We start from the raw sequence: 69,953 nt of genomic DNA, 5'->3' as shown, positions 1-69,953 counted from the left end.
GTTAATGATTTCTAATTTCATTCCATTGTGATCAGAGAATAAGCTTTTGTATGATTTCAATTAGTTTAATTTTTAAAGATTTATGTGATTGCTTAACATATGGTCTATACTTAAGAATGTTTTTTAGGGAGACTTCCTTGGTCCAATGGTTAAGAATCCACTTTGCAATGCAGGGGATGTGAGTTTGATTCCTGGTTGGGGAACTAAGATCCCACATGCCACACAGAAACTAAGCCTGCATGCCATGTGCCGCAACTAAGACATGATGCAGCCAAATACGTGCCCAGAGTGTGTCCTAGGCACTTGAGAAGAATGTATTCTGTAGTTGTTGTGTGGAATGTGCTTACAGATGTCTATTGTGCCCTCACTCACTCAGCTGTGTCTGACTCTTTGTGACCCCATGAACTGTAGCCTGCCAAGCACCTCTGTCCATGGGATTTTCCAGGTAAGAATAGTGGATTAGGTTGCTATTTCCTTCTCCAGCGATAGATATCTCTTAGCTTAGCTATCTATTAACTTAGAAAGCTTAGATTACTTTCTTGCTCTTTCAGATAGCTTGTTGTTAGTGTATAGAAATGCAATTGATTTTTATATATTGGTTTTGTATCTGCGGCTTTACTAAACTCATTTATGAGTTCTAGCAGTTTTGGGGTAGTCTTCAGAGTTCTCTATATCATATGATCTGTAAACAGATTTCATTCTGATGAAATTCTGACTGGATGCCTTTTATTTATTTTTTCTTCCTAATTGATATGACTAAGGCCTCCAGTCCTATGTTGAATAGAAATGGTGGCAGTGGGCATCCTTGTCTTATTCCTGATCCTGGCAGGAAAGGCTTTTAACTTTACACCATTGAGTGTGATGTTAGCTGTGGGTTTATCACATACGGCCTTTATTATGTTGAGGAATAATGCTTCCATACTTAATCTGTTGGTATGGAACAGATCCTTCCATACTTAATCATACTTCATCCTACGATGAAAGGATGTTGAATTTTGTCAAAGGCTAAACGTACTTCTTTCCCTTAAGGTATGACCTAGTAAGAAGCACGTATCACTTTTGCTCACATCCCACTGGTTGCACATGCATTCCTCAGAGATATCATGGGTTCAGTTTCAGATTACTGCAATACAGTAAATATACCAAAATAAAAAAAAAGAGCCAGTCATATGAATTTTTTTGGTTTCCCAGTGCATAAAAAGTAATGTTTACACTATACTGTAATTTGTTAAGTATGCAGCAGTATTATATCTAAGAAGATAATGTACATACCTTAATTTAAAAAGTTTGTTGCTAAAAATGCTATCATCTGAGCCTTCTGCAAGTCATAATCTTTATGCAATAGTAGTAGCATCAGGGAGAAGGCAATGGCACCCAACTCCAGCACTCTTGCCTGGTAAATCCCATGGATAGAGGAGCCTGGTAGGCTGCAGTCCACGGGGTCGCTAAGAGTCGGACACGACTGAGCAACTTCACTTTCACTTTTCACTTTCATGCATTGGAGAAGGAAACCACAACCCACTCCAGTGTTCTTGCCTGGAGAATCCCAGGGACGGGTGAGCCTAGTGGGCTGCCGTCTATGGGGTCGCACAGAGTCAGACACGACTGAAGTGACTTAGCAGCAGCAGTAGCATCAGAGATAAGTGATCACAGATCACCATAGCAAAAATAAGAATGATGAAAGTTTAAAATATTATGAGAATTACCAAAAATGTGACACAGAGACACAAAGTGAACAAATACTGTTGAAAAAAAAATGGCGCCTATAAACTTGCTTGATGCAGAATTGGTACAAACCTTTAATTTGTAAACACACACACACAGATAAACAAAGCAAAGCTCAATAAAATGAGGTATGCTTGTACTTAACTGTAAGAGTGGCTGGGAGAATGTAGTCTTTCTCATGGATAGGTTTATACCTTGCCAAACTTTGGTGACTCTATCCCTAGAAAAAGAAAACAGAAAGGATTTGAGGATTCAACCAACAGCATCTTCCATAACATCCTGATAGGAAAATACATGAATGACAAGTAACAGTATTTGCCTCGAGGAAAAGGGTGCTGGGGACACAGGTGAGAAGAAAATGTCCGTTCCAAAGCCCTTTTGAACTTTAATACATGTGAATGTATTAATGAATTAAATATTTTTAATGAAGTAATAAAAATAGCATTATCCTATCTGCTTAGTAAACCTCTGTATCTGATTTACTGACCAAAAGTTTTTTGTGCCCTCACCCTCAGCCCCTCAGAGAGGGTTATAGATGTGCCATGAAGCTCAGGGAACATTAAATTGTATAGAATCAGTATGGCTGGGGAAGCCCAGTGGGCCTGCAAGGGTAGAGGAGGCCTGGCTGCTGCTAAGTCACTTCAGTCGTATTCGACTCTGGGCGACCCCACAGACGGCAGCCCGCCAGGCTCCCCCATCCCTGGGATTCTCCAGGCAAGAACACTGGAGCGGGGTGCCTGGAGAGGAATGCAAATTCCGACAAGCACTTGGGAGAGCTGCTCTGCCTGTCAGTGGACCCAGCTGGCACTGGGCCTTCCCTGTGCCCTTTCTGATTGTGCCTGTTTAGGGGGAGAGAAGACTAGCCTGCTGCCAGACCCTTATCCCGGCGCTGCCCATACTCAAGAGGAGGAGGAAGCCAGGGCCCTGAGGGCCAGAGGGGCTGGGGAGCTGGGCCTAGAGACACAGCCAGCTCCTGGGGTGGGCTGTGTGGCTTGCCCTTTCAAGCAGGAAGCCTTTGACATGTCTGCCAGGCAGGGGCCTCAGCTGCCCTTATCTGGCATTCATCTCTTCCCCAACATTCATGACTCAAAAGAACCTTGAATCAACTTCAGGCCTGTGTGGGGTGAGGGCTGGGGGGCCACCAGCTGTGAATCCCTTACCCTAGAGCACAGGGTCAGCCCCCTTCACTGGCCCCAGCTGGGCCATGAGGCAGAGCATGGGGCAGACACCTTCTCACTCCCGGCTGCACAGACAGTGAGTGCCCTGCTCCCTGGACTGACTCTCAGCACCCCCTGGGGTCCCCACAGCTTACTCTTTAATGCCCAAGGAACTCTGTGTACACAGAGAAACACAGCCAGCTCCACTCTTTGTCTCACATGCAACACGGGAAAACGGAAACAGTTAACATTTCTTTAAATATTCACATACTATGTCTGACTTTTTGCAACCACAAGGACTGTCCCATGCCAGGCTTCTCTGTCCTTCACTACCTCCGGGATTTTGTTCAAAACTTAGCAAAATCTGGGAGGTAGTGAAGGACTTTTTTGAGCAAAATACGGGAGGCAATGAAGGACAGGGAAGCCTAGCATGCTGCAGCTCATGGGGTCGGAAAGAATCGGACACGACTTAGCGACTAAACAACAACAAATTCCCACAGTTAACAAATTGACCTTTTATAATTTTAACAAAGTAGATTGCCCTGAACATTTGAAGTTAAGTGTAATCAATGACACTCTTCCCAATTCTGATGATTCAGTCTCATAAATGTTTTAAACACCTTTAAAAATCAACCAATAAGACTATAATCATCACAAAACCGGATCTGCATACTCATACTCAAACTGGTTGCAGATGCTAATGTGTAGATCAAACTTTGTTTATTATCTCGAGTCAGCAGCCCTAGCAGCAGACCAGAGAGACACTATGCACTCATTTGCCACGCATCACTGCCCTCTCCTGGGGCTCTCATGCAGCAGCTCCACTGGAGTCCCCTCACCAGAGCTCTGTACCCCAAACTGTCCTGGACAGAGTGGCTGGACCAGAGGTGGGTCCTGGACTCTGAGTTAGGAGCCCATGGACTGCTCAGGTATGCAAGGCAGACCAACCTGCAAAGCTAGCACAAAAGTTTTGTCCAAGAAGTTATGTAGAGGGTGACAGTCAACCAAGGTAATCAGCTTCTCACTCTTGGGGTACACAAATGTGCCTCTCTGAAAGAGGAAGAGCGCAAGGGCTGAAGACTCGCAGTGGGCAGCAGGCAGAGCCCCACCCCCCCACCAAGGAAGCTGGGGACCAGGTGGCCAGAAATAGCTGGGGCAGGAGAAAGAAAGGGAGACACTGGGGCCGGAGTGTGAGTGGCGCTCTGGAAGCTGGTGACGTGGGAGCCTCCAGGCCCCTTCTTCTGAAGGACCTGGCTGAGCGGGGGCCGGCTGGCTCCTTCCTTCTGTATTCTCACACAGACGGAATGGGCAGATGTTCTGAGTTGAGGTGATAACACGTGCTGTGGCCAAGTGCACTGGAAACAGAAGCTGATCCAGAGACCTGTGTGCAGGAAGTAAGGGAAGCAGGACAGGGCGGAGGGAGAAATTGAACTGAAACTGAACTCTGGCTTCATCTGACCCCATGGGGAGGCCAGAGCCAGGATCACTCATCACTTGTCCAGAAGTGAGGTAAGAGGGTTTGGCGAGCTCTGGGTCTAAGCACTCCGGGTGAGGCAGCTTCCTTCAGCCAGAAGCCATTCAACAGATTCCAACACTGGGTCCTGAAGGGCAGATTCCAACACTGGGTCCTGAAGGGCAGGCTGTGCAGCCACCCCTAACCCAGAGGTGACTGACTGGATCACCGAGTGTGAAGAAGGCCAGTGGTCAAAGCCGTGGTTCCGGGGACCTGCTCAGATGTGGTTATGGGGACCAGGCTTGTGGAGCCTCTGCCCAGTGTTCAGGGACATGAACTTCTCAAGGCCTGGGGGAAGGGGAGCATGGGATCAAGTTCTCCTTCTAGACTGGGGCTGGGGCTCAGGAGAGAGGGCAAGTCTGGTGATAACATGAAGTGTGGCCAGTGCATGGAAGATATCTAAAGTCACACGAGCACCAGAGAGCCTGTGGAGACGGTGGAAGCAGGGAAGAGAAGAAACATTTACAGGAAGGGAGATCGGGATACTCGGAGGAGGAGGTGCATAGTCCTGTCTGAGTGGGTAACTAGGAGAGGGGAGCCAGGAGAACTAGTGCTCTAGGAAGGAAGCAGCCTCAGACCAGACCGAAAGCCCTTTCCTCCCGCCCCAACACGGAGAGCAGTGGTTCCATAAAGCCAGTTCAGCTGGCTGCCCCTAGATGGCAGTGTCTGCACGTGCAGCAGCTAGCACGCACTGCTCCCCAGGGACAGCCAGCTTCTCCCATGGAACCGGGAAGAAGTCCCCAGAGCTGAGGCTGCCAGGCAGAAGCGCTTGTGATGGGTACAGCGTCCACCTCTGCTCTGCTCTGCTTCAGGCAGGTGAGGCAGGTGCCTCTTTGTCCCCTTCCCTGGGGTTCCTACCAAGGGTCCCTCCTGGCAGAGCCTGAGCATAGGGATCCCAGGGGCTCAGTGACTCCCCAAATCCAAGTGATCATGACTCTTCGGTTTGGGGTGGAAAATTGAGACACAAAGGTCTGGACATAAAGCTAACAGTTCTGGTTCCACGTCTCATGAGGTGAGTGACTCACTCTGAGCCTACCTTTCCACGTTGTTTTACAAACGCATAGCTTTGTGAAAGTCATTTCACATGAGATTATTTCAGAAGGAATAATTCTTCACTGTTAAGTGATTTTCACATTTGCACAGTCCACAGTTCCCCTAGTGGACAGCTTTCAGGGGCAAAGCTAGGGTTGACCTTGCTCTTAATCTCGCTGATGGGCACCCTCCCTCTGATGTCTTACTGGCAACATCTGGACCTTCCTGCTTTGGCAAAAGTGTCAAGGCTGGAGGACCCTGGGAGGTCACCTACTAAACAACTGTCCCCTCTCCCCCACCCTCAGTTTATAGGTTGGACAACTAAGGTGAGACAGGTAGGACTCCTCGTCGCCATCATCTATGACAGTCCTGGCCTCCGCCATTAAAGTATGCTCCACTGGGTCCTGTGCTCACACTATCACAAATCTATAGTCTGGTAGGGATACTTCTGAGGACAGAAGACCCACAGCCGCGGTGGCTCCTGCATATCGGAGCAAGGAGCCCTTGGAAATTTACAAATTCTTTAAAACAGATATTTGGGTAGACACTGGGTGACAGGCTAAGAAATTACTTTCTTTTCTGTCTACCTTTCTCCACGGCTCCCTGATCTTTTCAAGAAAGGCAACCTTAATTCAAGACAGCTGAGTGAAAGATGGTAGCGCCTGGCTCACCTGAGTCCTGCCATACTTGACCCTGACTTCCTTACTCTAAGTGTCACTGATGCCTTCATTCCAGCTCAATCATTCCCTCCCATGGATAAATCCCTCTGTCTGACCTAGCCTGGTGCAACCACTCCTGTCTTCTGTAGTCAATGAGGGCCCTCCAGCTCCACTCCCATCTTCTCCTTTCTCTCCATCTACTGGCCCTTCCAGCTATCACTTCTCTCTCCCAACACCCACAACTCATGACACAACATTTCAGTGATTTCTCCTCAATTGTCTTCAACCCTCTGTACCATTGTTTTCTATTATGCCTTTCCAGCAACCCCCTCCACACTGGGATCAATTCTCCTGTCTGTGCTCTCTACACCGGGACATACCCCAGTTGCTGAGGACTGATGAAGGCTGTCTCATTTGAGCTGTGACTCTGACTCTGGTTCACCATCCTCAAACCTTCCTGCCTGCCTTCCTCAGAAGCTTCTCTCATTTTCTACTAAGTTTCTCTAAAAATCCCTGGATCCCACCAAACAGCCACTTTCTTTCAACAGGTGACCTATTTCTCCTGTTTTTAGAAGAAAAAAAAAGGCTGCTTTCACTCAGGGACCCCCACTAAACCCACAAACATCTGCATCCAACTCAGCTCTTCCCCCATCCTCTTGTCTCCATGGAGCCCCATCTGTCCTCCAGTTTTTGGTTGCCCACTTGTCCCGAATCCCAGTCCCTCCCACCTTCTCCAGCAAGCATCATCTCTTTTCCTTCAGACTCTTCAATCTCTCCTCTTCTACTGTCTTTCCTGCATCATTTAAACATCTTCAAGTCTCTCTCTTCTTAAAAAATCCAAACAAACCTCTCCCTCAGTCTCTTGCCCCGTCCTCTTCCAGCTAACGGTCTCGCTCTGAGCCTCGCTTAGTCCCCAGCCCACGTCTGGCTCAGCCACCTCGCTAACCCAGCTCTGAAGCTGCCAACCCCCAGGGTTACTCCTCAGCTTTGTCTTGCAGGCCTGCTTGCCTCACTGGAAACTGGGGGCCGCTCCTTCCTTGCTGAAACCCTCATTTCGCTTGAGTTGTAGACATACTACCTTTCTGGCTTTGCACCTGCCTTGCTGACTGCTCTTTCTCAGGTTAATGAATCCCTCTTCTTTTTCTCTTTCTGGTTGACCCCATGTTCATTGGGATTCAGCCTTGGTTACTCTCCCTTCTCAACTCCCAGTCCTAAGATAATTTCCTCTGCTTTCATAGTTATTAATCACCATCTCTGTGCAGCTCTCTCAAGAATCATTCTCCTTTTCTTTCTGTCCAATAGGCTCGGGACTTATTTTTTTAATTACGTTTCCCAGCCTCTCATGGAGCGAAGCACTGCCAGGTGACCAGACTTGGCCGATGAGGCATCAGCAGCGGGCAGTGGGGATTTCCGGGAAAGGGTTGCTTTCCTCAACACAGGCGCTGCCCCTGCATCCTCTCTGCTCTTTCTCCTGCGTGTGTGGGATGCGGCTCGGGAAGCTGGAGTTGCAGCAGCACAGCTGACTGAGGGCGCAAGCTCCCCAGTAAGGAGAGCCAGAGCAGACCGACAGGGCAGACCGGGCCCTGAAGGACCAGTCTTGCTCTACTGACCTTCAAACTTGGCGTTACGTCAGAGTTTTCAATAAATACAGCAGCAAAGAGCCACAAATATCATTTAGCTAAAGCAGTGTGGTTGGGTAGATGTTACAGGAACCGAACACAAGTTCTGATTAATACAGCTCTCAAATATATAATGTTGCTTAGATGCTTCTCCTGAACTTCAAATAGCAATTTGGACCTCTTCTCTCTATCCAGAGATCTCGCAAATGGAAGAGGTCCAAGTTGTGACCTCCTCACCAAATACACACAGAGTCACTTGGATTCCTGGTCTCAGTAAACAGCATCACTGTCCATGCAGCCAGATTTCCTATTAGTCACCCCTCAGTTCTACCTCCTAAATATATTTTGAATCTGTTCACCTCTTGCCGTTTCCTCATTATCAGTCTTCTGAACCACTGTACAGGTTCCTTAACTATTTTAAAATTTTGCTCCCTCCAATTCTACTGCAGCCTTAGGGATCTTCTAAAAGCACAAGTGTAATAATGTTACTATTTTGCCTAAAACCTTTCAGTGACTGCTTAGGGCCCAAGAAATACTAGGCATATATATACTGTAAAACTCTGCCAGGAATTAGGTTGGTCCTGCACCCACCACCTCTTCTTTGGCAAAGGTGTCGCTCTACTGACCACAGGGATGGACATGTTGACCTATAACTGGTGGAACTAGGGAACCTCTCCCTTGCCACAGTGATTGGTTCAAGAGTGGGCACATGACCAGAGTTTGGCCAATTAGAGGCCTTCCTTGGGATTCCTAGAGTGTAGAGTTATTTGGAGTCCCATCTCCAACATGGGGCAAGCTCTGAGCACTAGGAGAGAGAAAAGGGCTCCTGGTCTGTGTAGCCCGCAGGATCAGCTCCTAGTATCCACAATCGATCTAGTTTCAAGTTCTTCTTTTGATTTTGTGAATGACTTGAGTATCCTTCTAATAATTTTTCCTCCTTTGGCCTAAGCTAGTTTGGGTAGGGTTTTGTCACTTCCAACCAAAACATCCTGACTAAAGTGAGGACCCTTGGTCATCTGGCCCAATAAGGCATCTTTCCAAGAAAACAGAGTTTCTTCTAGCTTATAGGATGTTTTACAAACGTTATTTCATTTGATTCTTACTATAAGCTTGTGAGGTGGGTTCTACTATCTTGACTTCACAAATAAAAAAGTAAGGCTCAGAGATGTAAAATATTTTGCTCAAGATCAAGAGGCTGAGAATTAGGAACACTTGGACACCAAGTCCCCCTTATATTCAAGGTGTTTCCCTTTATTCCCCACCTCTTGTCCTGTACACACACACACACACACACACACACACACACAGAAGTGCTAGAGTGGAGCCCAGGGTGAGCAAAAGCAGCACTGGGACAAGGACCAGACCGGGACGGGGCAGGGGGTGATGGGAGGGTTAAAGGAGGAAGTCAGAGGATGGTAAAGCCAAGTTCCTCCATTTAAATTTTATAGCCACTCCAGGTCTAGGAGAAGAAAGTCCTCTTGGCTTCTTTCTTTTACCCTTCCTTGTACTATTTTCTGTTTCCATAATCTATACCTCAGGCTTGCAGTAGGTGCAATAATTCAGTTATATTCTTGGCAATTACAGTTCTAGGGGCTAGCCTGGAAACTAAATCACCGTTAAAATACAGCCCTTTTATGAGCTGGGATTGTTAATATCTCCATTCTTCCGCTTTAGGTTGCGTGGTACTTTTTTTCCCTTCTTTCAGTTCTATTGAGATGTAACTGACATATGGCACTGTATAAGTTCAAAGTATATGGTAAAATGATTTGATCTACAAATATTATAAAATGATTACCACAATAAGTTTAGTGAACAACCATTAACTCATACATTAAGAGATACAAAATAAATTTTTTTTCCTTGTGATGAGAACTCAGGATTTACTCTCTGAATGACTTTCATATGTAACATACAGAGGTGTTAATTACATTCCTAGTACTTTATTTCACAACTAGAAGTTTGTCCCTTTTGACAGTCTTCATCCAATTCCCCCTCCTCCCCAGGCCCCACCTCTGGTAACCACAAATTTGATCTCTTTCTCCTGTGAGTTTGCTTTTGAAGTATATAATTGACCTACAACACTGTCAGTTCTTCGTGCACAACATAGTGATTTGATATTTCTGTACATTTCAAAATGATAACCACTGTGATTCCTTTTAGTTTTTAAAAAAGGAAAAGAAAATGGGCCTGCTCTGTTTTGAGTGTCCCTGATGCTCTCTGAAAGCCACAACAAATTATTGTAAAAATGGGTCAGGTAAAGCTTGGTGGGTCTCAAAGGGCAGCTGGGAATGGCAGGTGAGTGTCACAGTAACTGTCAGTGAGGCCTGGTGGGGGTGGGGTGGCGGCCTTGCTGGCTTTGTGGGCACTTCCCTCACCCCCTTCATGCCCTGCAGCAATGTGGCCAACTGTGCCAGGAAGCAGCTGTCTCTCTGAGGCTGCTCAGGCTGGCAGGACCACTAACATCATCGGGTCCATGATTCACAAAGTTGGCTTTACTCTCTCCTCCTTGTTTTAGGCTCACGACCTTCTTCACCATCCAAGGTTAAGCAGAAATCATCAGGTGTGGATGACCATCTTTCCAATCCCAACCTTCACTGGAAATATCTTCTCTGCCTCCACATCCCCCTTGATAATGGTGGAGGCATCCCTCTACCAGAGGGGACAACACCATTCCTGCCCACATCTCATCTCCTTCCACTTCTTCCGAATCATCACGCCTGCCATCTCTCCTGAGTCATTCCTATCACTCTGCAAGCTTGTTCTACTCCCTTCCACATTTGAATAAACCCCAAATATCCTAACAAAAATTAAAATTACATATGGCTATAAGCACTAGAAAACAAAGGATGAAGTAGGTAGCCAGAGTAGCTACAGCAAATCCCTAAACATCAGGAACCCAAAAACCTGTTGCCCTAACATCCTCAACACGGCTTCCACTTCAGCGTTGAATAAGCCTGCTTGAGCTGCAGCTACATATTTACATATTCCATCGGGCAGGAGAACACAGAGGCTGAGGCCAGCACACCACCTCTCTTTACAGCTACTTGCCCCGTGTTGCACAAGCTCACCTCCGTTTACTTCCTGTTGGCTAGAACTGAATCATGGGATCATGCACGTGATCATGCGGAGCCCTGAGCGAGTCCTAGAAACTTGCTTTTATTCAAGGAAGCTATGTGGCCAGCTAGAATTGGGAAGTCTATAATAAAGGAAATAGGGGAGAATGGCTGCTAGGGTCATCCAGCATTCTCTGCCAAAGCCTCCTATGCTTCCACATCCCTTCTAGACCTCTCCCAGTTCTGTGTTCCCTGTTGGATAAGCTGTCCAAACACAACTGCTCTACCATGGTCTGGCAGCCACCCCACTACTCCAGGAACACTGCCCTTATCATGCACACCAACGACTTCCATGTTGCCAGAATCAAAGGTTCCTTCCCTTTCTTCATCTTATCTGGTCTCTGAGCAGCATCTAACAGAGCTGACCACTCTTTTCTGGAAACACTGCTTTGTCAGTCTCTGGGATATAGCACTCTCTGGTTCTCCTTTCGCTTCCTCAGCCTTTTGAAAAAGAAGCCTTTTTCAGTCTTCTTTCTTGCTCTGGCTCTTCCGACTCCTCTGGGTCTCTCTTGAACCCCCACCTCTTCTACATCTACCTCTTTGGCCTGGGTGACTCTCTCAGATCCCAAGGCAGTTACCATCTTTAGAATGATGTCTCTCAAAGCCCCACCTCCAGCCCATGCCTCTCTTCTGGGTGTGTAGTGACTGGACAATTGAACTGAATCTCTGATGGGCATCTCGAACTCAACATCAACAGAGAATTCTTGATGTGCCTGTCTGAGCTGTAGTCTCTTTCCTCCAGGCTACCCTATCCAATAAATGAGGCAATGTTCACCCACTTACTCCAGCCAGAAACTTGAAAGTTATCTTTGGTTTCTCCATTGCCTCCCTCACATCCATCCTATTGATGTCCATGTTCAAAACAGCATCTTTCAACTACTGATCTTAGTGTGGCCATCAATTTGGTTCAAACCACCATTAGTTTGGGCCAGGTCTGCCGTAAGAGTCTAATTGTCTCCTTGCTTTCATTTTTGCCTGTCACCCACCCAATTTATTCTTCACACAGTAGAAAATCAGAATACATTAGACTTCTGCATAAAACCCTTCAATGGTTTAATAAAAGGTCTCCTACCTAAATCAAATCCCTTATGCTTATACAGTGGAAGTGAGAAACAGATTTAAGGGATAGAATGTCTGATGAACTATGGACAGAGGTCCACGACATTGTAGAGGAGACAGGGTTCAAGACCATTCCCATGGAAAAGAAATGCAAAAAAGCAAAATCGCTGTCTGAGGAGGCCTTACAAATAGCTGTGAAAAGAAGAGAAGCGAAAAGCAAAGGAGTAAAGGAAAGATATAAGCATCTGAATGCAGAGTTCCAAAGAATAGCAAGGAGAGATAAGAAAGCATTCCTCAGCAATCAATGCAAAGAAATAGAGGAAAACAATAGAATGGGAAAGACTAGAGGTCTCTTCAAGAAAATGAGAGATACCAAGGGAACATTTCATGCAAAGATGGGCTCAATAAAGGACAGAAATGGTATGGACCTAACAGAAGCAGAAGATATTAAGAAGAGGTGGCAAGAATACACAGAAGAACTGTACAAAAAAGATCTTCACGACCCAGATAATCATGATGGTGTGATCACTCACCTACAGCCAGACATCCTGGAATGTGAAGTCAAGTGGGCCTTAGAAAGCATCACTATGAACAAAGCTAGTGGAGGTGATGGAATTCCAGTTGAGCTATTTCAAATCCTGAAAGATGATGCTGTGAAAGTGCCGCACTCAATATGCCAGCAAATTTGGAAAACTCAGCAGTGGCCACAGGACTAGAAAAGGTCAGTTTTCATTCCAATCTCAAAGAAAGGCAATGCCAAACAATGCTCAAACTACCACACAATTGCACTCATCTCACACGCTAGTAAAGTAATGCTCAAAATTCTCCAAGCCAGGCTTCAGCAGTACTTGAACCATGAACTTCCAGATGTTCAAGCTGGTTTTAGAAAAGGCAGAGGAACCAGAGATCAAATTGCCAACATCCACTGGATCATGGAAAAAGCAAGAGAGTTCCAGAAAAACATCTATTTCTGCTTTATTGACTATGCCAAAGCCTTTGACAGTGTGATCACAATAAACTGTGGAAAATTCTGAAAGAGATGGGAATACCAGACCACCTGACCTGTCTCTTAAGAAACCTATATGCAGGTCAGGAAGCAACAGTTAGAACTGGACATGGAACAACAGACTGGTTCCAAATAGGAAAAGGAGTACATCAAGGCTGTATATTGTCACCTGCTTATTTTACTTATACTCAGGGCACATCATGAGAAATGCTGGGCTGGAGGAAGCACAAGCTGGAATCAAGATTGCCGGGAGAAATATCAACAACCTCAGATATGCAGATGACATCACCCTTATGGCAGAAAGTGAAGAGGAACTAAAAAGCCTCTTGATGAAAGTGAAAGAGGAGAGTGAAAAAGTTGGCTTAAAGCTCAGCATTTAGAAAACTAAGATCATGGCATCCAGTCCCATCACTTCATGGGAAATAGATGGGGAAACAGTGGAAACAGTGTCAGACTTTTATTTCGGGGGGCTCCAAAATCACGGCAAATGGTGACTGCAGCCATAAAATTAAAAGATGCTTACTCCTTGGAAGGAAAGTTACAACCAACCTAGATAGCATATTCAAAAGCAGAGATATTACTTTGCCAACAAAGTTCTGTCTAGTCAAGGCTATGGTTTTTCCAGTAGTCATGTATGGATGTGAGAGTTGGACTGTGAAGAAAGCTGAGTGCCAAAGAATTGATGCTTTTGAACTGTGGTGCTAGAGAAGACTCTTGAGAGTCCCTTGGACTGCAAGGAGATCCAACCAGTCCATCCTAAAGGAGATGAGTCCTGGGTGTTCATTGGAAGGACTGATGCTGAAGGTGAAACTGCAATACTTTGGGCACCTCATAAGAGTTGACTCATTGGAAAAGACCCTGATGCTGAGAGGGATTGGGGGCAGGAGGAGAAGGGGATGACAGAGGATAAGATGGCTGGATGGCATCACTGACTCAATGGACATGAGTTTAGGTGGACTCCGGGAGTTGGTGATGGACAGGGAGGCCTGGCGTGCTGTGATTCATGGGGTCGCAAAGAGTCGGAGATGACTGAGTGACTGAACTGAACTGAACTGAACCTAGACAGTCTTACATGTCTTGGTACCCGCCCACCTCCTCATATCATCCTGGTTCTCTTTCCCAGGCTCCATACTCTGGCCATATTATTTTTGTTTTTTGTTTTTCCTCCCTAGCTCCTTGACACATTCACAGCTTACCTTTCTCAGGACCTTGGCACAAGCTGTTCTTGATTTGGAATGTCTCTCCCTGGCTTTTCCCAGCACTATCTCCTCATTCTCTTGACTTCAATTCCAATATCAACTCCTCAAAGACATTTTTCCTGCTGGCTCCACCTAAAGAATTAATGGCTCTTATTTTCTAACCCAGTCCCTTGTTCTTCTTCTAGCATTTACTTCAACTTGCAATTACGTCTCCATCACCAAAAATCAGCTTTATGGAGTAAGAGGCTTTGGCTGTCCTGTTTATGGCTGTATCCTGAGTATCAAATCAGGGCCCGGTACTCAATCAAACACCCACTATCTACTCTAGATGACCGGATGGGCAGTTCTCCAAGGAGGTCTCTGAGCTGTCTGGGTGTCAGAGGCTGGCTGCATCCCCCTTAATAAGAAAAAACTGGGAATGGACCCAACAGTTCCTTTACAAGATCTCCTCCTTACATTGCACTTAACCTGTTGGTTGCTTTTACCATAATGTGGTGCAGCCAGTCTCTCGGCCCGATTCTAACAGATTCGAATTTCCTGTTGCCCAGGAGAACAAATAGCCTAGTACTTCCCCACTGAATGAGTTCTAGGCTCAGTGGCGGTGCCTGGGTCTCATTTTTCAGATAGGTGGGTTGAGACCCCAGAGGTCAGCCTTTTTAACACCAGATCCAGGTCGGCACTGTGAATACCTGTGTCGGCACTGTGAATACCTGTCTACCTCCAGCCTCCCTTTCCCCTCAAGAACACTCTCAGCCATCTTCTCGGGATGAAGGTGAGGGACAAATCTCGGCAGGTGGTCCAAAGAAAGCCTGGTATTTTTAGCACCAAGGCTACCAAGAACCAGTCTTTACCTGCCGGTGGGTGTGTAAAGGAAACCTTTGCTGGATTTAAAGTAAATAAAATTTACTATTCTAGGTTGGAATCCTACCCCCACTCCCAGCCTCTGAGGCCCGGCAGGAACGCCTTTCAGTATCTTCAATTCAGCCATTTTTCTAACCCTGCGCTCACCTCTCTACCCGGTCACCCTCGTCGCACCCCGCCGCGAGACGTGGCCCCCACAGCTCGCGCTGCTCAAGGCTGGGTTCCGGTCGGGTCAGTGACAACGCCGACGTGGCATCCGCATATTGCGGAGGCCCCAGAGGTGGGGTGCGGGTCCCGCCTAGGCCTGCGCCACCAACTCACCCGGCGAGCGCCGACCAGGGCCGCCTTCGCCTCCCGCCCCGCCCAGAATGGTTCGCAGGGGCCCGGGGCCCCGCGGGCTCAGCCCAGGCGCGGACTGGAAGGCCGGGAGGGGCGGGGCGGGGGCGGGGCTATCGGCGGGGGCGGGGCGCGGAGGGCGGTGCCGCGCCGGGCGGCCCAGGGAAGCGGCGCCCCTTTCTCAGCAGCCACCCGGCGCCGCGCCCCCGGCCCCGCCCTCCGCGCCCCGCCCCCGCGCTCGGACGGCCTGAGTCGCGCCCTACCGCCCCGCGCCGCCGAACTTGCTCTAACTTCCTTGGCCGAGCCCGGCCGCGTCGCTGCTGTCGCCGCCGCCGCCGCCGCCACCGCGCCCGGGTGAGTAGAGCGCGGAGCCCCCGCTGGAGCGTCGGGCCCTGCCCCGCTCATTGTCTGAAGCCGATCCCCCTACTCCCCCCAGCGCCCTCTGGGGACAAGGACGGATCCCCTGGTCCAGGGTCGGTCCCTCCAGCGCCCTCGCTCCTGCCCCGGGGCGGCCCGGCGGCCAGCGCTGGCTTTGTCTGCTCAGATCGCCCGCGAGGGGCTGAGGCCTTGGCCGGGACCCCGCTGAGCCGAACTCGGGCGCCGAGAGGACAGAGAGCCGCAGCGGTCGACCCGGCTGGCGCTCGGGGTTCTGTCGCCCTCGCCCTGTCCGCGTTCCGGGACGGGTGCCTGCTGGGGCCGGGCGTGGGTGGGAGCACTTGGGGAGGGAGGGATCAGATCGCCGTGGTCCTGGGCTCTGCTCCTCTCCCCAGCCGCGAGCCTTGGGATGGGCACTCCTTTCGGTTCGCCACAGACCCTCAGCCGCCCGGAGCTCGGGCTAGAGGGTGGAGGGTGGCGCCGACCGGGGAGGGCGGTCCCCTCCCCTGCCCCACCGCAAGTGTGCTCCCAGTCTCCCACCCTGGCCCTAAGTCGCATTCTGCCCTTCACGGATTTGGGGCGGCCGGAGTTTGAGTAGGTGGTGATCCTGCTTCTCCGTGTTGGTCGTTTGGGGTTGTGCTTGGGAGCAAACCCAACTCCTGATGTAACTGGAACTTCGGTCGAGTTGGGTCTGTGGCTGTGGAGTTCGCTCGTCCCGGGCCACTGCTCCTGCCCGGTAGGGGTGATGGTATTGGTAGGTAGGGTGTGTGTATGTGTTTATGTAGAGACTTGTGCATCGGGACCGCTGGGACACGAATCCGGGGTAACACGAAGTTGGTCTCTCTCTGGAAGCAGTCCGTGCTGTTGGGAGTCGTGGGGAAGCGGCTGGCCCCGGTGCTGGCCTGGCAGCAGGATCCGGCAGCAGTGTACCCGTTCGCAGGCTGTCCCTGGTGGTGGGGTCTAGGGGCATCAAGTCAACCTGGGCCCTGAGTGCAGGGCATTGCACTGGAGCCTGTGCAGGTGTGCTGTCTGAACCACAGTCAGCTCCATAGGATTCCTCCCCTCTTCTGAGATGGGGGTTGCCCTCTGGTTGATAAAAGTGGGTGGAGCTGCTTGCCAAATCCTTCAGGGTAACCTTTCCCCTTCCCCTTGACCTCAAGGTACAGGAAGTTAGTGCCTGCAGAGTGCTTGGGTCACCCTTCCCTGTTGGTGAAGCAAAAGCTGGCACCTCAGTCATCAGAGCACCCCAGTACCCCTACATCACCTCTAGCCTTCAGTAAGCCCTGTGGAAGGCCGAGCGCCCTTGTTTCCAGGGATCTTCCAAGCACCCTCAGAATGAAACTCATACTCCATGATGGCCCCGCATGTCCTTCCAGCTCCTCTCTCTGCTATCTCCAATCTTTGTCTTTTTTTTTTTTTTAATCAGGCCAAGTTTAATATAGACAAATTAGTTTTACTGCAATTAGTGAAATCGCTCAGTCGTGCCCGACTCTTTGCGACCCCATGGACTGTAGCCCACCAGACTCCTCCATCCATGGAATTTTCTAGGCAAGAGTACTGGAGTGGGTTGCCATTTCCTTCTCCATCCAAGCTTTGTCTTGTCTTGAGGATCCATGATGTCTGGGGGTCAGGCCTTGGAGGCCCAGGCTACTAGATGAATTTCCCCTCCTGTCTTCCTGCATCCTCACATTTCTGAACTCCATTGCTTGAACCACTAAACATGGTCTTCAGTTCATTCAACAAAGCGTGGTTGAGAATCTGTGGGGTGCCAGGCATTGTTGCAAGCCCTGTTCTAGGCTCACAGCTCCCTGATTGGCTGCCAGTTCTATGCGGTCTTAGAACCTGGGCTGAACATGTAGTAGATGCTCTGTAGTGTTTATTAATCTGAACTCAGTCTCAGCTTAGCAGCACTGTTCAGGCACACGAGTTCAAGCCCACTGATGCATCCTGAGGTTTGTAGCTGCCTCTAGCAAGAGAGGGCAGGGAAAGGAAGGAACCGCAGAAGGGTTGACTGCTTAGGAAAGTTCCATCCTTTACCAGCTGGGTAGCTGTGCAAATCTCTGAGGCCGGATGAGGGTGCCTCCCAACCCTCCCATCCCGCATTTGGGAGTGGGAGGACAGAACACATTCTCCATGCGAGAGGGGAGGGAGCTCTGCCCCATAGGTCCTGGTGGTAGTGAAGTTTCCAGAGAGGCCAGGACTGGGAGTTCTGGAAGCTCTGCGTTGTGGAAGCATCTCCTGAGGCCTCACGCTAGGGTTACCTTGTGCTCAGGGATTTGACTTCAACTTTTACTGAAACAGAATTCAGCTTGGCAATGCTTACAAAGTGCCATTGTGCCAGTCCTGGGAAGCCTTTGCCGGATTTAAAAACTGGAGGAGTTACGGACAAGCTTATAGCAATTACATGGAATGTTTAAATGTGTAGTAATCGTGTTTATTAAGACTTAGTGTTTATTGAGACATATCACATACTATCCAAAAAGCTTTATTTGTATTCATTCATTTAATCCTTGAAAGAACACAGTACAGTGGGTAATGTTAATGTCCCACTTTACAGATGGTGAAACCATGGCCCACAGAGGTCACCGAGTGAGATCTGAATGTGAACTGGGTTTTCTCATATCTAATTAGATAAATTAGATAAAGCCTCCTCTCAGAAGTGATTCAAGTTGATTAGTACACTGAAGAGCCTGGCCCACAGAGGAGCTAGTAAATTCTTCAGTGCAGGTCCCCTTATATCCTCTGCTTCTGAAAGCATTTCATCTGTCTGGGCACAAAGCAGGTGTCTCTGAACCCCTGCTGGTTGACTGTCAGTGTAGCTTTTATCTTCCTAAGGCCAGGGGATGGGAAGGCCAGCACTGCCATGCACAGAAGATTGGGGAGTGAGTCATTGCCTGTAGCTGTCTAGATAGATCAGGGTTTGCCGTGGTAACAATCCTCAAATCTCAGAGGCCTGAAGCAATGAAGGATTATTTCTTACTCACACCACATCCATCGCATATCTGCTTTATGTTGTTCTCACCATGGGACCCATGCAGATTAATTGGAACGCTGCTGGTCACTTGGACCTGGAGACAGGGAGCACGGTGAATCTCACCCTGGCTCCTAAAACTTCCACCTAGAAGTGGTGTTTCAGTAGCCAAAGCAGTCACATGGCCATACTTCCCTGCAGGGTGGGGAGCGAAAGAGGACTGGAAACATTTGGGGAAGAGCACTGATGTCTGCCACCTGCCCAACACTGTGCTGTCTCTGTAACTTATTTGCAAGGTCTAGATCTGAGTGTCGTAGGTTTCTGTGTCACCAGGAACATCAATCATGAATTAGTCAAAGAAATGTCATTTAGGTTAGAGATGAATTGAAGTGTCACATTTGAAGGGCAGAGGTATGGTGAACAAAAATGCTTATTAGCGTAGTAAGAGGTGGTCTGCACAAGCAACTTGTTCCTCTGACCCTGGACAAGTTATTTTGAGTTCCTTGGGTTCTCCTTTTCTTCTTCATTTATTCAGTCATCAGTTCGTGGGCCTAAGGACTGGTGCAGAGACCCTAGCCAGGGATTCTCATTAAGCACTTGTTTAGCTCCTTGCCTGGCACTCGGGACTGTGAACTGGGTTCCAGGATCCCTGTTTGCTGCTGCTGGGTCCTGTGGCCTTTAAGGAGGGATGGTATTACCCATGGGACGGGAAGCAGGCTCCTGCTCCCTGTCTCTGCCCTGACACATCAATCCTTGGATTTCTTATCTTCCTCATATTCTGTATGTGGCGAGTAGGGGCAGCCAACTTTCTTGGAAGCAGGAGCAGGCAGAAATACCCCCATAGGCTTTGCCCTTCCCCTTCCACCAGTGAGATTCTAAGGCTGAGCTTGCAGGCCTCAGGGTGTGGAAAGGTAAAGTGGTGATGTTACCTAAAGGATGGAGCCACATGGAGATCAGGCTTGGATGTGGGGTTGGGGTGGTTCTCTGGCCTGTGAAGCGGGTGGGACCCCTTTGTTAATTGCATTTTCCCACCTGGGCCACCTTTGCAGGGTGTCCAAGAGCCGGCTACACTTTGGACCCTGCTTTTGTGCTTTGTTGCCTGCTTTCTCCCTGGTGACCTCCAGCAAGGCCAGGAAACCCTGGTGAAGGTGGAGAGACCTCAGGTTCTTCTGCTGTGGTTAACTCACTATCTTTAGGCATGTTTCCTCCTTTTTCAGGGCTTCTGTTTTCCTGTCAGGAATACAGGGAGAGGTAACGGTGGTCTACAGCAATGGTCTCGATTTTGCCTGGTCATCAGAGTGCTCAGGGGACTCTACATACACCCGTTTTTTGAAAAAATCTTTGATCTAAGTGAATGCCAACATTGGTTTGTCGTATCTTCATTATAGCAATGGGGGTGATTCATAATGTGTCAACATCTGTTTTCTCCTTTAACAGCATGTTTTTTTGATTCAGACAGAAAAGTGGTGTGTTGGACTAGCAGAGTGTCTGGCCTGGCCAGTGGGAACCAGTGCCTTTGCCGATTAAATGTACCAGTGAAGAATGTTGTCCATCACATAGAGTGGACAGTGATAAGGCCAGCTTTCGAGTTGCACCTACTTTGTAGCTGAGTGACCCAGACAAGCCTTTGAATTTTTTTCTCTCTTTCTTGGACTTGGTGTTTGCATCTGTAAAGTGAGAAGAATCTGCCCTCCCTGTTCCCGGTGGAGTTACTGTGAAGCATACACACTTCAGGTTTGAGAGGCAGTATGTGCAGCTCTTGAGTTAGGCTGATGTACTCTGGTTTGGGACTGCTGCCATGACTCTGATGGCTCCCAGCAAAGTGCTCACCAGCTGCGGGTTCTGGGAACCCCACTTTCTCCATTCTTGGGCCTGGTGGGGGTCCAGTGGGGCTGGGCGAGGCTGGGCGGGGCTGGGCAGGGCTGTGGTTTTCTCTTAGGAGGCAGCAGGCCTGGTAATCTGAGATACGGTGGGCCTGGGCAGGCTTCTGGAGGTCTGTTCTGTCTCCCTCACTCAGCAGCCAGAGAGAAGTTCCTGGAGCCCTGGTGTCCATCAGCTGGACAGCTGGAGGGACTGGCCTCTCCCTTCCTGGGCTCTGTCTGCCTGTGTCTAGTGGCTGTGAGCTGTGGTGGTGGGGCCTTTGGGATGCTAGTCAGGTGCATTCCTGGTGCTGCCTCTGTGTCCCCCTGGAATTTGGGAGAGCTGAGGCCAGGCTTTTCTGCATGGGTAAGGTTTGGGGAGAAGTCATGCTGTGGGGCTGAGCAAAGGTTGACTCCGAGAAAAGGGTTGATGAACCTCCCCCGTCTCTGGGTTTTCCCTGTCTACCTGTACTAATCACTGGGGCCTGTGCCAGTCTATTTTGCAGGGCCCCAAAAGTTAAAAAACAAAACAAAACTTTGAGGAAAGTGTTGTCCTGATACTCAGGAGAGGGGCCCTCAAACAGCAGTTGGAATTATAAGAGTGTTTCCTGAATCTCTTCAATCCATACCCTGAGGTCCGAGTGGTGAGCCTGGGAAGGCCCAGGGGACCAGCATATCCCTGGACACAGTCCTAAGGCAGGGTCTGCAATTATGCATCAGAAGCCCCCCCAGGGCACTGTGGGAAACTCGGGCTTATTGAAAAGTGGCAGGTGGTAATAAGGAATATGATCGCCCCAGCTTCAGATTTGGTCTCTCGTGGAGAGGCAACTGGGCCCCATACACCCTGCTCAAGTTCAGGCCATGGTGTGGCTTTCAGCTTTTGGTATGTTTTGAGGCCCAGTCTGGAGTGCCCGTTCAAGCTGTGCTCAGGACCTGGCTCTTTCCAGGCCTCCCAGCTGCAGCCACCAGCTGCTCCAAGGAAAGGCTCCGATTGTCCAGCAAGTGACCATTGCTGCAAAGAGACTCTGTCTCCTCTCCAGGTGACCTCCCTGATGTCTGGCTGCTCTGTAGCTGGTTTCAGCCCTTTATTTCTGGGCCAGGCAGACAGAATCTGTCCCTGGGGATTCTTGGGGGAGGCCAGCGACCAGCCCCAAATGCCACCCCCAGTTGTTCTGACACTCCAGGTCCAGGAAGACGTAGAGCTCCATATTGTTAAAAGAAAAAAAAATTATTCTGACACTTGTGAACACAGTAAGGTAGACTTTCTTCAGGACTGTCATGATAGGTGTAAAGACTATAACAATGGGGTTTTGCAGTAAGGGAGAGAGATTGGGCTCAACCCCAAATATTACAGGGAAAAGTGGGAATTTACAGCCAGGGAGCAGAGTAGGGGGAGGGGTGGATGGATGGAGAATTTATGAGAGGGTAGGGTAGTTCTTTGTTAACAGACCTAACAGAATTCTTGCTGAAGTCAGGCTAGGGTGATCACATAACATGTGGGGGATGCTGCACTAGGAGGGTGAGGATTTGGTCAGACGTGCCAGGTGACCAGCAGTGGAGCCTGCCTAAACTGCCTTAGCAAGATTCTTGCTAAACCTGAAATCTACCAGGACAGAGAGAGAAGGGGCAGCGGGCTCAGAGAAGCCTGACTAGCTCGGTCAAAGAGACTGTCAGTGTATGAGGCTAGCTTCAGCCTTTGTTCGGTCTTGCCCACGCTTTTCACATTGGCCTGAGCTCATCACTACTCACGCTTGTCGCTCAAGAGTGGTACTCTCTTTGTGGGCATCACTCTTGTTTCCAGAAACCCTAGTCCTTTTCTTGTCAGCATTTACTGGCTCCTTGGCCCCTGAAGTCCCTTGACCACCTTCTGCAATTGGCCCCTTGACCACCTTCTGCACCCAGGAAACAGCCTTGGGTGAACCCTTGGCCTTGGTTCCCTGTGGCCCCCCAGTGCTGGCTGCCCTTGTTGCCAGATGTGTTGGGAGCCAGATAACAGCCTTTTGACTCTGGACAACCCTCGCTACTTGACCCTCTTTCCTTGGCCCCTGTATCTTGTGTTTCCTGTTCTCCGCATTCTGGGCAAACCAGTCCGACAACTTTATGGATCTGTTTCTCTCCCACAGGCCTTGGATACAACTATCTAAAGTGCCTGACCTGGGCCAAGGGAGGTGCAGTGGGTGACTCTCCCCTCCCCACCCTGCTCCATTGCTGCAGCTCCAGGGCCTTCTGGCCGGATCCTCCCCTACCCCCAACTGCTTCCTTCCACTGTCTGTGGCCTTCCTATCCTCCTGGTTCTCTCTGCCCTTCTTGTCTGTTTGCTCACACCTGCACAGATGACCCTGTTGGGTGTGTCTGCTACTCTTGGAGGTGTTCATGTCTCAGTAGCCAGCTTTTTAGGAATGATGCCACCCGCGGTTGTAAGAAAAAAAAGGGAGTGTGGAGAAAACCTGCTGGCTGCGGGGCTCAGAGCCTTCCCCACTTCCTGAAGGCTGGCTTCCACCCCAGCAGGGGAACAGTGGCTCTGTGCACCCATCCTGCCTCTGCTGTCATCGTCTCCTTTGTCCTAGTTGCTTCCTGTGAAATACAAGTAATGATATAAACAAGGGGCCTGTCAACAACAAAAGAGCCAGTAGCTGCCTTGAGGTATTCATTCCCAAGGGAGCAGGGAGGAGCCAGTGGCGTGTACCCTGGTGCAGGGGTGCAGTGTGCAGCTCTTTCTGGGGCTCCTCTGGGCTGGGGAGTCCTGATGCTCTCTCTGTGGGAAGACAGATGTGGGGAGGGGCAAGGGGGAGGTGCCAGCTGGGATGCTGTAGGATTCAGTGTGTTGAGCATCAGTGCCTACCTGGGTGTGGGAGCCCTGCTCACTCATGCAGAAAGACCGTGTGAGAGGCTAGCCTTGGTGTGATGGAGGGTTGGTGGTCTGATGGACCACAGCTCCTGAGGGCCTACTGAAGGGCCAGGAACTTGTTTCCAGTAGCTGAGGTCCAAGGGCTCTGGCTACCTGCATGATTCTGCTTGTCATGATGTCTCATTTGTACTCCTTTATTTCCAGCCTCCTTGTTGAACATTGAACATCAGAAAGCCTCTTACAGAGTAGGGGAGCCAAACTTATACCTCCCCTGTTTCTAGCCACCTTTGTCTGTGGCCTGGGCACTCTGCAAGTCCTTAGGGGATCTTTGTGGTTTGCTGGGGGTGGGGCAGGGGACCTCTGCTAGGTAGAGAGAGCTCCATCCAGGAAGCACTCAGTCCCTGCCTTCCAAGTGGCCTCACTCCAATGGTCTGGCCCATCCTAGTTCTAATAGGCATTGTGTCATACCCCTCAGAAGCCGAAGAGAGACTGAGATAGTTATTCTGTTGTCCCTTAGGGGGAAAATCACTTGGAGGAAATACATCAGTGCTTCTGAGTGCAGAGTATTTATTGATGTGTCAGTTAAAGTAGGCTTTTAAACAACATGTATGTGTCCCTTTAGTAAGGAGCAAGCGTGCACACCCATCTCGCAGCTCCATTTTGCAGCTTGCATTTCCTGAAAGGTGCAGGGAGTTTAGTGGTTAAGGGATTGGAGTTTAGAGCTGGGATTTTGGAAAAACTGTTTTTAGCTTGTCCTTGGAGTTGGGCCAGGCCTAGAAATCTGTTGAAATAGCTTTCTTCAGCTGCTAAAATTGGGATGGGTTCGTAACACGAGGACCTTGAGCCTCACTGATGACTGGGGAGGGCTCTGAGAAGGGTCCCTGCCTAGGCCTGGGATGCCTGTGACTCAGCGCCCCCTGATCCTGGGGGTCTTACAGTCTCATCACAGACGGAGTGGACCTGGCTACAGATGGACCTCTGTATGGAGTAACTTAGGTTTCCTTTCTGCCTTGGTCAGAATCCACTCTTGGTCTTCCTAGGAAGACTTTTTATTTTGGGACCTGGAGAGGCCTTGTGAGTGGGGAGTTCTATGAGTCGGCATGTCTGTCTCTATTTCAAAGACTGGCACCCCCCCGACCCCCCGCCGCTTCTTGTTCTAGGGAACTGCCTGCAGACAGCTACAAGCCAAATTTTTTGTGCTATAAATGAGGGGTTTTAAATGTCAATTCAGTTTTAACTTTTTTCATTTTTAAAAATACATGTTTTATTTTTAAAAATACATATTTATTTCAAAGATATGATATGTAGTGAAAATTAATATTTCTACCCCTGGCTCCTTCACTTCTGCTCCCTGAGGCCACATAACCATCACCAGATGTTGGGTGCCTAGTGAAGCGTGTGTGCCCTCCTCTTGTTTGTCCCCATGCCGTACACACCCAACGGTGTTGATTTCTACCCTCAAGTTTATCTTGGGATTGTTCGATTTCAGCACACGTAGTTCAGGCCATTCTTTCTAATAGTGGCATGGTATCCCTCTGTGTGGTCAATCGTGGTTCGCTTTATCAGCCCCCTATGGATGGACCTTGAGGTTGCTCTCAGTGTTGGGGTGCTACAAGCCAAGCTGCAGGAATGCCTTGCGTGCACACGCTCAGAGGTCTGTTGTAGAGATGGCTAGATGGGGAATCCAGGCGTGGGGTGCTTGACCAGAAAAGAAACATGCTGTTTTGGTTCCAAGAGGGAGGATGAACATTTCTGAGTTTTTCTTGTGGAAGGATCTTGTGTTTATGCCGTCAGACCCTAGAGCTGGAGGGGCCGTGGTGCTAGCTCGTTCCCACGTGGTCTGAGCATTTCAGCTCAGGTCAGCCAGCCTCTGGAGCACCTGGTGTTTGTAGCCTTTGGCTGTGCCCCATGGGCCGTGCAGCCTGTGCACCCAAAAGTGTGATTATAAGAGTGTGAAGAGGCAGTCAGAGCCGGGGAGGGTCTGGGGAGGCCGGGCGTGGGGAACTTCTCATACATGGACTTGAGTGAGCCCAGGAGTTTGCAGGAATTGAGCCGGCTATGAAACCTGGAGTCTTGGAGAAACAAACAAGAGACTGGGAATCAGTTTTTAGAAGAAAAGATCCTCCTTGGGTTTCAGGGGTTGGTGTGAGGCCTCTTGTCCAGGTCTCACTAGACCATCTGCCGCCCTGAGATCTCCCATCTCCTACCTGCTCAGCAGCCCTGCCTGTCTTTGTGCAACTTCAGGCTGCTCTGGAGAGGACTGCCACCTTGTGATTTTAAAAGCCGGTCTAGAAGGCACCTGGTGTAAATAATAGATGAGTTTTTCTGTTTTGAGCAGGTAGCCTCCTTGAAGAGCAGATGCAGGGTGTGAGGGCAGGTGAGGTTTTCTTCCTGGGGTGTGTTTGAGGGTTCATGTGTACTGGGAATCCTTCTGGGGGTCCTGGGAGTGCTCTGGCAGTTTCACCACCCCTGGGGCCACCATGTGCCCCTGAAATGACCATAATATTCCCCTCTCTGGCTCTGGCGACCTCATGCCTATACAGGGCAGGGCAAGAAGGGAGGAGATTTTAGGACTGGCTGGCAGATAGCTCCCCTAAAAAGCAATGTGCTCGGTATGACCCTGCCCTGGTGAGTCTGAGGCCCACATCTCTGCCCGTTCTTTCCCACCATTGCCCTTACATGCCGCCTCGTGAGAAGTCCACAGTTTCCCATGCCCACAGCTCTATTGTATGGGGCCTGGAGCTTGGCGGCATACAAGTTTCTATTGTGGCCCGGTGGCAGCTAGGGCTGACCTGTGGGGCTGAGGAGGTGGGGCTTGGGGACTGACAGTGGAGCTATTCATGGGCTCTGCCCCATTTCCTGCTGCCTCTCATTGTGGACAATTTTGGGGGGAGGGGAGGGGAGGAGGAGAGGGGGGTGGCCAGTGCAGCTATTGTTCCTGGCAGTGGGAGCCCATTATGCTTAATAGAAGTCCTTTGATGAACAGATCTTTGCCACTCCAGGGCCCCTCTCCTGTTCTCCAATGTTGGGTGAGCTGCCTAGCCCGACCCTGCCCTCTCTCAGCACTCCCCATCGCCGGAAGTCTGGAAGGATCCTGCCCTTTGGGTACTTCTGTCAAGACTCCCCTTCTTCCCTCTCAAGTCCCCAGGTTCTGCCTGGAACCTCCCTGGGTAACAGCGCTGAGCAGCTGGGCAAGGAGTGGGGATGCCCAGCCACCTGCCCGCTGCCTCTGGGAGTGGGTTTCTGCCTGAGTTCTCTCGGCCCAGCTGCATCCTTGGGTGGGGGCCAGGCGTGTGCCTGGGCAGCTGTCAGTCTTGAGGCCCCCACTTTCCTTTGTACTTCAGCGCCCTGTGTCCCTGTGCCTCGCTGGAGTACTCAGCTGCAGAAAAGCCTGCTTGCTGGCCGGCCGGCCTGCAGCCTCCTCGCTGCCTGAGCCACAGCCATTTTTCTTTGTTCTGCCGTCTCTGGGCTCTTGACTCTCAGGCAGGCGGTGGCAGGCTGGGCAGGCGGCAGGCAGCGGGCACACAGCGCCAGCGGAAGCCGTTGTGACATGAGTCTTCCCACTGAGCCGATGCTGTGCCGTCTGCTTGCTGTACTGTCACTTCCCCCAGCTGTACCCCCGGCTCCCCAGTGGTGCTGAGATTTCTCTTTGTTTAAAGAGGATCTTGCCATCTTATTGGGTCACAGTGCTGCTGGCTTGTACAGTGGGGGCAGAGAAAGGGCTCGCCTGTTCGTGCCACTGAAGATATGTAAGAGAGGGAGAGACTGAATTCATGGATGCCTTTGGGAGCACCGTCCTTCTGGACTTTGGCAGAAAAAGCCACTCCCAAGTGCAAAATGTGATCTTCCTTTACCTCCTGGTCCTTCTCCGTGAGAGAGTCATGTCAGGACAAACTCTTAGCATTTAGTGGCAGGGGTAGTTGAGAAAACAGTGATTTTTGTTTTTTGTTTTTTTTCTTTTGAAGGGTCTCTATGGTTGTGCCTGGAAAATTCCATGGGCAGAGGAGCCTGGCGGGGGCCACAAGAGTTGGACGAGACATAACGTGCACGCGCCACCCACACCACCCCCCACACACACCCATCGTCCCCTGAATGTCTCTCATCCTCAGTTTTTGGTGGGCAAATTGAGCTTCCTCCTTGGGGGGTCTGATTTTACTCAGTGTGAGGTCACAGCCCAAGCTGAGGGTTACTCTTTCTGAAAGTGTGCCCGCCCCAGCTCACAAATCTCCAGCTTTCTTAACTGAAGTCTGTAATTGTCCCCCTGCCTTTGACATAGAGTTGTTTGGTATGAGAACTCCTGAGCTCTCACTACTTTCTGTGTTTATCATTTTATCTTTCCAAAACCCATCCATCTTGAGATCAGCCTGGCTGTCTTATCTGACTCTTATCAGCCAACCTCCTAAATTAGGAAGCAGGTCCCAGGCCTGGACAGGGTTGCCCCCTTGGAGTGCCCTTATTGCAGCAAATGTTGAACCAGACTCAGTAAAAATAGCTAGGTTCGCTGTCATAAATGTTGAAACACAGATGCACCTTTTAGGGTTTTTTGCTTGTTGTCGTTCTGTCGCCAAGTTATGTCCAACTATTTTGTGACCCTGTGGACTGTAGCCCGCAAGGCTCCTCTGACCATGGAATTCTCCAGGCAAGGATACTGGAGTGGGTTGCCTTTTGCTTCTCCAGTGGATCTTCCCAAACCAGGAATCAACCGCTTGTCTCCTGGGTCGGCAGGTGGATTCTTTACCACTGAGCCATCAGGGAAGCCCAGTTTTTAGGGTAGTTGGGCCCAAACGAGGGTGGGAAAGGTCATGATTGAGGCAGCATGCTGCTGCGGAAAAGCACAGAGAGGTAAGGTGACGCGTTGGGTCCCAGCTGTGCTGCTGGCCTTCCTGGTGACCTTGATCACTCATTTCCATGGGCGTAGGTCTCTGGAAGATGGAAAGGTTGCTCAGATGAACTTTGGTTGTTTTTGAGCCATGACTTTTTGAGTTCTATGAAACTAAGTCCAAAATGCTTGTTCACTATACTGAGCCCCTCTCGCCAACTCTGGGTCCTTCTTTGGGAGAAATATCACTGGATGGGGTAAACGGAGGGCATCTGTTCCCATGGTTTTTTTCTCCCTCAGGTTCTTGAGGGAGTGGCGGTGGTGATGATGACCTCCCTGGACGTCTGGTTTTCACAGGGAAACCCACCCACCGGGAGCCCCAAAGCATACAGCACCCCTCAGGGGCCGAGTGTGGCCCACTCAGACAGATAGACAGTCCTGCCTTAGACAGTAGCACTGGTCCTTTTCTGGGACATACCACACTCCCTCTCTGGCAAACCTGGGACGAAGGAATGAAGGCTGTTTATTTTATGTGCTGCCAAAATGAGGCCAGGCTGTTAAAAGTAGAAATAAAACTTATAAGATGGAGATACCCTCTGTATTTAAATATCCTCTTTAGTTCTGGGAGGTGGGGCTGGGAGTTAGTGGAATAGCGGGTAGGAGGCTAAGGTTACATTTTGTCTCTATTTTGTTCAAAATTCCAGGAGGCAAAATGGGTTTCTGTCTCTTTATCTGCCTTTCCCCACCCAACCTCTGCTCCCTGGGGGGCCTCCTGTGTCCCCTGGCTTTCCTGCCTTTGTCTGCTGGGAGGGGATCGGCCTCCTTGTCACAGCTCTGGCCTTTGTGCTTCTGCCCTGCCCTGCCTCACAGGAGGCCTGTGCTCTTGGAAGACATCCAAGGGGCAGGGAGCCCAGCTTTGATAAACATTTGGTTAGAGTAGCTTCCACAGCTGTGAAATGGGAATAAAAATAACCTGTGCGGATGCCCTAAAATACCAAACAAATTCCACAGTTAAAGCATCCCTCCAAGAAAGCTGATGACATCCCTAGTTAAGATGGGTGAGCTTTCCCCTGTCACTTGCCCTAAAGGTCCTTTCGCTCCCTCAGCACTGTTGCTTTTCACTCAAGGCCTCTTACACCCTCATTGTTGAGAGTATTGCCCGCAGGCCTGTCAGTGGGCCGGGCTGGCAACACCTGGCAGCCTGTTGCCCTGCAGACTCACCCCACAGCAGCTGAAGCAAAATCTGCATTTAACAAGATTCCCGGGTAATTTGCATGCACTTTCAAGTTTGAGAGGCTCTGTCTCAGACACCTCCGTCCTGCCCTGCCCCACCTTCAAGACTGTTTTCTCTCTTTTGTGGTTTAGCTATCTTCACCCTCCTGCCCTGCTTAAAGTTGCCGACTTTAAAAGGGTCTGGCAACTCCATCTCTGGGACACGAAGATCGCAGCAGGTAGCCCTGGGCATGGGGGGGTGTCTGGGAGGTGGGTCTGGGAACGATGGAAGCTGCCTGAGCTGGCAGCTGCAGGTGCCTCCTCCAAGCCTGTCGGCGAGGTCAACTCTGGGGCACCGGGCCGAGGAGGTAATTGGAGCCCTCCTTTGTGAAAGGGGGCTAAGAGCCTCCCTGGGCCATCTGGTGCCACTTGCCCCACCCCATCCATCCCAGCTGGGCGACAAGGAGATCAGAATCAGGTTGTAAATGTTGTTTGCTTTTTGTAGACACACGAAGCATTCTATAAAAAGATTTTTGGTATATGTTGAAGTTCAAATAAATAGTCCAGAAAACGGACTGTATATTTATTTTTTGTAGTATTTTTCTTAGCGGGAAAAATGTTTGAAAGGATTTTCCTGATTTCGCTAAGATGGCCTGCCTTCCTCCTGCCTTCAGGTAGAGGTGGGTGGAGGGCCTGTGGGGGTGAGTGTGGGACCCCAAGCCTGGGGATGCCCCTGGCTGTCTGGAACTGTTTTAGGTACTAAGCTTCTAATCTCTTTGCAGATTTTTCTCAGCTTTTTTCATTAGAGTTCCATCACTGATTTGTGTTTTTTAAAAAAACATCTGCTTCTCCCTTCACCTCCCTGCTTGTTCCTCTTCTCTTCTACATTTTCAGCGCATTTCATTTTACTTTTTTTTCTCCAGCAGGCTTCACCTTTTATAGCTTGCTGGGATAGTTTGCTTTCTTCCCTCTGTGAGACTGGCCCCAGGCTGTTTGCCTTGCTCAGAGACCAGGAGCCAGGCTCTGCCCTGGCTTGGTGAGCCCTGTCCGCCCTGGGCAGGACTAGGGGGTGGCCCTCCAGTGCTGACCTAGGGAGTCAAGTGGGTTGGTTGGTTGTCTTAAAAACTATATTGCAGTGAACTGTGCAATTTTGGATACAACTTAGAGCCACAGTCTTTATTTTATGTCTTCCAGGCATGGAGAAATGGAAGAAAAGGTGTTTAATTCTAAGTTTTGTATAGTTTGTGTTTGAGGGGGAGGAGGGTGGGATATCTCTGCGAAGAGAACGTTTCCCACCCACATTACACACTCAGGTCACATCCTCGCACTGAGTTGGAGCAGCTCCCCTAAGGGCTGCCCAGGACTCAGTTATTGGAGCAGAATTGATCTCTGCCCGAGAGCAGGCCCACTCGTCACTCAGTACATCTGTGGCTGTTAGGAGCATCCCATTCCCCCAGCCGTGTTGGCCCTGCCAGGGCAGCCGGCCCGGTGGTGCCTTGGTGCCATCCACAGGCCTGACCCAGAGCTCTGTTGAGACTCCTGGCTGCCACCATGCCGGCTTGTAGTGGTTAAAGCTGCTGCTCTAGGGAACATTTCCTGACCAGCTTCCCGCCTCCCCCTTCCTTCCTGGGCCGCATCCTGCCCTCCTGCGCCTGCCTGACAGCATTTAGCGGAGGGAAGCGTGTCCCGAGCCCCTCCGGTCAGGTGCAGGGCTCACTCGAGTTCTTGGTCTCCACAGCCCCACTCTAGGTGCCTGGCAACAGCAGCAGCAGCCAGGACGTGTAGAAACCGGTCCCGAGGTGTTCATCTCCCGCAATAAAAGCCTCTCCCCCCAGGGACTCGCAGAGCGAGTTAGTACACTGATGGGTTGCTGGACTCTTGGCTTCATTCATTCATGCTGTGGCCTTGCCTCAGGCCGTTTGTGGAGAAGCTCAGGGTGGACAGAAGGCCCAGTCCTCTGGGTCCTGAGGTCGAGAGGTCCCAGCATGCAGGGTTCATAGGTTCTTGTCCATGTTGGAGATGTCGCTGTAAACTGGGCCCAGAAACCGCATCTTGTGCGCATCCGCTTCTGAATGTAGACATTTCATGTGCACGTCGGGTTTTCAGAAACAGGCCTGCTGTGATTATCTGGGCTCAGGGCTCCCCATCTGCATTTAAACAGGTGGTTTCACATTCAGCGGCAGAGGGAAGGCCCCTGGGAGGCCAGCACGGTGCCAGGCCTCCTTCTGCACAGTCCTTTGAGAGGTGGAACGGCAGCCGCTGCGGGCGGCCCGGCCCTCTCACCTGTGTGGGCAGGCAGGTGAGGTATGACTTGCCCGATTCATCATTTTCAAGACTCCCTTTGGGCCCCAGGATTGTCTGTTGCCCCAGTGTTTTCTTCTTTTCTTTAAAGAAAAATGGCCACAACTTCTTACATTTTACTTGAGGCGAGTTATTTTTGTAAACTCTTCCTTCATTTGCTTTGTTTGTTTTTTGACCATTCCTCAAGATAGGACTCAGGTTATGCATTTTCGCCAGGAACACCACAGAAATGACATGTGTCCTCAGTGCATCCCGGCAGGAGGGACAGCCATTGGCTTGACTCATTGCTGGTGATGACAGTGGTGGTTAAAGGTGATATCTGCAGGGTTTCTCCATTGCTGAGTTACTATCATGCTCTTTGTAATTAATAAGTGTTCTACGGGGAGATATTTTGAGACCATGTAAACATGCTGTCTCTAATCAAACTTTCGTTGATTAGTTTTAGAGCCTGGTATGGTCTAAATGTCTTTGTGAGTTCCCCCACCCCACCCATTCACATATTGAAATTCTGTCTGGTGCCTGGCTTGATGATGTTAGGGCTTGTAACCTTTGGGAGGAGCTTAGGTCATGGGGGTGGAGTCCTCAAGAATAGGATTAGTGCCCTTACCAGAGACCCCTCAGAGCTCCCTTGCTGCTTCACTGGGGACCAGTGAAGAGATGCCAGATTTGAACCAGGGTGAGGCTTGAACCCCACCTTGTCAGTGCCCTAATCTTAGACTTCCTAGCCTTCAGAACTATGAGGAATAAACTTCTGTACTTTAGAAGCAGCCTGGTCTGTCAGTTTGGTCCAGTCTGATATTTTTTTGATGCACACATAGTTCCAGATTGGGCCAGTGGGGGGGTCCCTCCAAACTGTCTGCTGTGAAGGACAGCTCTTAAAAATGTGGCTTTCCGGGTCTGTCACATTCACTACTGAATGAGTCTCCATGTGCAGTTTGGAAAAAGCTCCTTGAGTGATTCCCCAGTTCTGTGGAATTTGGGATCAGCTGGGCCAGACCCGTCATTTTCAAGCGTGTATGTCATAGAGCCTCCCCTTCCCTCTAGCCACTTGAAGAGAACTGCTCTGTACACCTCATGCTGGGTTTCTGGGTCAGAGCCTCTTTGTACAAAAGCTCCTGTAGCTTAAAAAGTAATAAAAATAGTAAGTTTGAAAATCGCTGGATTAGGTGACCTCCATTCGAGGCCCAGCATGTCTCCCACTGAGCCCTTGCCTCACTGCTTCCTCCTCTGCCCCCCGTCCGTCCCTCCTTTGGCTTCTTTCCTGGTGTCAGCACCGAGGGAGACAGATGTCTCCCCCCTAGATTAGTGAGGGGCCCTTTGGTGCTTCTCAGACTCAGCAGGTCTGGGGGTTGTGGGGTTTTGGTGGTGGAAGCTCATAACGCTGTGTTGGTTAAAAACAGAGTTTCAGACAGGAAGCCAAGCTCATAGAATCCCAGGCCCGTTGGAGAGCCCGGCGGGGCTCAGAGCTGGCAGCCCAGGTCTTCCTGGACTTCCACCTGGAGGCCTTCCCAGGTTGGGCAGTCAAGGGCCTGAGAGCCTCTGAACTCTGGGAACCTCCCTTCCCCCACACCTGTGTGGCAGGGCTTGTCACCTGGGGATGAGGGACGGTGGGAGGTGGGGGATGGAGGGGCCCAGCCTAACTCCTGGCTGAGTTTGTAGTGTTTTCCCACGGTGAGAAGTCAAACTTCCGGACCCCTGCGGTAGTTGCTGCCACCACGTCCATTTTTGCATTGTTTGTGGCAGACCCTGAGTATGGAGAGGTGGTCCTAAGGCGTATGGGTTGGAGTAGGACTTAGACACTTCTGACTCTGAGGGTGAGTCGGAACCGAGTGGGGAGCCTGTGCACTTGAGGCCCTCTTTCCCCTCTAAGAGTGATAGTGCCCCTAGGCTGAGGCATGATATGACACCCTTCCTGTGCGTGAGGTTCCCTTGGGCAGTGAGGCAGCCTTTATGACCATCTCAGTTACCCATTTCCCTTGAAAGTTGCCTGTCTCTTCCTAGGCTTCTCCCCTTGGGCCTCCCTGTTCCTTTGGCCTGTGAATGTTCCCCAGTTCACAGTGGGCTCTGAGGACCTGGAAAGTCGAAGGCCTATGGTGTGCTGTTTGGAGGTGCAGCAGGGCCCCCAACTCTGTTGGGAATATGGCTGCCCTTCCTGGGGATCAGCCTGTGGGCAGATACAAGTACTGGGAGCCTCAAAGATCAGGTGGAAAGGTTGAATCTTGGTCAATGGCCAAGTCTGGAGAATGAGGTAGGGAGGAGCCAGCAGAATAACTTGGTAGAGTTTTAGCTTGGGATATGGGTGGATAGTGTGGTCAGGTCAGCACAGTTCAACTGGGTTCCTTGCTTGGGGCTCTCATATGGCCCAGATCAAGGGGTTGGCAGGGCTATATTCATTTCTGGAGGATTTGGGGCAGAATTTAGTTCCGTGTTGTTTGTTTTAGAACTGAGGCCCTGTTTCCTTGCTCACCGTCAGCCAGGGCTCCCCTGAACTGCTGGAACTTCTCTCTGCTCTTTGCAGGTAGCTCCTCTGTCTTAGATCCAGCAACAATGCATTGCATCCTTCTCATACTTGGAATATGACTACTTCTGCCCTCAGCTGGGAGAAAGCTCTGCTTTTAAGGGCTCAGCTAATTACATTGGACCCACTCAGATAGTTTCCCTATTTTAAGTAAATTGATTATTCATCTTGATTACATCTGCAAAATCTCATTTGTCCTTTTATATGGTTATAAATTATACTTCCTGTTTTTCCTTTTTTTTTTTTACTTTGCTCAGTAAAAAGATGGCAACTAAAATATTTTTGAAGTCTTCCCAGAGATCTGTGGATTTAATGAACACATCTAATTTTACTTTATCCTCAGTTCAGTTCAGTTCAGTCACTCAGTCGTGTCCAGCTCTTTGCGACCCCATGAATCACAGCACGCCAGGCCTCCCTGTCCATCACCAACTCCTGGAGTTCACTCAGACTCACGTCCATCGAGTCCGTGATGCCATCCAGCCATCTCATCCTCTGTCGTCCCCTTCTCCTCCTGCCCCCAATCCTTTCCAGCATCAGAGTCTTTTCCAGTGAGTCAGCTCTTCTCATGAGGTGGCCAAAGTACTGGAGTTTCAGCTTTAGCGTCATTCCTTTCAAAGAAATCCCAGGGCTGATCTCCTTCAGAATGGACTGGTTGGATCTCCTTGCAGTCCAGGGGACTCTCAAGAGTCTTCTCCAACACCACAGTTCTAAAACCCCAGAAAAGTTAAGATAAAGGGAATTTTAAAAAAGGAATCACTCTATAAGGACGTGAAAAGTGGCAAAGGAAGCAAAAACAAGAAAAAAAATGTTCAAATCAGGAATTAGATGGGTGAGTGACCCACTTTGAAATGCAGGAGTTGGTGTCACCATATTATTTTAGTGGGGCTTGGAGGGGAGGAGCATCAGAGGTGGCTGAATATAAGAACTGTTTGAAGGCAGTTCATGTGGTTAAACCCCTTTCTTGTCTCCATGGTGCCTGGTGACTGCCCTTTCCCTTTAAGCGGGACATTGGAGAGTCCTTCTGCTGAAGGGAAAACCAAGGGCCTGGGAGATTCCAGTTGTTCATAGTAGTTGATGTGAAGAACATCTCCATCCCCCAGCCTTCTATCCCACTTGGCTTCTAGAACTCTGACAGCCAGCCCCTTACCTTCCAAGCAGGAGATTAAGAGACCTCACTGAGGAACCCGACTGACCTAAGAGGAAAGAACTAAAGATGCCAACAACAGGGACTTTATAGCAGATGGGCCAGCCAGACCGCCCTGCACAGAAACCCACCTGCCCAAGGACTCAGTGCTTCTAGTCAGCTCTTAGGCATTTACTTTTAGTCATGAGGATTACTAATGATTGTTAATACCTGAGGAAAGCACCTAACGTGAAAAGAAGCAAAACAAATGGGGCAGGGAGAGCAACTTGAAATAAGTATTCTACTTGGAGAATATTTTGAAAAAAATTAGACATTTTCTCAGAGAGATAAGAGAAGCACCCATGAAATAGGAATAGGATACTATACAAAAGGAACATTTAGGAAACAAAAAAATTACAATTTTAAAAGAATAAGGGCAGAGCAAAAATATCAAATCATTAGAATAATTATAAATTTGAAAGAGTTTTCTGGAAAATTAGACAAGAAAGATGAAGAAGAGATGGATAATAGAGCAGAAGAGGTAAGATGTTTAAAGAATCAGCTCAGGTTCCCACATCCATTAATAGGAGTTGCAGAGAAAAATGCAAGTGGGAAAATTGCCCAGAAAAAATTTCCTAGGCAATGGCACCCCACTCCAGTACTCTTGCCTGGAGAATCCCATGGACAGAGGAGCCTGGTAGGCTGCAGTCCATGGGGTCGCTAAGAGTTGGACACGACTGAGCGACTTCACTTTCACTTTTCACTTTCATGCATTGGAGAAGGAAATGGCAACCCACTCCAGTGTTCTTGCCTGGAGAATCCCAGGGATGGCGGAGCCTGGTGGGCTGCCGTCTATGGGGTCACACAGAGTCGGACACGACTGAAGCGACTTAGCAGCAGTAGCAGCAGCAGCAGAAGGATATAGGTTTCCATATCAGATGGACTCATCAAATGTTGAGCTGAGTGGATGAAGATAGGCCAGTATGCTGATCAGTTGAACCAGTACCTTGAAATGTCAGTGTGCTGGGAAGAAAAGGATGATCCTGCAAGTTTACAGAGAGAAAGAAATAGGTTAAGTTCAAAATCAGGAATCTGAGTGGTTTCAGACTTCCCAATACCCTGGAATGTAGAAGATGTTAGAGCACTGCCTTTAGCGTTCTCAATGGGAATGACTCCCAACCTAGAAATCTATACGCAGCCAAACTTTTATTCACAAATAAAGTAAAGATGTTTTCAGACATACATGGTCTGAAAAATTTCCCGCTTGCCCTGAAGATTTCTTCCACAAAGATGAGCAAAGACTGGCTCTTTCATAGGCTGTATCCCAAATGAGGCCAAGGGGGTTCTTCTGGGCACCAGTCCAGATTAAAGTAGCTCAGAAGGTTCCAGGAGAAATTTCTTCTGGAAGAAGAACTAGAAAAAGAACATCTGATGTGAGCGAACTTATTGAGAGGAGATTTGGACAACTGACATTGAATTTGGGGTTGAATATTAATAAATTCATAGAAAATTAAACAAAAAAAATGAGAATTATTAACTCTAGAGGACAAAAAGTTGTCTAGGAAAAGTAATCGTGGCTTACATGGCTCGCCGTGATGACTCACATGGTCCTAATAATGTAGACTCTGAAAATTAGTGTCGCCGTGGGTATGATTGGAGTGGAGATATGGGAAAGGAGTGTGAGGGGAGTGGTTTGGGACAGGTGGCTGGTACAGGAGTAGAGTTACATTTTCATCTTCAGGGTAGGAAGTGGTGAGGTAACACCTAACAATGAAAAACCAGGGAATAGCATGTACTGAATTTTCTAAGACATTTGGAATGTTAACATCAAGAGCAGCTAGAAGTTAAGGGAGCCCCTGGAAAGGGACTGGGGCCTTGGGGCCTAGGATCTGGTTGGGTTTTTTTTTTTTCTTTTCTGAACACAGCATTTACAACCATTGATTCTTGCAGGGATATGTTCAGGAATAATTTTGAAAAAAATGAAAATAGCAAATCTGGAACACGAGGCCTGTGATAAGGGCAAGTACTGTTTCACAGATCTCAGATGTTCATGGGAGTATGTGTGCACTGGATTGATTGTTCAGGGTGCTTCTTGTGTGTGCCAAGTTGCTTCAGCTGTGTTTGACTCTTTGCAACCCTGTGGACTGTAGCTCGCCAGGCTCTTCTGTCCATGGGACTCTCCAGGCAAGAATACTGAGGAGCTTCTTACTGTGGGCCATTGTAAAAAATCTGACAGCCGCTGTCAGTGGCTTCTCATTGCCAGTTCTCTTTGTACACTTCTGAGTTGTCTAAGTATTTTACAGTTCAGCATGTGCTACCTTTTTAATTCAGCCGAGAGACGGAGGAGAAAACAATCTTACAAGTTAATATAATCCCAAAGTAGATGAGCCCTGTTTACAGTGACTGCAGAGGTCATCACACTTGTGGGGCCAGCATCCTCCACCAGCAGTGGCCTCAGTTTACACTTTAGTACATAGGTGGTCATGGTAAGTGCCACGGTAGAAGCCTTTTTAGAAATTCACTTGTGAGCCTACCAACCCACGAAGCCATTTTCATGGTTTTAGCTTCCATTTTGACCTTTAACCACATGCTTACAAATTGTTTCATAATTGCAAGCTAGGATATTTAGATTTTGTAGATTTTGAATGCTTAACTCATATTCTCTTTCTTCTTTAGGTTTCTTTCCTTGAGGCAAACTCTTGAGTCATGAGTTTATTGGATTAAGGGTAGGACTTCTTTTTTTTTTTGAATGTCTATAACTGTATTGCTTACCAAAGGGTAGTAACAGTTTATTCCACTCCCAGCAAGGTATGAGTGCAACAGCCTCACCATGGGATTGCCAGCAATAGTGGTGGTGATTTTGTTAAAATAAAAAGTGTAAAACAATATCTGTGAGTTGTCTTTAATTTCTTTTCCAGTGACTTTGAGTAGTTTTCCATCTAGAAATTGTTTTGTTCTTCAGTTTTAGTATAATGCTCATATCCTTTGTCCACTGGTCTAAAATCAGTCTTCTGTTAAGTATGAATTTCTATGTGTCGGAGATAGTATTTAACCTTTGTCATAATCACTACAGCTGCAGATAATTTTTATCATTTGTTTCCTTTTTAATTTTAATGTTACTTTTAATTGTTATATGGGAATTTAAAAGCATATCTGTTTTATATTGATAGTTTTGTACTTCAATTAGCTTAAATGTGAAGGATACCCTGTTCTTGAGTGTGTGTGTGTGTTTACTATTTAGATAGACTTTAGTGTATTATTCAATTCCTCTCAGGTTGCTAACCAGCTATCTTAACATTTAAATAATTCTGACTTTCCCCCTTGTTTTAAGAAGTTGATGTTTGGACAAACACAATGCCTCCTACTTGCCATGTGAATGCTTTATTCTGTTATAATAACTTTTGGAGTTGAGACAGTTTGAGGACTTGGAATTAAATAATTGTTTTCTCTACAGAAAACACAACATAGCTTTTGGAGAGTTTTCAGTTGTGGTGGTCATTAGTAGCTGTGAAAATTTATCTTCCTGTTAAGAAGCAGAATTTTTAGTTTGTGTATTTAAGGTATTTAGGGTAATGGTTTTGGTATTGACTGAATTTGTTAGCTGGTAGAGAGCTGAGTTTTGCCTCCCTCCGATGTGACTCTACTTGGGTTAACAACTATGGTGAGAAGTGAGGGACCATAGTCACTCTGGAGTCATTTTGGCTGACTTCTGGGTCGGGTCTGGTTCTAGTTACAGCACCACCATCCTCGTCACCTTTTGGGGTTCTTTGAAATGTGGGTAACACCTCAGGTTGGTGGGGGAGCACTCATCAGTCTTTTCTCCTTCCTTCAAGTTCTGAAGCTGCCAAGCCAGACCTTAGATGCTCATTGCCTTCATTCCGCCCCAAACCCAAGGCTCTGTGTTGGAGGATGTGGCTTAGGCTGGGGTCCAAACAAATCTCACTGTTACCTCCTTCCACTTAAATTCAGAACTTGCCTATGTGGGGACCTGGATTTTCTGGTTGAAGCTCAGGACCTGCTTCTCTACCCACCCTGGTCCCAGGACAGAGCTGGCAGGTCAAGAGCAAGAGGCAGCTTTTCCTCGCTGCTCCTTTGATGGCGTGCGGTGCGGTGCGGGACCCCTGTCCCCACCTCCCGGTCAGTTGAGCGCCTTCTATCCCCATGGGGAGGAGTAAACAAGGGGGCGAAGAAAGACTAAACTGCACTGTTTCCCTTCAACAGCTTCCTCTTCTGTGGGTTGGAATGGGGAAATAAGTGTCATTGAAACACCCTACCCCAAGACCTCATACGCTTATTTTGGTCCAACAAAAATGGTGCAATGTTCAAGCAAGTGTTCTGGGGGTGAGTGGCAGGCGTGTGAGGGGACATATCTGAGGATGACGCATCATCTCATGGCGATTAGGGCGTTTCTTTCTGATCATTCCCTGGCATGGACTTGGCTAGTATAGTTCTGAGTGTTGAAGTCACCATGGAGTGAAGGCTTGGGGTTTATATCACAGTTGTTGAGATTCTCTATGTGTGGGTTTGAACCCTGACATTTATAAAGGCAGAGTTATTTCCTGGTTGAGTCTTTGTGGGGCGAGACCCTGGGAGCCCAGTGGAAGAGGGGGGAACAGGTGGTGAGAAAACCAGCCCCCTGCAGAGAACCCACACTCCAGAGCACTGGCTCCCTGCAGCCCGCCTGACAAGGAGCTCCCTGTGGCCATTCCATGTTCTCCCATGTACGTGGCCGGAGCAGAAGGAGATCAGGGATCTCCACGCAGCGAGTCCCTGTGTCCCCTCAGGGTCATCATTGTTCAGAGGCCCTGGGCTAGGGGGCAGGGATGAGGTCTGCCCTGCTGTGGAAGGCATACAGGCCAGTGTTAATTAGCTGGTGTCTTTGTGGAGCCAAGATCCAGGAGAAAGAAGGGAGCCTGGCTTTCTTTACTGCTTCAGAGCTTTGAGGAAAGTTCTTTACTACGGTTAGGTTAAATGACTCCAAGGAGCACCCCTTAGGATTCCTGAACTTCAGGGTCTTGTGCCTGAGCAGCCTCCCCAGTCTCTGGGGACCTTAGGGATCAGCCCCATTTTAGTTGAGGCCCTGGAGAGGCAGATGCTTGCTCAGGGTCAGGTCATGTGGCCGAAGGAAGGACTCTGTCCAGGAGTTCCTGTTCATCTCCTTGTAGCCCTCCTGTGTGGCCCAGGCCGTGTTCAGGCCTTCGGTGTCCTCGTGTTCAGAATCTTCCCTTGTTACCGGGAGTTGTGTTCATGTGCATTCTGGGAGGGCAGTGTTGTAGAAATACTGGGGATGGGCTGCTGGGTACTGCCCGCTCCCTGACTGGGTTCAGGCCAGGCAGGTTGGTACTTCCAGCTGGGCCTTGACCATACTCCTGTCCCTCTGGGAGGCAGGGGGCCAGCGGGCAGTGGTGTCGGGTCTCTGCCTGTTGGTTGGCTCTGCTCTGGGAAGGATGGTGGAGCAGTCAGAGTACCCATTTCCAGAGGGATGTGGTTCCATGTGCCTGCCTGGCAGCACTTTCTCAGAACATTACAGACCAGGGGCCAGGCCGCCAAGGCTGCCTCGGCAGGAAGGGCTTCTGTGGCGGCGGCTGCGCGGCGAGGCGCAGAAGCTGCTCTCTTACTGGCAGCTGTGGGTGGGTTGTCTCCCCACTGCCAGAGTAGCCTTGTTTGTTTTTGCCCTAGGCCTTGGGTTGCCTCTTGTTCCTCTCCTCACCCTGGGAAGTAGGGTGAGTTCTGGGGCTAGGGGTGGGCATTTCCAGTGAGCCTCAGATCCCACCCTGAGGGCCAGCTTGAGGCACCTTCCCCACCCTTCAGCCCCTGTTGGGCAGCAGCAGGTAGAGGAGGAGTTAAGGGTCCACCTGGGTTGCCATCGTGTTTCAAAAATGAACATAGTGAAGGTAGACCAGGCCCTCGGACTGCACTCCTTTTGAGGGCACCCTCCTTTGTAGGCTTTGGACACAGATAAAGGAGAGTGGCCCACCCTTCACCCTGTGCAGCTTGGTGTTCTATAATCTAAGCTTTACTGTAGCCCAAGGAGGCCAAAACAGTGGTCCTAGAGGGTGGGAGGTTAGGCAGGGGAAGAGGGCGTGGGGTGAAGACTGGCTGCTGTGAGTTCATGGGCTCTCTCCACCCAGGCCAGGGTGCTCTGCCTTCCTTACCTCTCGAGGGCTGCGCTTGAGAGGTTGTCTCAGAAAATATTAGATGAACAAATGTGACTTCTGCTGACTGGCCACTGTTAGGTCATGCCCAAACCTGCTCTTTCATCTCTTCTTCCCAAACTTGACTCTCACTAGTCGAGCCCTCATTTCTTCGTTTGGTTCCCTCGACTCTTGGTTGCTTGGCCGCAAGCAGTGGGTGGGAAGAATGTGGATTGTGGGGACCACTGTCTCCACCCCCATGTTGCCTTGGTTTGGGTCCTGAACACTATGGTTTTTGTCTTGCTGTTGGGCAAGTCACATGAGCATTTTGAACTCTTGTTTCCCTGTTGTGAAGTGGGGGAATAAATACCCAATGAAGAGGTGATGACCTAAATGTTTGGGAAGGTTCCCAGCAGAAGTCTACAAGACACTTTTTAGAAATTGCTATTCTCCATTCTTTCAAAAATTTTCCTCCTATTTTGGCTGTTTATGGAAAGTTGACTTTGCTGATTTTTGGCTAACCTATGGCTGGCATAATGTTAAACCTCTGTTTGGACTACTGAAAAAACACAGGGAACAATTTGGGAATTTTGGGAGTCTGATTCTATATCTTGCCTTTGCTTCTTCCTTGGGGAGCAGATTTTGGGGAAATGGTTTGCAAAATTGAACCTGCTATCTCATCACTCTTCCTCTCTCCATAGATCCTGCTTCTCAGAAGATGCACTATTATAGATATTCTAACGCCGAGGTCAGCTGCTGGTACAAGTACCTCCTCTTCAGCTACAACATTGTTTTCTGGGTGAGTGGCTGAGAGCGGCCGTGTTCTCTGTCCTTAGTAAACCATGCTTCTTCACATACTTTGGGTTTACCTGGCCCCCCATGAGGTGGCAGTCATGGCCTACCCTCATGAAGCCAGTAACAAGTAAATTATAAAATAGACCATCAAGTGCTGTGATGGGGAAGGCCAAGGTGATTAAAGATCAGTTTAAGGTGCCCTTCTTCAGCCTTGGGGGTTCAGGAAGGCTTGGGGCTCTGACCCAGTTTCCCTCCACCCACACTCCAGGAATGCCCCAATGAGACATCAACTGTAAGGTCCTTTGTGCACACTGGACTGTGGGCCAGGCCCTGTCCTGGTTTCTAGCAAGTGAGGGTGGACAAAGGTAGTAAAGCCCTGCCCTTGTAATGCTGGTATTCAGCTGGAAGAGGTATTAGCTTAAGAGCTTCAGAGCAGGGAAGGAGAAACCACTTGGGCAAGGGTGCTTGGGAAGGATGTTCAGAAGAGAAGGCTTGTGGGCAGAGACCTGAATACTAATGAATACACAGCCATGTGGGGTCTTGGGAAGAAAGCACTGGTTAGGGAGAGCAGCATGTGCAAAGGTCCTGAGGCAGGAATAAGCTTGGCATGTGCAAGAAACAAAAGGAATTCCATGTGGCAGGATCTGAGTGAGTACAGGGCATAAGGGACACAGGTTAGGACACGGGCACAAAGAAGCCAGGTCATGTGGGACTCAATGGTTCCCAGTAAGTAGCTGGAATTACTTTCTGGCTCCTTTTAATAACACTTGGTAGGTTATAAGTTGGATGGTGTCATCTGATTTTGGAAAGATTCTGAAGAGTGAAGGGATGGGTGGTGGTCCCAAGTTCTGAGATGAAATTTGGGGCAGAAGAGTTAGCATGATCTCTTAGCCAGACACATGGAGTTGTCAGTTTCCTGGAAATGCAAGTCTTGGCCACCACTGGAGGAAAGGGTGACCAGATTATTGAAGGAGAGTGTATTGACTGAGGAGAGAAGGAGTCTGGATATGGAGGCGGGGATGCTAGAGGTGGGATTGAGGAGAGTCCACTCCAAAGTGGGCTGTGAGTGAGTGGCCTGAGGTCAAAGGAAGACCAGGAGATTTTTGTGTCATGGAAGTCTCAGAGGAAGCCCTTCATGCAGAGAGGAGTAGGGTGGGAACAGAATACTGACATTGGCTTTGACAAGGTGGAGGTTGTGACCTTGACCAGAACTGCTGGGGGGTGGAAACCCACCTAGAGTTGGCCCAGGAGCTAATGGGACGTGAGAGAGTGGAGACCAGTGACTCATGACAGTTCTTTCAAGGACTCTTGCCTTAATGACAAGCAGAGGAATTGGGTACTAGCTGGAGATGGTCAAGGGGTTAAGAAAGATATAAGAGCATGTTGGTGGGATTGGTTCAGACAGAGGTAGACATGGATTCTGTGCAGGGGAACAAGACCACATGACCACACACAGAGAGTTTTTAAAACCGCCCTGTAATATAAGCAGCGTTTCTGGTGTCTGGGCCTGCAGCTAGTGTCTGGGGGAACCAGACAGAGGAGGAGGCACAGGGTGAGTGGTCATGACGCCACAGTTGCCTCTGCTGAGGATGTTGACATTTCCTATTTGGACTGGGATACTTGACAATAAGGCAGACTTACCACACTTCTCAGCCTTTCACCCTTGTTTTTCCAGCATCATCTCCTGATGATTTATCCCAAATTTGTGGGGGTGGGGTGGGGGGGTGGGTTTCTGTCCTGGAGAAATAGAGTGGGATTCAGTGGCTTGGCTGTTTACCCCAGGACTTTTCTGGTCCCAGACAACCTTTCATTAGCAACCACCTCATTGCCCCTGTAGTAGAGCAGTGCTGAACATTTGAGGTGGTTCCTGTGGACCCCTCCTAATGGGAGGACTGTGGCTGCCCCTCCCTGAGATGTGTGACGTCCAGACCTGCATTGCTACCTGTCTGGAGGGGAGCCTTCTGGCCCCACCTGGAGTCCCCACCTGCCAGCCAGATGCACAGTTCAGGGCCACCTGGTTCAGACCTGCGGTTCGACCTTTTTGGCCTTGTCCACCCAGCTGTTGTACCCTTCAGCCAGCTGGCCAGCTGTGCTTGTTGGCCTTACATCTCGACCTCTGACTCTCATTCTGATTTTTGCATCTGGAGTGAAATTCTCCTGCGGCCGCTGTGGCTAAGGGCCTGGGAATCTCCGTTTCTTCAGAGCTTCTTCACAACAGATTCTTTGCTATTTGGAAGTTTTACTAACCTACCCCGTATAATACATTGGCAGCAGCAAATTCAAATTGTAGAGTTCATGAATCCAGAATTGTAGCAGGTCTGTTTGGTTATTGAAGGGGGCTGCAGTGTTATCAGAGTTTTGCAGAATTGGAAATGTGTGTGGTCGAGAGCTAATCATTTTTTAGTTGGTGTCTACTGGGGCAGAATGGGATGGAACAAAAAGGAACAGTCAGGGAAACAAGGACTGAGAGCTTGGTTGGGAAAATGAGAGGGGGAGGCCGCCTGGCCCCTCCCTGCTGAGTTCCAGGCAAAGATTTGCTGTCTTCTGTGCAGGGGCTGGAAATGTGGAGTGAGGTCTGAGAACTGGGGTGTAGAGCCCTTCGAGAAGTACATGACGCAGCCAGGGCTCCTGGGTGCCAGTCTGGACTCCCACCTGAGCTAATTTCTTTATGAATTGCTCTTACCTCCCTGCTGCCTGCTTCACAAGGTTGCTGAAAATGTGTAATATGGTATGCCTTCTCAGAGGAGTTTTCTTTTTTAAATGGAGAAAATACAGAAATAAACCAATATAATGAAACATCCTCCAAGCCCATCCCACCACCACCACCATACTCCCATCAACTGGCTTCAAAAGTTACCAACTCAGCCGAATCTTGTTTAATTTATATCTTCTTCCACCTTGGATTATTTTGCCGGATCGTTTTGCAGAGAGTTTTTGTTTGATTTTGATGAATTAACAGTGAGCAGTGGAGCAGGATGACAGCCTTAATGGTGGACTTGGGCTCAGTAGGCAGGTTTGAATATGAAGAAGCAACTTGTTGATTCTCTGACCAGTTCTAGGTGCTGGAACAAGCAGAGGTTTTATTTGGCAGGTTGCCCCATCCAGAATTATTTTCACAGTAACATTCTTTATAGCAAATACCTGTAGTACTGTTCTTTAAGCTGTCTCTTTCCAACTTCAGGACCAAGATTTTCCCATGGGACATTTAATACTTACTGGAGGCTAGAAACATGGATGCCCCGGTATTTGTGTCTGTTCTGAACTGAGTGGTTTACTAGGTGAGCATGGAGCTGGGCTTCATGGGGTTTTCATCACAGGGATGTCAGGGAAATGCTGCCAACACAGCATTTTGAGGACATGAACGTTGTTTACCCTTCTTTTGGTTTTTTTAAAATTATAATCATTCCTTGGTTGTGTTAGACCTATTTCTGGGGTGGAATCTCACTTTGACATAGGGAAATGCAAATCAAAACCACAATGAGATACCACTTCTCACCCCTTAGAATGCATATTATTAAAAACAAGAACATAACAAATGTTGGCGAGCATGCAGAGTGATTGGAATCCCTATGCACCATGAGTGAGAATGGTGCAGCTGCTGTGGAAAAAAAGTATGATGGTTCCCCCAGAAGTGAAAAAAATTACCATATGCAGCCATTCTCCTTCTGGGCGTATATCAAGAAGAACTGAAAGCAGGATTTTGAAGAGGTATTTGCGCACCCTTGTTTATAGCAGCATTATTCACAATAGCTGAGAGGTAGAAGCCACCCTGGTGTCTACTGAAGGATGAATGGATAAACAAAAGGTAGTCTATACGTGCCATGGTATATTCGGTTCAGTTCAGTTCAGTCGCTCAGTCGTGTCTGACTCTTTGCGACCCCGTGGACTGCAGCACGCCAGGCCTCCCTGTCCATTGCCAGCTCCTGTAGTCCATTGAATCGGCGATGCCGTCCAACACCATCTCATCCATGGAATATTCCTCAGCCTTAAAAAATAAGGGAGATTCCTACATGTACTCCCACATGGGTGAGCATTGAGGACATTATGCCGAGTGAAATGAGGCAGACACAAAAGGACGAGCGCTCTATGATTCCACTTATCTGAGGTACGTAGAGTAGTCAGAGACGGAAAGTAGAATGGTGGGAAGTAGGGACTGGCGGAAGGGAAAGTGGGAAGTTACTGTTGAACAGGGTCAGTTTTACAAGGTGGAAAGATATCTGTGGATGGAGGTGATGGTTTGACAATTCTGTGAATGTACTTAGTGCCACTGAGTAGTCTTACTTAAAAATGGTTAAGGTGGTTAGTTTTATATTATGTGTACTTTATTACAATTAAGTTTCCTTTTTAAAAAACTGTTTATTTATTTTTGGCTGTGCTGGGTCTTCATTGCTGCACCGGCTCTTCTTTAGTTGCAGTAAGCGGGGGCTACTCTCAGTTGCACTGTGCAGACCCCTCACTGCGGTGGCTTCTCCTGTTGAGGATCACAGTCTCTGGGGCTTCAGGGGTTGCTGCTCGCAGGCTCTAGAGCACAGGCTCAATATCTGTGGCACACGGGCTTAGTTGCCCTGTGGCATGAGGGATCCTCCGGAACAGGGATGGAACCCGTGTCTCCTGCACTGGCAAGCAGGTGGTAAAGACACTGAGCCACCAGGGAAGCCTCACGATGATTAAAATTCTTGAAATATCTCACTTTGACTTGCAGAGGAAGGGAAGCTGAGAGAGGCATGCAGCCTTTGTCTTTGTTCATTCTCACCCCCACCTGATTCTGGAGAGAATTTGGGCTTCCCGGGTTTTACTGAGTGTATCGTCAATGAGGGATGATTCCGATGAGGCTGGCAACTCCAGGATTGCTTACCACCACAAACACTGAGTTTAATCTGCAAAGGTTCTGATGAAGCCCTTGCCAGGATCTATTTCAGAGATGGATTAAATGTGTAGAACCGAGGCCCCTTGTAGGCACAGACAATCAGCCTGTGTTTCACAGAGAGCCCCTACCTTGGGCCTTCTCAGTGACATGGGCCACAGCTTTGTTGCTTGTAAAATGCAGGAATTCGCTTCTGAGCCTCACGTGCAGCCTGTTTCTGGGTGAGAAACATGGACATTTGTGTTCTGCGACCAGCATGGCTTGAGGCCCCTTCCTTCAAAGTAACAGATGCCTCCCATGAGTAGGGTAAGCATGTAATTTGTGGTCCAAGTCAGGAAACTTTAAAGAATGAAAGAGAGGTTATTAAGAGTTTTGCCGGAACAACAGATGTGCCCCAGGACTGCCCCAGGCAAAACAGGACAGTCCCTAATCCTAACCCTGCCCAAGAGAGGCAAAGCCAGTCTAATGTGGAAGGACCTAACAGCAGCTCCCTGCCCTTGCGCCTGTTTTTGGCGTCTCTGTGGGTGAACGGTCTCTTGGTCTGACCCTACAATGGGCTGTTGACTCTGGATCATTCTAACCACTAGAGAATTGCCCTTATTTGAGCTGTACTCTGTCCATGTGATATTGGACCCCAAGGCCTGATCCCCACGCAGATGGTTTCTCTGGTTCCATTTCTTGGTTGTTTAATGCAATCAGAATAGAAAAGTTTAGTGTTTTAATACTGTTTGTAGAGTATTTCGCTTTCACTGCTGAGAAGTAGTACCTTTTCCTCTTCCAGTTTTATATACTGAACTCTTGTATTTGCTTGGAAATTCCTGAGAACTACACAAGGCCCCCCAGCTTTACTGTGTTCCCTCCTACAGGCTCCGTTCTCCTGTCTGCGCTCACTCATAGTTTCACTTGGTGAAAGTATCCTCATCATTTTGCAGTCTGCGTTTTCGTATTAGCATCATTTAGGATAGAGCATTCCAAGTTGCCAAGTAGACTTCCTGACCATGTCTTTGAAAATTCCATATTGGACTTTTAGGTTGTTTTTCTACTATCCTGGATAAGGACGCTGTGATTAGCTTTTGTAACACAGATTCTTGCCTTTGGGGAAAGGACGAGAAATTATTTGCTGGGATAGGTTCCCAGGAGTGAGATTAAATGGGTCAGAAGATGTGTCCATTGTGTTGACTGGCCTGACACATTTATATAATCATATTCACCAGGAGGGCTGCCCCAGTTCATAGGAAATAGATCGCCTTATTGTTTGGCGCACATGGGTATGTGTCTGTGTGTGTATTTTTCCATATTTTGGCTTGCCAAGACAAAGGGCAAGGATTGCTTAATTATAGACTCCACTTGAACTGGGAGTGGCTGATCCTTGCAGGTCCTCAGCTCCTGATCTCACTGGTTCAGGCACATCTGAGGCTGGGACCCCCAGGAGGAATTTGCAAGGATGGGCAGTATGTGTACTGTGATTATTGCCTGGGACATGTGATTATTACACACTCACAGGGTGGTGTCAAGGCTGAGTAACTGATGGTGTGTGTAACTCTGCTTCTGGCAAATAGTCAGCATGGCCCAGTCTGACGGGGTGATCTGTCATCTGTGGGGGAGTATCTTACTCCTACCTTGTTTATACCTTTCCCCTCTCAGAAATGTGTTTTTCAAAAATCGTGTCTATTGAGGTGTAAATTAAATAGAATACATATACCCATTTCGGATGTTCAGTTCACTGAGTTGGCAGCTATACACTGTGTATAATCACCATCACCACAATAAAGATATCAAAGATTTCCATCTGTCCTGAAACTTGTGCTTTTCTGTAGTCATTCTCTCCCCACCCCCTCCTCCAGCAACCATTGATCTGCCTTCTGTCATTATAAATTAAATTTCGCTCTCAGATCTGGCTTCCTTTAATTTAGAGGATGTTTCTCTGTTTTTTTTTTTTTTTCTGTCTTTTTTTAATTTCATGAATTTCTTTAAAAAGTTTTTAAATGTTTTTATATTTAAAAATTGTGGTAAAACGTATGTAACAAAACTTAGAATTATAACTGTTTTTAAGTGCCCAGTTCAGTGGCATTAAGTGTATTCATGTTGCTCTTCATCCATCACCACCATCCATCTCCAGCCTGTTGCATGGATTTCTACTTTTTATTATTTTCTCTCTTTTGTGTGTTTTGGGATCATGCTGTCTTCTTGAGGTGGAAGATTAGGTCATTGATTTTAGATCTTTCTTTTTTCCTATAGTGTAAGTACCTCATTTTATTGTGTTTCCCAGACACAGCAGTTTTAACAAATTGAAGGTCTTCTGGCAACCCCAAGCAAGTCTATCAGCACCATTTCCCCCAGTAGCAACGGCTCAGTTCATGTCTCTCACATTTTGGTAATCTTTGGAATATTTCAGACTTTTTCATTGTTGTATTTGTTGTGGGGATCTGTGATTAATCACTACTGTAAAAAAGATTATGAGTTGCTGAAGGCTCAGACGATGGTTAGCATGTTTTAGCAGTACAGTGTTTTTAAATTAAGATATGTACATTTTTTCCTCAGTCACAATGCTATTGCATACTTATTAGACTGCAGTATAGTATAAAGCTAGTCTTTGTATGCACTGGGAAACCAAACAGCTTAGTGTGACTTGTCTTGTAGTGGTGGTCTGGGAGCGAACCCAAACGTGTCCCAGGTGTGCCAGTGCTTGATGATGCTCCATGCCTGTCTGCATCCCACATGTCTTGAGATGTTTTCATTTCATTTGGTTAAATATCTTCTATACTGTTTATACAAGTGTCTTTTCTTTCCCTCCCTGGCTTCCTGCAGGAGTTTCTCTTTTTTACTGGGTTCCAGCAATTTTATCATGATGTGTGCTGGTGTGTTTTCTTGTGTTCTGTTTGAAGTCCATTGTGCATTTTGGATTTGTGAGTTTATATTTTTCATCAAATTTTGGATGACTTCAATTATTATTACTTTAAATATATACCCCATCCCCTCCTTGAATTCCTTGTTGTCCCACAGGTCACTGAGATGCTGCTCCATTTGTTTTTTTTTTTTTTTTTCACCCCCTCCATCATTTAATTTAGATGGTTCCTATTGCTCTCTCTTTGAGTTCACTCATCTTCTGTAGTGTCTAACTGGCAGCTAAACCCATTTAGTGAATTTTTCATTTCTAATGTTGGTTTTTCTAATAGTTCCATTTGAATCTTTTTTATATTTTCTATTTCTCTCTTTGCTTATTTTCCTGTAAATCTCTGAGTATATTTTCAGTATCTGTTTTGAAGTCTTTGCTGATTCCATCTTCTCTCTCATTCCTGTCTTTTTTCCAGTTACTGATTTTTTTTCCTTTTTATAGGTCATGTTTTACCTCTTGCTTATCTGGTGACTTTCGTTTGGACGCTAGATATAATTTTTCTGCCCTAGTATTCTTCCTGTCTTGGTCAGCTTGGGCTGACATTACCACATGCCATTGCTTTTGTTGCCTAAACAATCGAAATGTATTTTCTCCCATTTCTGGAGGCTGGAAGTTTGAAATCAGGGTGCCAGCATGGTCAGGTTCCGGTGTGGGCTGTCTTCCTGGCTTTCACGTGGCTGCCTTTCTGCTGTGTTCTCACATGGCAGAGAGAGAGAGAGAAAAAAAAAAAAAACACAAGCTCTGGTCTCTCTTCCTCTAATCATGGAGGCTCCACCCTCATGACCTCATGTAACCCCACTTAACCTCCCCGTCTCCAAATACCATCACACTGGGGCTGCGGCTTCAAGATGTGAATTTTGGAGTGACATAACTTTCAATCCATATCAAGTCTTTTGAGTTTGCATCTTTTGTCTGAGATTCATTCTTGCTGTGGTACATAGCTGTAGATTGTTGATTCTCATTGTTGTGGGATATTCCATTATGGAAACATATTATTTGAATTACTTGTAGTTTTATGCTATTAAGACCTGTTGAAGTAATATGGCAACATACCAGGGTTGGAGACCCGAATTATAGGATGTCCTGGGGTTCACGTGGCTGAGCTGAAGGAAACCCTGTCTAGGTTCAGATGGTTTCGGTATGATAGTTGAGTGCAGGACGTGGCTGATTATGGCTTGCACGCCAAACCTGGCTCTCTGCCCGTTTTAGCACATAAACTTTTTTTGGAACAAGCCCTGCCCATTTTCCTGCTAAAACAACAGAATTGAGTAACTGAAACAGCGACCTTCCACCCGGCAAAGCTGAAGATACTTAACTGTTTGGCTTATGGAACTGCCGACCCTCAGCTTAGTATCTTGTTAATCATCCAACTGCGCCAGCAATGGCAGTGACTGGGGCGGGGGTGAGGCGGGTTTGGGGTTCCTTCTCGCTATCGCCTGGGGCCGCTGCCTGTAACCATCCTCCACCTTCCTTTCTTTCAAAGGCTGACCAGAGGCAGATCCCTGGGCTGGGCGTTGTGTGCATGGGCTCCCTGTTATCTGGGAGCACAGAGTGTCTGTGGAAGCTGCCCCAGAGCCCTGTGGGGTGTCCTTCCCCATCCTGGTGGGGCCCCTCGCAGGAGTTCACAGGCTCTGTGGGAAGGGCACACATGCTTCTGGTTTTTCAGAACCGCCCTTCCGGCAGGAGGAAAGGCTGGTGTGTGATAACTGTGTGACCCAGGGCAAGGCACTGACCCGCCCCGGGCCCATTTCCCTCTGAGATGAGGAAGCTGGGCTCCAGCATCCCTTCCGGCCCCTAGAACTTCCAGACTCCCACCCAGAAGTGGCTGGCTTTAAGCTTCTTTTTTTTTTTGAAAGAAGCAGTCCGTTTATGCTCTCTTTATGTTCCAGAGTGGATGCAGTCTGGAAGGGCAAGGCCGCCTCATCTTGACCTCAGCGCACTGGCTATCAGGACCAGGTTGGGTCTAGGATCTGTGCCATCTCTGGCATCCTTTCACGTGACCACAGGCATCTCTGGTGTTCCCTGGTCTTGCCAGGCCAGGATTTCTGGTTCTGGAGAGTGCGTGCCAGGACCATTGGGTTCACCTGGCATGATTTATGGGGCCGGAGCTCAGGCAGCAGGAGAAACAGAGGTCTTTGGAGATCACTGGCCTCCACTGAAGTCGGAGAGAGCTATGGTTTTCTTAAAGCCACAAGGTGAGTTAGGAACAGAGCTGAACAGTTTTATTATAGCTTTTTCTACTCCCTGCCCTGTTCTCTTTCCATCATCCTTTCCCCATTTCACTTGAAAAGTGCCTCCAGGAGGCACCTATTTCCTTAAACTCTACTCTTGTCTCCAAAAGCCCAGTGAAGCAGATGCTTCTGACCTTGTGTCAGGACAAAGCTGTGTCATTGGAGGGTGAGGCACAGTGTCTTCAATCCAGCAAATGCTGATAAGGTCTTGAAGGCCCCCCAGGACTCTGCTCTGCCTCCAAGGCGAGACAGGGCTTGCTCAGTGCCCCAGGATAAGCATATCATTCGGGATGAATCCTATCACCCTCCTTTGACCCAGGAGGGGTCACCTTCATTTTGCAAAGGAAAATGGGTTCAGAGAAATTTCTGGACTCACACAAGTCCTCTCACAAGGAACTTGTGGGCTGGAGCTGAAATCAGGACCCACTGACCCATGCTGTTTGTTCAGCGCTGCCCAGGACTCCTTTGGGTTTCAGTGCTTTCTCCTGATTCTTTTCAGAGGCACCCTCGGGTGGCCCAGGGGAGCCTGCCTCAGCTAAAGGAATCTACAAGAGTCAGGGGCTGGCAGGCCAACAGCCTGAAAACAACACGACTGCTGGTGGTTTGTCTTGATCTTGTGAAGGAAAGGCACTGAGGCCTGCAGTAATTGCCTGAGCACTTTCACACTGAAATGAAATCTTGCAAGAGACCAGGGCCACTAAACTGTCTATGATGAGGGGCTGCTTTTAACCTGCTTGGTGTTGGAATCCTCCTCCAGTCCCGCAGAACCTAGCCAGGTGTCTACACGTCCATCGTGTCCGGAACCTGCTGGGTAAAGGCTTGCCCACCTTGCGAGTTGACTCCATGTGGGCTTCCAGAACAAAGCAGGGCTGGACCAGCCCAGAATGCCCTGGAGGAAACCTCTCACCTTCTTACACAGGGGGCCTTTGCCTCAGGTCACTCCTGAATCTTCACAGTGACCCCCACAGGGGTCCTGACTGGACACAGAGTGGTCCTCCATTGGCTTTACTGTGGCACAGCCTAGAAGCCCCGTCTGCAGCCTCCCACGCCACTGGGCGCTTGTGACTGCCCCTTGTGGTGGAGGGCGTATGCTGGTGCCCACTATTCGCGGCTGCCCTGTGCAGTGAGATAACATGATGTCAAGACAGTCAGAGACAGGCAGGTTTGTTTCTTGACTTCTCCACCAGCTCGCTGTGTGAGTTTAGGCAATAACCAAATCATCCTACATCTGAACTTTCCCATTTGAAAAACGGGGGTAACAGTACCAGTGTTATGGGGGGTGGAGGGCCTCTTTAGGTGTATTGTGTTTAATAGCACCAGTTACCCAGGAGAGGGTGGTGCTGCTTGGCCTGGTGACCACCACGGTGTGCGAACCTGATGGTCCAAGGCTGGCCTCTTTGGGCTTGGCGGGAGCTGGACTCCGTTCTTTGAGAAGGAATTTAATCAGGTCATAGATGAGCAACAAAGCAGGTTACTCCGAGGCTGGAAGATGGTTGGCAGCCAAGAGGGCAGCCCAACTACACAGACCATCTGTCCCGGGGCGGAGGTTGGGGGGCGGGTAGCCAGGGAAGGGGCTCCACAGGGAGCCATGCCAAGCTGGCCAGAGTCCTGGCTCATTCAAGAGGTTGCTGTGTGAGCTCCAGACAGGTCGCTTCCCCTGTCTGGCCCTCCTTCAGTCTTCTTGTCTCTAAAACAACCGTTGGTCCTTGAAGTTCCTGCCTGGGGCCAGTGCTCACTGAACGCATGACCTGGCATGTGACACCCCTCCAACCCCCCACCTCAGTTCCTGTCTTTCTGCTGCAAGTTAACTTTAGTTCTTCCTTTGAAAGAGAATGGAAAAAAAACATGAGCTCTTATTCTTGGAGCCCCGTTGTTTTGGGAGAAGGAGAACGGGGCTGTGGTGGCACGGAGCTGGTGTCTCAAACTGACTGTGTTCAACGAGAAGGCTGCAGGGGCCAGACCTCCCTCACCATCCCGTGTGGTACCTGGTGGTGGGTGGGCTGTCCTGCAAAGTGGTCAGGCAACCCTAAACAAAATAGAAAACCTCTCTGCCCTCAGAGGGCTTAAGTAGGGGAGGAGACGCAGTAGACAGGTCACGTGGTCTAGGATGAGTACCATGAACAGGATCCAGCAGGGAAGGAGGTCAGGACTGACGCGTGGGGAGACAGTCTGTGCAGGATGGCAAAGGGAGGTGTGTTTGAGGAGGTGAAATTTGGAGAGACCTGAATGGAGTGAGGGAGGAAGCCAGGAAGGGATGTGGAGGAGGAACATTCTAGGCTAAGGGATCGAGTCAAAGTTCTGAGGCAGGGGTGAGGCAGGTGAGTTCAAGAAACAGTCACAGTGGTGGGGAGGGATGTCAGCAGAGATGGCCGTGATCTGGGGTGGGTGGATGGGACGGGGGCCGGGGAGCTGGGTTGGAGATGGATATGCGGGCTACAGCCTGGCTACCCAGGCCCTTGTGAGCCACAGCAAGGAGTTTGAATTTTATTCTAAGTGTAAAAGGAAGTCATTGGAGCATTTTGAGGAGGAGGGTGATCTGATATATATTATTAAAGTGTTGTTCTAGTTGCTCGGGGCCTGTGGGGAGACAGTTTTGAGGTCCCTGCAGGGGTGATGGCATGGACAGGTGGGAGCAGAGAGGGTTCTTTACGTATTTTGAAAGTGGGACTAATAGCAGGTCCTGGTAGGCTGAATGTGGAGTTGGAGGGTCAGAGCGTTCAAGCCTGAGGTCGAGGTTTTCTGTCTTAAGAGTAGATGGTCAGTGGTGCCATTTAGTGAGAACAGGGGAGTTGGGAGGAGCCGCTGGGGAGTTGGGAGACCACAGCTCCCTCTGGGGACGTGTGAAGATTGAAATGTTGCTGGTCGTATTTAGAGGACAGGTCAAGGAGACATTGGTGTGTTTGACTTGGGATCAGCTATGGCTGGAGGTTGGGGTTTGTGCGTCAGCTGTGTGAATTATGAGATCATCCAGAGGGTTAGGGGAGGGCAGGGGTCAGGACCGAGCAGTGAGGCTCTCCAGCATTTAGAGGGCTCTGAAAGAGGAGGGTAAGCCCTCAAAAGAGACTGAGGCGGAGTGATGGGGAGGAGCGGAAGACAACCGTGTGTGCACCCTTCCTGTCCCCAGAGCTGAGTGCCTCAGTGGAGGAGGGAAGAACCACTGTGGTGGATGAGGGTGAATAAGCTAAGGCAAAAGACTTGGCCTCCCAGCTTGGAAAGAGGGAAGTGAGTCATCAGACACTGCGAGGAATGGTGAGGAGGGATGTCTATAGGATTCAGCAGAGAGCAACTAGTCACCTTCCAGATTGCTTACTGCAGTGTCAGACACTCAGGAATGGAAGGTCATGCACCCCATCAAGGAAAATGACGTCCTTTATCAGCTGGCTAATCCAATGGGAGGACTGAAAAGTGGGGGATCGGTGTGATGTGGTGGAAAGAACCTCATGTCGGTTCCTTGGCACCCGAGTTCCAACAGCAGAGGGACCTTTGGCCACGTGGTGCAGGCTGTCTCCAGTGCTTGAGGTGGTGCCTAGCATTTGCTCAGTGTCCACCGAATGCATGAGTGAGGAAATGAATGAACTAAACCGAGCCTTAGGATCTGGGTCTTCTCCCTCACTGCTTACTGAATTGTTACTGACCTGAACTTGGGTTCCCTCGCCCAACTTGCAGCAAAGCCAGTTAATTGACACAAGGTTGTCGTGAAGGGGAGTACAAGGTTTATTGCAGGTTGCCCAGCAAGAAGAATGGGCAACTCGTGCTCAAAAGACCCCAACTCCCCGAAGGCTTTCAGACAAGTGTTTTTAAAGGCAGATGTTAGTAGTGAGGGCCACAGGGTATGTGGTTAGCTTGTGGGCTTTCTTCTGATTGGTTAGTGTTGAAGTAACAGGTAATGTTTCAGGAATCCGAATCATCAGCCTTCCAGTTCCAACCAGTCTGGGGTCTACACTTCTTGTGGTCGGTGTGTAATCGCCCTCCTCCACAGGGTGGGGGTCTTATTCTGCAGAACAACTTGAAGATAGTGGCAGATTGTTATCTAAATCCCTTCCGGAGGAATCAGGAGTCCTGTGACTCCTGTGCAATTATTCTAATCGTTAACTGCTTGAGTCTGCTCTTTGGAACAGGTAGGGGGAGGGGAGGCCAACAAGAAGCAGGGGGCGTAGAGGGGCTTGGACCCTGCAAGGTCCCTCAGGGTTCTGCTCGGTTTCAGTCTCCCCTTTTCTTTGATATTCCTTAATCTCAAGGAGAACAGGGGCGGGACAAGAAAGGGAATGAAGTTGTGGATAGAGCGATTAATCATCAGCTTGTCAGGGAACTTGGTTTCAGGGGACTTGGGTTCAGAGTTCTCGTCCTGGCCCTCTCGGCCCCTGTGGTACTTAGTCGAGTTGGGGGCGTGGGGGTGGGGGCAGGCGGATCAGGTCACTTGGCAGGACTTTTTCACTTGAAGTCCACAGACTGCTGTGGGAACCAGCAATGAGGAGTCTGTGAACCCTCTGAAATTCCCTCCAAAATGTGGGGCCTCTGAAAGTGGCCTGTGATCCAGAGGAGGTTGGGAACTCCCGGGCTTTCTCCGAAGGCCTTTCCTCCGAGTCCAGCCTCCTAGGGCTTGCAGTGGGCAGGAGGGTCCTGAAGCTGGAGAACACACTTGAGAAACTTGCAGTCACAGAGAACCTGCCCTGTTGTTTATCACCAGGTCCTGATAAATGGCAGCGAAATGCCAGCAGAGTATAAGGCAGTTAAGCAGAACAACAGGAGGCTGCTTAATTTCTGAGGCCACAAGGTGTTTGCTCTGGAAAAACCCTTCCTGGTGTAGGAAGTTATGGGGTGTATATGGAGGGTCTCTGTCATGGGGCAGATGGGGCACCTTGGCACCAGCGGGCTCCTGTGGATGAGAGGTCAGGGTTGGGGGACACGGTTCTGAGGTTAGCACATGGCTCAGTGCAGGCCTCTTAATTCAGTAACATAACCCAGCGTTCCCTGAGCACAGGTGGGTTCCGCCACGAGGAGTGTAAAGTAAGGTAGGGGAGGAAGCTCAGCCTGGCAGCTGCTTTTCTGTGCTTGGAGTATGTCCCAGGGCTGGAGACCCAAGAAGGGTGGCAGTCCTGTGCAGAGCCTTCCCTGCACCGGGAGCCCCTGCAGGCATCACAAGGGGTGGTGTCCTCTTACACCCCAGACAGTGCACTGCAGTGAGTAGGGGACTTGGGGGATAGGAGAGAAGCAGGCTGTGGCTCAGTGTCTCTGACCCCAGAGTCTCTCCTGATCAGAGACTGTTCCGAGATCTTTGTCTCTGCTCTCCCAAGCATGGGGCCAGCCAGGGTTGAAGGACTTTGTCCCAGCAGTCAGGGAAGACAGGTGTGAGTTACCTGCAGAGCCTCACTGTCCCACTGTTCTGCTGGAGTCCCTGTCATCTGCAGGGACCAAGGGGCCGCCTTGCCCTGCCCAGTGTGGTATTGAGCCAGGAACCCCCTCTGACACTAGCAGTCTGGTCCCTCCTCTGAGAAGCATGTTCGTGGAGCTGGTTTCTGGCTTAACATTCTCTCTCTCTCTTTCCCCTACCCCTGCTCAGCTGGCTGGAGTTGTCTTCCTCGGAGTTGGACTATGGGCGTGGAGCGAGAAGGTAGGTGTGACTGTCACTGGAACCCCGAGCTGTAGTCCATCAGGTTCATTCAGCTTTAATTGTCCCTTCCTCCAAACTCCTCCCCAAACAGCCCCTCTTGTGCAGGGCAATGACTTGTGGTCATTAACCTTTACAGAGCCAGTTCTTGGAAGTTACTTAACTTGTGATGAAAACTCCTGGGGTCCTGTGGCTAGCCTGGCTTTCCTGTGGCAGGGTCGCTGCTAGAAGCCAAGGCTGGGCCAGTTGGGATTTTGAGCCCCATGAGCATGGAGAGCCCTCTCTTCTGTTTTCAGAAGCCCCGAGTCATCCCGGGGCGTGTCCACAGCTCTGTCCAGGGCAGGCCTGGGGCTACCTTCTGGAATGGACTGTGCCTCTGGAGCCAGCAGGTCCCTGAACACAGCTGTGGTGATTCCTGAAGCTCTCGTTCTCGGCCGTGGATAGGACCCCTGAGTGAGGGAGTTAGGCTCTGGGTTGTGCCCCCTGGGTGCCCTGTGGTGCAGGGGCACATCTTTAGCACCCATGAACCTCATTGCCCAGCCTATGGAGGACAGGGGAGGAGAGGAAAGCAGCCTCTTACTGTCCGGAAGGACAAGGGGCATTTGGAGCTCCAAGGAGGGGACTAGACCGGATGTGAGCGGAGTGGATCTTTGGTGCACCGTTTGCACTGTGAGTCGGTGGGTACTGGGGAGGGGGAGAGACCAGGCAGGAAACAGTGAGAGCTAAAGCATTCTTTTGAGCCTAAGGCCCAGGGCCCTCTGTTCCTCCAGTGGGGCCTCTCTTTACTTTCAGAAGGAGGCAGGAGCGCTTAGGTCTGTGGGCTTTGTCGCCACGGCCTTGGGAACTGGATAAGGTCTGCCTTTAGGTTTGGGCCCCTTTAAGTGCTTGCAGTGCAATGTCCCTTTGCCCTAGTGACCGAGAAGCTGGTGCAAACCATGCCTCATAGCGCCACCGTGTGACCGGAACGGAACAGCAGCATCTCAGCCCGTCGGGCCCAGAGCCTAGGCCTGGCTGCGCTGGCTGCCCGGTTCCCGCTGGGTGTCTGGCCTGGCTGCTCTTCGCTGCTTCCTCTGTTGAATGCTGTACAGCTGCTCTGTCCATTCCGGTTCCCATTAGCCAGATGTGGCTGATTATATCTAAATTAATTAGAGTGAAATGCAGATTAAAATTCACTTCTTCAGTTCCACTAGGCCTCATTTAAAGTGCTCAATAGGCGTACGTGTGACCCGTGGCTGCCGTTTTGAGCAGCGCAGATATATACAGGACATCTGCATCATCACGAAAAGTCAGTGGGCAGTGCTGTCTTCATCTGTCCCTGGTGCGTGTGCTGTTCACAAGCCTGTTCGTGTTGACGCTGTTGCTGTTTTCATCTCAAGATAATGGTGTTCTCCATGAATTGAATGCAGAGTCAGCCACCAGATGACCAAAGGCTAGGGCCTTTGGGTGCCTTGACCACAGGGTCCCCCAGGGCCCCTTTTCACCCTATCAATATCCTACAGGCTACAAAAGAAGCATGGGGTCTGCCTGTGAGGAACTGACAGCCTAGATGGAGTCTGGGAGCAGGAGGGCCACTGGGAGCTGAGGGAGGCAAAGATCTGCTGGGCCTCTGAGAGGGCAGCTGGGCAGGGGCCGTGCGCTGGCCTGGCAGTTAACGAGAAGACAGCCCTGGAAGGCAGCTCCCTGTCCTCATTTAGTTGCAGCTCAGTCCCCCCAGGGCACCCTCAACTCTTCAAGGCTGATGTTACCCTGCTTTCTCTGCCTCTTTCAGGGGGTGCTATCCGACCTCACCAAAGTGACCCGGATGCATGGAATTGACCCGGTGGTGCTGGTGCTGATGGTGGGCGTGGTGATGTTCACCCTGGGCTTTGCTGGCTGCGTGGGGGCCCTGCGAGAGAACATCTGCCTGCTCAACTTTGTGAGTGGCCCGCAGTGGGGGTGGGAGGAAGTGAGGTGGGGAGGTAGGGGTGCGGGCTCTGCAGCACAGGCTTAGCCCTGACCTGCTGGAGTGGGTGGGGCGAGGTAGCCACTCTTAGAAGCCTGCCCCAGGATCCGGCAGTGAGGGGAGGAGGCAGCCCTCTGTACCCTGCTGCCCACTGAAAAAGGAAAGGTTTCAGGAGACAATCAGATGAAGTAGGCCCTCAGCGGGGGAGAAGTTGAGCCCCTCTGGTTTTCAGCTCCTAGTGGGCAGAGTCACCTGCCCCTCCCTCACCTTTTATCTCCCCCGTGCAGTTCCAGTAGTTTGTTTGCTAATCACCTTTGCCCTTCCTGGCTAAGATCAGAAGATGTCAATATTAGGAAATCTTTTGCCTCCTCCAGGGGGTATGAATGTGCTGGATGTACAGTGCAGAATCCTTGATTTCCTGGCAGAACTTTGAGTTACTAAGAGTTAGTTTTCTATTTAGATACACATTTATTTTGAAATGCATTCAGCTAAAATTAAATAGCACCTGGTGGGGGAAACACATAATCATGTTTTGCAGTATATTATTTGTTGAATTTATTAGATCAAGACTTTTTTCTGGGCTTAATTTAAAAAGCAAAACACATGTGTGTTCCCCCCCCCCCCCCGCTTTTCATTTTTGTTTGGTTATCTTGCTTCTCTGTGAATGGAGATTACATTCTGGGGGGCCTTGCCTGTGTGTATGTTTGTATGTGTGTGTCTTATTTTGAGGTTCTGCTGGCTGTGGCATAGATGCTTAGTGTGCGGTGTGGCCAGTGCTAGTGGCTGTGATAACATGAGCTCCGCAGGCCGGAACCCCGCCTTGACGGAGGGGTGTGGACCTGTCGCAGTGGCCTTGACAGAACTCCACCCCAGTGGTGCCTATGCTCTGCAGATGTTTTAACGCAGTTGACTGTCGTATGCACACAGAGTAGGTGCTGAAAACGTTAGCAACTCCAGAGTTGTCAAGAGCCCTGCCAGGGAACTCAGAGGTCCTGCGTCTCAGGCATGTGACCTGAATGAACCTCAGTTTCCTTATCCCTAAAGTAGGAGTGACAGGTTTCTAGCAAGTGCGATGGCTGTAGGTGTGGGGAGAGAGGTCAGATAGGGTGTCTGGGGCACAGTCTCTATGCTAAAGGAGCTGACAGCCTGGTGGGCCGGGATAGCCATTCATTCCTGTGGGGGGAGTTCCTTGTTGGAGGGGGTGCTCCTTCATAGGAGATGGCTGGCCCATTGTCTTGGAGCTTGCTTGTCCTTTCGCTCATCTGGCTCTTCTCTTACCAATAGTGCAGCGATGTGAGCAAGGATGAGGTGCCCAGGGCACCCAGCCCATCACGTGGGATTCCCCAGCTCCGGCGTGGGTCTCTTGGCTGCCAAGCCCATGCTCTTAGTGGGAGGCAGAGGCTCTGGGTTAGGCGGGGGCGCGCTCTGGTCGGGAGGCAGAGGCCCTGGGTCAGGCGGGGGCGCGCTCTGGTCGGGAGGCTGAGGTGCAGTGACGCCCACTCCCTGCGTGTCCCCCTGCAGTTCTGCAGCACCATCGTGCTCATCTTTTTCCTGGAGCTGGCCGTGGCCGTGCTGGCCTTCCTGTTCCAGGACTGGGTGAGGGACCGGTTCCGGGAGTTCTTCGAGAGCAACATCAGATCCTACCGGGATGACATTGACCTGCAGAACCTCATTGACTCCCTTCAGAAAGCCGTAAGTACTGCGCCCACCTTCTCCCTGATAGAGCTTGGCTGTGCTGGCTTCAGCCTGTGTGCGTGGCTGGGGGCCCAGGCTGGTGGGGAACATGGGACCCTCCCTCCTCAGCTCTGCCCTCAGCAGGGAGGCCGGGGCGGTGCCATCCCTGCCTCTGGACAGATTAGCTTTGTCCACTCCTGTGTGCTGATGGGCCAGGCTTGCTCTCAGGGTGCTGTCCCCCAAGTGCTTCAGGCAGGCAGTCTAGCTCCACTCGTGACCACCCCTACTCCCTCGGGCTTGGACCTCTCTAGCCCTGAACATGCAGACAGCCACAGTCCCCTGGGCCCTGTGGACAATGAGGGGCAGACCTAGGCACATGACTCCCTGTCTGAGGCTATTCCTGTCCCTTTCCTTCCCGGGACCTTTTCCCCTTCCTGTTTGAGAGGACAGAGCCGCCTGGAGCAAACTTCTTCAGACCAAGAGGAATGTAACCTCCCTGGAATATGTCCCTGGAGGTTAGTCTCAGTAGTCCCAGGCTGTGACCTTTTCTCCGTCTGACCTCCATCCCCGTTGTGTGTGGCTGCACCTGGAAGCTGGGACCATAGCTGTCCCCCATACTTTGCCTCCCTTCCCCCAGGAGAAACCCACTTCCCACCATGCCAGCCTGTGCAAGGCTGTTGTTTGATCTCTGCTCTACCAGAAAGCCTGCTGCTGCTGCTGCTGCTGCTAAGTTGCTTCAGTCGTGTCCGACTCTGTGCGACCCTAGAGACGGCAGCCTACCAGGCTCCCCCGTCCCTGGGATTATCCAGGCAAGAATTCTGGAGGGGTTGCCATTCCCTTCTCCAGTGGATGAAAGTGAAAAGTGAAAGTGAAGTCACTCAGTCGTGTCTGACTCTTAGCGAGCCCATGGACTGCAGCCCACCAGGCTCCTCCGTCCATGGGATTTTCCAGGCAAGAGTACTGGAGTGGGGTGCCATTGCCTTCTCTGACCAGAAAGCCTAGCTTCCTCAAAAACTTTTTACAGGGAACCTTTTGGTTCTGAGAAGAAAATAGTAGTAGTAGTTTAGTAGTTTGTCGCTCAGTCGTGTTCGACTCTTTGCGACCCCATGAACTGTAGCCCACCAGACTCCTCCCTCCATGGGATTCTCCAGGCAAGAGTACTGGAGTGGGTTGCCAAGAAGAAAATAGAGAGCATTAAAAATAACTGTGATCTGTTCTCCTTATTAACCAAAACTTGTTTGCCCCGTGTTTCACCTATCCTGGGATCGATCCAGCAAAACCCATTTCTGTGATCAGAGATCCTTCCTGTGTTGTTGGTAGAGACCCGAATGCATCTGTGAGAGTCGGCACCCCACCCTCTTCTGACACCACTGCCTGCTGCGCCTCTTTCTTTTCTATTCAAGGCTCCTCAATTACACATAGCCTGGGGCTTGCTGGTATCAAGGATCCAGATCTCTGCACTGGCCTTAAAGACACTGTAGTTTTCTCCACTGCCTTCCTCTCCTTAAAAAAAAAAAATACCTTTCTTCAGAGGTAGTCAGTAAATGATGGAGCTTTCTCATGGTGAAATATTGGGTATTCGTTAGAGCACCTGGAACCCTGGAGGATGGTTGGGGAGAGAGACGGGCTTTTACCTCAGAAATGAAAGTAAAGCAGAAATCCTGGTTGTGGGCTTGTAATTAGGGCTGTAACTATGTCAGCTCTGAGGACAAGTGCAAAAACAACATCTGGTTGGGACACTGCTGATGTCACAAAGCTGCTCTCAGTGCATTTGGTTTTATGAGTTTTTAGACAAAGCGAGGTTTTCTTTGCTGCTTCACCAGATAGAGAGTGGTTGTGGGAAGGGAGGACAGAGACCCTGGGTCAGGGGCAAAGCTTCGATTGCGTTACCATTCACCCCAGTTGTAACTCTTTCCTTGGGAGCAGGCATTCAGCAGCTGTTTTCTGTAGAGACATAGAAGGTGACTGGGGTCAGCTTGGCCTTTTCTTGGGGAGGAAGGCACACTGACCATGGGAACTGTTCTCTTGCTGGGTAATAGAGGACCATATAGGAAGGAGAACGAGAAGCCTGCTCTGGGCTGGATGGGGGCAGTTGGGGAAGTTCCAGGGTGAGGAGGGTGTAGAGCTGAGAACAGGGCGCTGCTGAGCCAGCCCGGGGTGTTGGGCCCAGACAGGGCCTGGGCGCAGTTCCCTCCTTTAGGACCACCAGGGTCACCTGGATCACGTCTCTGTGAGGCAGGTCCATTGGGCGGGCCTTGATTTCTCTGCGTAGTACACAGAGGCACACCGAATCCCGCGCCCCTCAGACAGACACCAGCCTGTGCTTGGAGCTCTGATGGTCCCTGGCGTTGTGATTGCAGAACCAGTGCTGTGGGGCGTATGGCCCTGAAGACTGGGACCTCAATGTCTACTTCAACTGCAGTGGCGCCAGCTACAGCCGCGAGAAATGTGGGGTGCCCTTCTCCTGCTGCGTGCCCGACCCCGCGGTAAGTCGGCCCGCCTGTGGACAGTCCCTCTGGAGTGGAGTGAGCAGCTCCTGCTTCCCTGAGGGCTCTGGCCACTTCTCTCCTGCAGGCGCAATGAGCACCTGGCTCCCCTTCCACTTGCCTGGGGCTCGTGCAGCTCTGAAATCCTATATGTAGAAATTCCAGGAACATTTTCACACAGCCCACCCTGGCTCTAGTGGGCTGGGTGAAGCAGGAGAAAAACAGTGTTTTCCCCCTGCTGGGAGGGACTCTCACTCAGAAAGCCTGAACAAGATGCTATGAATGTAATGAACCCAGGTGTCCCTTTCTCTGGAGAAAATGCCCAGTCCTCAGAAGCCTGGGATGATGGGGTACATCGCCATCTGGGGTGATGCAGAATTTTTACTGTTCTTTCTTCTTCACTGGTTTCCCTCTCTGGTCTGCAGACTAACATCCTTGAGTTCCAGAAACTGAGCTCTTGGGTGACCTTTTTTTTTCCTTTTGGTTACACTGCGTGGCTTATGGGATCTTAGTTCCCCAACCAGGAATTGAACCTGGGACCTGGCAGTGAAAGCTCCAAATCCAAACCAGTGGACTGCCTAGGGAGGTTCCTCGGGTTCCCTTGAGGGAGCACTGAATGTTTGCCTGAAGCGGGTCTGAGCTGAGGGGACAGTCACACTGTACCGTCAGGGCGGCCACACTGTTTGGTGCTGGGCCACAGGCTCTGGGCAGGTTCCTCAGCCTGGGAAGAGGCTGCGGAGCCAGCATCTGACAGCTCCACAGTGACTGTGAATTCTTCAGCAAGGGTAGGTTTACCCCCCTAGCACAGGGGTCGGCAGACTGCAACCCCCGTGCCACAGCCGGCCTGCTGTTTTTGCATCACCTGTGAGCCAAGAATGGTTTCAGCCATTTTTAAGTGAACATAAATCAAAACAAGAATTTTGTGACATGTGAAAATCATGCAAAATTCAAATTTCATTGTCTATAAATAAAGTTTTATTGAAATACAGCCATGCCCATTCATTTATATATTGTCAATGGCTGTGTTCTCGCTGCAATGTAGACAGGTCAGAAATATTTACCATCGAGTCCTTCATGCAAAAAGTTTTCTGACCCTGTCCTAGCATGAAAGGTTAGCTGATAATATGCTGGAAGGGCGTGTGCTGTGATGGAGTTGGTGCTGGTGTTTGGTTGTGACTCTTCTAGAGCTTTCTATCACCAGTTTCTCAAGAGTACAAAAATGACTAATTTTTTCTGTTTTTCTGACAGCAAAAAGTTGTGAACACACAGTGTGGCTATGACGTCAGGACTCAGGTGAGAGCCCCCATATTGGATATTAATTTTGAATTCTTTAGGTCTATTCCCCAGGGTCTGACTCCTTGATTGAGCACAAGTGCAGATTGGATGGGAAAGCCAGGGGAGACTTAAGGAGCCAGAGGTGCCACCTAAGCTGGGAACCAGGCAAGCGTGGAACCAGCACACACGTGTTCAAGCACACATCCTCCTGAGAACAATGATGCCTGTGATTTCAGACTCTGTGAACCACAATCCCAAAATCTAGCAGTTGCTACATGAGTGGAAAGAGGTCAGATGGAAGTTTGGGAGAACAAAGGCTCTATGTTTGAGAAGAGGCTCCTTGGAATCCTAGGAGGTATCTGTTATCTAGGGGTCCAGGATCGAGCTGCAGGAGTGTGGCTTGGTCCAGCTGCCGAGTGGAGACAGTGGCGGCAGGGCAGGAGTGGGGCTCAGCCCTCTAAGGGCTTCTTCAGGCTGCAGGGAGTGTCCGCTCGGATGTGAAGAGGTGAGGCCTCACCCAGCCCTTGCTCTGATGGCCTCTGTTGCTGTGAATGACAGCTGGTCTGAAACAGAGGGATCTCAGGGAACCTGCAGGCACCCCTCCTATTGGCCGTGGACACTGGGGCTGTGACCCTCCTGTTTGGGAAACCTCAGCTCCCTCTGCAGTGAGCTCGACTTGACAGGGGTGGGCCTGTGTCAGCATCAGCCTCTTCAGTTAATGAATTTTGTCACCACTTGTATTAGTTGCTAGGGCTGCCATAACAAAGCGCTCGGGCTGTGTGGGAACAGAGGTTTACTTTCTCACAGTTCTGGAGGTTAAAAGTCTGGGATCAAGGTGCCTTCTGAAGCCTCTCTCCTTGGCTCGGATGATCTTCTCCTCCCTATGTCCTCAAATGGGCTTCCCTCTCTATGTCCTAACCTCTTCTTAGGGGACCCCAAGTACAGACACACTCTGAGGTCTTGGGGGTTAGGACTTCAACATACAAATTTTAGGGGGACATAATTCAGCCCCTAACACCGCTAACAAATGAATGTTCTGTCAGTGTTTCATGAGTGATGCTGATAGGGGAGGGGGGCCGGAGCTGGTTGCTGTGTGGGGAGGTGGGTGGGGACATAGGGACTGGCTGTGGCCCATCCCTGTGTGCTTCCTGAGCCTCCACTTGGGGTCAGGATTAGAAAGAGCTGGCCAGCTTGTGGCCACTTATGCAGGCTCTGCTTCCTGGAACCAGTCTCCCATGGGCTAGGGGACACGAATGAGAAGCTCCTTCCCTTCCCTCTGCTGACTCAGAAGACGCTGAACCCTCTTCTCCCAGTTTCTCTCTTTGAGGCACATCTTTCCCCTGCACCTCCCAGCCTGCTCCCCTTTCTCCAGATACGGAGAAAGTCACGCTGTGGAGTGTGTTGATCTTGAAATCTGTGGAGACGCTCACAGGAAAAGTTAAAGATCACAGTGAGGGAGCCTTTACTTAGGCAGGTTATAAAGTGCAGACTGTCCAGGGAGCGGCAGAGGCCAAGGCCAGTTGATGTACTTCTCCTGTCCGTCTGTCCTCGGCACCTTCCTCCCAGGTCCCTCATTCCCCACCGAGCTTTGCCCTGCCCTTGGCGGGAGCCCTCTGGAAAACCAAGGTGGGGACAGCCTGCATGTCACAGGCTCAGGGCACTCTTGTGTCTCCCTGCAGCTGAAGAGCAAATGGGACGAGTCCATCTTCACGAAAGGCTGTATCCAGGCACTGGAGAGCTGGCTCCCGCGGAACATCTACATCGTGGCCGGCGTCTTCATCGCCATCTCACTGCTGCAGGTCTGTTCCCACCGCCTGTGTGGCTTCCTCTCCTACCTTGTAACCACACCTGTCCCCTTGAGCCAGATTTCACATGGGGGAAAGATGCTGGTGGCTGGGGTACCTGAGGCGGGGGGTGAGTAGGCTGGCTAGTGTCTGCCGGGAGAAGAACTAGCTAGAGAAAGTCGAGAATTCAGTGAATCAGAGAAACCAGGAGGTTTCCAGTACTACCCAGGGCTTGGAGGAGAAGCTGGCAGCCTTGTGAGCAACTTCTGAAGCAACCGAGGCTGCTGCTCTTTGGAAAAACACACCGTTTAGAAAATGTACAGCTCTGACCTTTCCTGGAAGGAGGGTCACTGACATGGACTCAGGGTCACCAGCTGTCCATGCCCTTTTCCCTCCTTTGCTCAGTGGCTGGTTGATCTCAGAGGAAGGCCGAGAGACAGAAGCATTGGGAAAAGAAAACAAAAAAAAAAACTTACTTGCAAAGCAGGCAAGAACTCAGACTTAAGAAGGAGTGGCTCATCAAATACCAACCACAACAAGAACTTAAAACTGGGGAAAAAGCCAATTTCCTCAGGTCACCGAGTTCACGTTAGTCTGTTCTTGGTAGAAAAACATCATTCTTCCCACACGGTTATCCCAGTCACTGAGGTCAGAGTGTAGCTTCAGACATCGGCACAGCCCAGGTCGGGGACAACCTCATATTTATTGTAGAATCCAGGTTTACGGGAAATGTTCAAGATTTGTTATTTTGGGAATCAGAACCAGTCAGTGACCCTGTCATTTCCAGTTTCGCCCAGGGCACAAAGCGTGTCGTGGTTTGCGGTCTGGGACATGCAGGGTCATGTTGCAGGCAGGCCAGAGTGTCCCTTGTGCTTCTGCGGAGCTGCTGTTTGCCCCTTCTAGGCTCTTGGGACATGGCAAAGCAGACCCCAGGCTCCTTTGTCTTAACTGTGGGTGGGTCTCCGTTGGTGTGTGCCCGGTTGCTGCTCTTTGTCCCCAGCCTCTGCGGGCAGGTGTGGGGGTGATGGGCAGTGTGGGGTACCCTCTCCAGCATGCCCTCTGGGCCCCGATGCTGACGGCCGCTGCCTCTGCTGCCCTTTGTTTCCAGATATTTGGCATCTTCCTGGCGAGGACCCTGATCTCAGACATTGAGGCGGTGAAGGCAGGCCACCACTTCTGAGGAGCCGGAGGCAGGCAAGCAGAGCTGAGCCACACCGTGGAGGTGGCAGCCCTTCACCACCATTAGGGTCATGTCCACAGGGAGAGAAGCAGAAGCACCTGGCCAGAGCCGGCACCCCGCCTTCAGCATCCGCGTGATGTGACCTCTGTTTCTGCTTGCCGGTGCTGAAGACCGAGGGGCCCCCTGACACCCACACAGACTTGTGACTGACACCCCCAGGGGGGTCCGCCTGGAGTCAGAGGCTCTGTCTTAAGTGGGGGAGGTGACTCTGAGGGACCAACAGCTCTGGTGGCTGCACCCTGGCCTCCATCGCACATGTGGTTGGTGCTGGCCTCGGGGGCAGCGCCATCTTCTGTGGACCTCCGAGTGTCAGCGGGGCCTGCGGTGTCTGCACATGTCGGGGGTGTGGGCAGGATCCTCAGCCACATCCAAGTGAAGTAAGCCTGAGCCAGCACGTGGCTGGGGCCACGGGAATGCCTCGTCCTGTCCCCTCCAGCCCCCCAGGACGGGAACTGCTCCGGCCTAACAGCATTATGCCCTGATGGCACGGGGGGTGGGGGTGGGGGTGGCGGTGGGCATGGCTTTCCTCTTGAGCGAAAGCTCTCCTTTTCCTAAAGTGTGTAAATAGTTTATTTATAGGGGTAAGAATGTTTTCACACCACGTCTTCATTTCCTCTGGCATTCTCCTCTCAACAGCCTTATGCGGTGTCTGGGACTGACGCCATCCCTTTCAGTTCCCTTGAGTGTCTCACGAACCAACTCCATCAGCTTCTCCTTATCATCGCTCATCACCTAGCTGCACTCACATACTCCTCCTTCGTCTACGTGCTCCCAACACGCATACCATCACTGCCCTCCCGACTTGGCCTCACTGTCTTCTGGTCTTGGTGCTACTGAAACTGTTACCCAGAACTTGAATCCTGACCCTGCTCTACTGCAAAGCGAGGGAACCCTAGCCACAGACGGCCAGCCGGAGACCTCTGGCCAGGGCTCCTCTCCAGGCCTCATGCTAAGGGCCGGCTGGCCGGCCTGGCATTTTTTTTTTGCCTCTCCTTGGACAGAGAAGCCCTATAGCCAGCCCCTGGGCTGAGCCATGGACCCCAGCCTGCAGCTGGATAGAGGCTCATATATTTCATTGAAGACTTTCGTGGTGACCCTCCAACCCTTGAAGGGGATATCTGTGGTCATTGTGTCCACCCTTCATGTCAGGGTTTATTGGGGGCTTGCTTTTGGAAATGAAGTCTGATGTCCTGAATAGCTTCCCGGGGGAAGCTGGGATGTCTGTGCAGCTTTGGCTGGGCTACACTCTAACGCCTCTCTGGATCTTGTTCTACCAATTCTGTCCTCCTCGTTCAGGGATGGAGCGCTACCTTCACTTGCCGAAGTGTACATGCCAGCGTGGTGTATACTGGTGGGTGTTTGTTGATGACGTTGGTTTTGTTGTTTTTTACAATTTTCTCTGTAGACTAGGGGAAGAAGAATGCTTGTGTTTTTAGGAAGTGTGACGCTTTTCTTTGACTGCCAAACTCTTTTATGGAATATATCTTTATATTAATGCTGTTGCTTTGATTGTTTTTGTTTGGGGTCATATCAAGATGGCGTTAAGCACCTCGGTGGTAAACTTGGTTGCCAAGGGAACCAGTGGGATTGGGTGTAAGTAAGCACCACAGGAAGGTAGCCGGTTGACACAACCTGAAATAAATTTCATCAGGTGATTTTTTTTTTTTTTTTTTAGATTCCATGTGCCACTTTCAGTGGTTGCTTGGAGGTTATGATAGA

The 69,953-nt window shown here is 49.9% G+C and overlaps 1 protein-coding gene and 1 long non-coding RNA gene across 3 annotated transcripts; one reads left to right on the top strand and one right to left on the bottom strand.

Moving 5' to 3' along the window:
- Positions 1–14,041: 14,041 nt before the first annotated feature.
- LOC120865364 lies at positions 14,042–15,282 on the bottom strand. The gene is made up of 2 exons (XR_005721377.1): positions 15,091–15,282; positions 14,042–14,214 (listed from the first exon to the last, which is right to left on the bottom strand). It is a non-coding gene; the product is annotated as an uncharacterized LOC120865364 (long non-coding RNA).
- A 246-nt stretch (positions 15,283–15,528) lies between these two features.
- Positions 15,529–69,734, top strand: TSPAN14 (tetraspanin 14). 2 transcript variants are annotated; one of them, XM_040242583.1, is made up of 9 exons: positions 15,529–15,633; positions 42,141–42,238; positions 57,786–57,836; positions 59,602–59,748; positions 61,297–61,467; positions 63,810–63,935; positions 65,184–65,228; positions 66,890–67,009; positions 68,103–69,734. In XM_040242583.1, exons 2-9 carry the CDS (start codon positions 42,158–42,160, stop codon positions 68,172–68,174), a joined length of 813 nt encoding a protein of 270 aa, XP_040098517.1. In that variant the 5' UTR covers positions 15,529–15,633; positions 42,141–42,157; the 3' UTR covers positions 68,175–69,734. The 2 variants fall into 2 exon arrangements, with proteins under 2 accessions (XP_040098517.1, XP_040098516.1); XM_040242582.1 differs by lacking the exon at positions 15,529–15,633 and adding an exon at positions 26,286–26,437.
- The last annotated feature ends 219 nt before the right edge of the window (positions 69,735–69,953 follow it).

Source organism: Oryx dammah, unplaced genomic scaffold (genome assembly GCF_014754425.2).
Source record: "Oryx dammah isolate SB20612 unplaced genomic scaffold, SCBI_Odam_1.1 HiC_scaffold_6, whole genome shotgun sequence".
Lineage (NCBI taxonomy): Eukaryota > Metazoa > Chordata > Mammalia > Artiodactyla > Bovidae > Oryx > Oryx dammah.
Note: the sequence above shows the minus strand (reverse complement) of the source record. Positions and strands in the feature narration are given on the sequence as shown.

Excerpts from the sequence above, each read along its gene's own strand:
- TSPAN14 (XM_040242582.1), top strand. The coding sequence starts at position 26,290 with ATGCTTAATAGAAGTCCTTTGATGAACAGATCTTTGCCACTCCAGGGC. Across the intron at positions 26,438-42,140 it reads GGAAGGATCCTGCCCTTTGG|ATCCTGCTTCTCAGAAGATG; the intron begins GTACTTCTGTCA and ends CTCTCTCCATAG. Across the intron at positions 42,239-57,785 it reads GCTACAACATTGTTTTCTGG|CTGGCTGGAGTTGTCTTCCT; the intron begins GTGAGTGGCTGA and ends ACCCCTGCTCAG.